This window comes from Scomber japonicus, chromosome 5, assembly GCF_027409825.1.
Source record: "Scomber japonicus isolate fScoJap1 chromosome 5, fScoJap1.pri, whole genome shotgun sequence".
Lineage (NCBI taxonomy): Eukaryota > Metazoa > Chordata > Actinopteri > Scombriformes > Scombridae > Scomber > Scomber japonicus.
In genome coordinates, this window is record NC_070582.1 from 13,496,035 (window position 1) to 13,567,944 (window position 71,910).

Genomic DNA, 71,910 nt, shown 5'->3' on the forward strand with positions numbered 1-71,910 from the left:
AAGAAATATGCTGGGAGACAACTGAGAGTGGGATGAAACAGCAGCAGGTCGAATGAGTTTGTTGTTCTTGCTGAGCTATACAAAGACCTGAGATTGTTGATATTACATGTGCAACATAAAGGTCTAGCAGGTCTAAAAATAATGTTTCCACCATAGGAGCTGTGACTCATCTTTGTTCCCAGATGGCTTCATTTGAACAGGAGCTGAAAGGGGCTGAAGGTTTATCATCATGACACTCTGTTCATCACACCTCCTCTTCCACTTCCTTTCTACCACTTTCACAGGCCAAATCTTACCAAAATGAATATAACACCAACATGCGGAGGCACAAAGACACTGTATAATTAATGTTTTCATTTAAGGGAAAGATTTTTTTTTTCAGTGCCACATCACACAAAAACAACACTGGATGAGTTAAGAGAAGGGGAAATTAAATTCTATCCTCGGCTGGCAAATGCTCTGCATTACCAAACTGGGATGATGACTGAGCTGCAGCTAAATGAGAGTAGTGACTGGGTAAGTCATCAATATGGTCTCATTGTTACAATATTTTTGACTGGTGTCATCAACAGGCCAAGTCAGAGTGAGTCAGTCAGTCAGTCATCACCCGGCAATGAGGAGCAGAAGTCAGTGGAGACTCATGATCAAAGAGGATATGGTGATTGTAACATATAGTTCCCCTAAGCTCATACTAAAGGTGGTGTCTCTGTGGTTGCAGCTTCATGTTAGAATCGAAGTCAATCCTCCCGAGTATGCTTAAGTGAGTTCACACATAGGGCAAAGCAGAGCAATTATCCTTAATGGTGGAAGGTATAACCCCATGAATGTGCGCAATCATGTGATCAGGAGGCAGAAAGTGCTGAAGTGGAGAATCAATGAATCAGGTGATGGAGGTGTATTCCTGTAGAAATGTCTTCTATTCATCATGGCATGAATATGAGGCTTGTGGATCTAACGAAAAGCAGAACTGACATTTAGCTTCCTGAAGTACTGACTGAAGAATTGGATCAGTATGAAATTCAGCAGATGAGGGCAGCATGAGTCAGTCACACCTCGGGGAGACTTCGAGTGATTAACTGCAGCAGTTACTGTGGCAAAAAGTACTGATTCAAATTGTTCTTTGAATCATGTTGGATTCATGGTGTACTTCCAAAGAAAAGTGTTTTTTTCTCATGTAATAACAGAAAAATACCAGCTGAATTTATGAAGCCCTGCATCCTTCAGCTTAAAGTAATCCATAAACACTTTGTGAAATATGCTTAAAGGCTTTCTTTCCAAGAATTAGATGAGAAGAACAATGTTACTCTCACAACTTGCATCTCTAAAACTCACAAGTTAATAAGTTATACTTTGTTTGTGTAATCTGTACAAAGATAAGTGCAAAGAGTCAAATTATGGTTTTACGGGGGTTATGTGCCAGACTATTTCTTGGCCAGACATAACGGCTTCCTTGTTGTCACTATGAGGTGCTGGAAGGTGGATTTAGTTACCTTCAGACAGAGTCAGGCTAGCTGTTTTCCCCTCCTTTTAGTCTTTATGCTAAGGTAAAGACTAGGAGGATGCTCCAAAGAATAATAATAACAATCACCTTTTTCAGTCTTCACTACTTCTGACGACAGAGCTTCGCTAGGCTGTTGTGACACATATCACAACCTCTTAACTTTGTCCTACTTTCTTGGCCACATGGTGGAAACCCATCACCAACTGGCTCAAATTATAGGACCTTGAGGTTAAGTCACATTTAGGACCTTAATTATAGGACCTTGAAGTTAAGTGAGTCTACCTCCTTGTCCATTAATCATTTATTACCTAAACACTTGAACAAGGATCTGCATCATGTGCCAAAACAACGCCTCTGCTTCATGCAATCAACCTTGTGACAGATGAGTCATAAAAACAAAACATTTCCTCGTCATTTTGAAGCAGCAGCAAACACAAACGCAGGTGGACAGCCTCCTGTTTATGAAAAAACATAAACCACGGTGATGTTTATGTATGAAGACGAGAGAGTGAGGCAAACATAAATGGATTTATTTTTGTCAAAATATAGAAAGTAAATGTGACTGTGATGTTTGATGTTCGAGGATGAGCAACCAGGGAATTTAGGAGACTTGTCAGTTTGCCTTTAATTAGTTTGGACCTTTATCACCTTGCCTGGGATCAGTGGCTATGCAGACAAAGGAAGACTTCATCACACGCAGGAATTAAATGACAGAATGAGGTTTGCTGGGAGTGCATTGTGTGGCTATAAATATATCTGCAACGATGTAGGACAAGATCCAGGTGTGGTCACCTGACATTCACAGAGGCAGCATCCAGATTTGAGAGCAAAAGAGCAAAACATGGGCAGAAAGTGCCTCATGGATACACACACAAACCCACAGCAGCTCAATATGACTTTGAAGGATGCTAAGGCTTTAAAATCAATCTTACAAACCCTTCAAGTGGCAGCATCACATTTAGTCTGCGAGAACAGAGAGAGAGTGAGTTTTCTCTGAGAGAGCTAAGAGGCAGAAAGATGATATCTAATGCTGTCATTGCCTTCAAGATCACCAGATAGTGACTTTGTGAAAAAAAATGTGGCTGAATCTCCTGAAACAAACAGTTTGTAAAGATGAACAAGCCCTGACAGTAAGTTTCTAAATATGTGGTTGGTAATATTACTCAGCATGGCTACAGGTGACTGACTGCTGTTCAAAAATGGGTGAAAGTGAAACCGGTACATCACTTTCTATAACACAATATTATGCAGTCTCTATGCAGAATTATGCAGTTTAACATGACTTGTGAATTAATAGAATTGTATGTATAGCCACATCTGTGTCCTCATCACACTGAATTACTGTCACTTTAGAGAAAATAAACACCCACAAACACTAACCTGTTGAAAATGATCCGTCACCTACCACACGATGGATGATTTCCTCCCTGGAGACGTATTCACACTTGCTGCTCTGACTGAGAGCCGGTCCCCGCCTCACGCTGCACTGAAGTGTCCTGTATTATACTGAACTGTTGGTGCTGTAGTCCTCAGGGTTGTCTTCACAGTGAACGAGTGTGAGTGTATGTGTGTGTATGATGAACACACTGAGCGACAGAGGAGTTATGAGATGGAGATGCCAGGGAGAGCACAGCCCCCTCACCTCTCTCTCTGCTCTTTACAGTCAGTGTGAGCTCTGTTCATCCACTGCTCTGCCAGAGTCATTATTGAAACTGTGAGTCAACACGGGCTCACACACACTCACACAGACACACACACGCACACACACACTGTGGACTGCTTTGTAATAATTTACAGTACAAGTTTTAAGTATGTAAACTGTGAAGATGTAAATTATCTGCAAGACATAAAAGTTAAGTTAATGAGCATATGGAATGTACAGTGACACCTGCTTAAAGAGGACAAATCATGCACCTTTACAGGTCTATATTTTTAATGTGGGGCACTACTGAACTATCTTTGCATGATTTACCAAAAAAACCTGTTTATTTATCTTATACTGGCTCTTTATGCAGCCCTGATGTTCAGCCACTGTCTGAAAGAAGCTGTTTGAACTCCTGTCTCTTCATTGCCTCCCTCTGGGAAGTTGCTCTGGAGGCTTCATTAACAAACTATAACACTGAAACTTTGACCTGAAATATGCAAATTGTAACGGGAAAAACACGAAAACATGGAAAAACTTTAGCAACAACCTTAGCAACCAAGGCTACATAACATTAATGAGCATGCAACACTTATAGGGATGTAAAACAGTGCAGATCTACATGTTTTACCAGTCTTAAAAACCAAGTTCTGACAAGAGAATAAATCATAAAATCATAAATTATATAAAATTCACAGTAACAGCCTCTCTCTCTCTCTCTCTCTCTCTCTCTCTCTCTCTCTCTCTCTCTCAGGCCTACACAAAAGTTACACACCCAGCATGACAAAGCATCCTTGGTCTCGCCAACGCAAACAAGCAATTACTCCATTTACACACTTCATCCACACATGATTTATGCCCCTCCATCTTCGTATGCGACGTCTAAACTGCTGTGAAAACACCACGCAGCAGTACTTTCCCTCATTTACAGCTGGATTAAATGAGGATTAAAACAAATTGTGCGCAGAGAAAACAGGAATGTAGTTTTGTTTAACTAGCCATGACTTGAAGTATCCCATTATAACCAGAACAACACAGCTTTTACAAACTCTGTAACTTCCTCCTTGTGTGGAACCGCACAAGCTGGGAAATTCCCCTGGCAGAGGGGAAAGGCACAGATGAAATAGTATCCGTATGGTGATGGCAGGTGAGAGGGCAGGACTCACAGAGCAGGAATCTCACCCTGCATTCCTCTGGTGTGACTGGAAATGGAATAATTGTGCCTCTGTCAAAACACGTAGTCCACTCAAAAATGCCCAGCCCCCAACATCCAGCACGTGTTTTCTTCCCAGCATCCGTTCCTATATGGTGAGTCAGCTCACCACAGAATGAGTCGCTCTCTCTCTCTCCTCCTTTCATGTCCATCCTGATGATGCCAAAGGAAGTGGCTGCGAGGGAGCGAGACCATCAACTTTTCACCTCTCACCCTGATCTAACCTGCTCCTCTCCTCATCATTACAACGACAGCTTCACCCACACTTTGATCCAGCTGTCAGTCATCCAACATCCTCCTGCGGTGGTGTGTGCACCTGCCAGCCCTCTCTGCTACTCTGACCTCCTCTTTTTCATTTTTACTTCCAGCTGTGTGTGAATCAACTGCGACAACATCCCAAGGAATGCCCCTCTGGTAGCCTGCAGTGCCACAGGCATCCTCTGCCCGTTTCCCAACATCCTGACCATCCTAATCCTCCCCAGCTGCCGAGGAAAACGCGACTGCCTCTGAGAGTGAAAATATCTCTCTTCTCTTCACTCTGATGTGCTCTCTCTGTTTCTCCTCAGTCTTCTGTTTGTGTAACTCTAACAACACGCTTTCAGACGTGTGCTATATCTAGTCCGTTTGAGTGCAGATTTAGCTGTCATGACCCAGCCTGCCGAACTGTCAAAAGCTCAGTTGTATTTCATAGTCTGTACATGACAGTGAGCTACATCAAGATAGCATGATTGGAGGGTGTTTCTGTTTGTATTTATTTGGATAACATGAAGCAGAAGTGAAAGACTCTAAGCATTCAAGCAATATTTTGACATTTTGGGAAGTACCCTTATTTACTTTTGTGCTGAGAGTTAGATGGTAAGGTTTATACCACTTTTATATTGTTCTGTTGAAGATGAAGCTTCAGCCAGCAGCTGATTAGCTTAACTTAACACAAAGATTGGAAACAGGGGTAAACAGGTAACCTGGCTTTGTCTGAAGGTAACACAGTCTGAGACTGTCCTCCCAACAAAAATGACACAATAGGACATATTGTCTGTTGTAATAATTGACTGGGAATAAGATGTAGTAGTTATAATTGGGAGCAGTAGTGCAGTTCAGATTATCTATATATTTAGGTGGTGAAAGGAGGCCATAACCCAACAATGGAGCGCTGTTCATTTCCTGTTTCCAATGATGAGTCCAGACAGCATAGCTATGATTGTCGGCTAACCTGAACCCTGTGGTTCTTATTGTAGCCATGATCAACAAAGGTCACCTACCACTGGGGAAGTAGTAATTTTAACCCACACCGCATGTTGCTCCAACCTTAAAGGACGGGTTCACATTTTTTCGAGTCTGTCTTAGATTCATTTTTAGTCACAGATTATTAGCATAATTATTTGACTTAAGTGACTTTTTTCTAAATCAGAGGTCACAAACAGGCAGACCGGGGTCCGGATGCAGTCCAAGATGCCACCCTATCTGGACCCGGACCTGTAAATGATGAAATATTGAGGACTGTTAAATTTTGTCACAGCATTTCTATTTTAACATGCGCAGCTTCTCCAGCTATTCGGTAAAAGTGGAGCAGCCTTCAAAACTCACACACCACAGTGCATAGCAAATCTTCTCATGTGACGAGATACACACAGAGAAAAGAAGAGAGAAAGAGAGGTGGCAGATAAGGGCTAAAACTAAGCACTTCATTTCAGAAGCACAATCAAAGGTTTCTGTAATGCACTTGATTTTAAAATCTACTTCAAGGTACTGAAAAATAACACAGACGCTATGATGTTTTGGAGCTTTGCTTGGGGAAATTTTCACAAATTGGACCTCAGTGAATTTTAATTGAATACCCCTGTGCTAAATTATACCGTCCCTTACTTAAAGGATGGGTTCACAAGTCTCAAAACAACAGTCAGTCGCCCATATAAGCACTGAAGTTGTTTTTCTTGCCATAATCATTCCTCCTGTTCATACTGACCCTTCATAATGCTCTTACCATTAAAGTGATGGAGGCTAAAATCATTAAGCCTCCTTCTGTGCAACAATTTAAAAGTTTATTTGAAGTTAATTTGAAGCTTCAGCCGTCCAAATTAATCAAATTATGTAGATATCTTGCAACTGTTGGAAGAACACAATAAAAAATTGTGTTCACACCTCAGGAACTGAGGATGATCGTAGTTCTTAGAGTGCGGTTTTGAAACACTATTTTAGCTCCTACTTCAGTGTAGTAATTGTATGGTGGTCGGTCAAACACATTAAGCAATTCAGCACTGGCAACCATAATTTTTAAAAACCCATGTGAAACGTTACCTATGTAAAAAGACAGCTCTTAACATTAGCCTTAAAAAAATGGGACAGAACATGGACTCACAGTGAAGTCCGGGCTTCATTGAGCCTATATGCAACTTCATTTTGTTGTTATATCTTGTGCAAAAGCGGTGTTGCTATACCAACCATCGGCCAGGTTACGTCAGTTCAGCGTTCCTAATGGTGGTGCAAATGAAAACAGAAGAAAAAGCCATTGGAGGTATGGAGTTGTTTCAAGAGCTCCCAAGTGGGTAGTTCCTCTCAGGGAGTCCCCAGATCTGTTACAGCAAGTCAACAGGGAAACACAAAGAGGGAATTTGATGTCCACTGGATATGACTAACTCAAACTGCTGAAACTTCAAAATGCATTTTTGCACAAACTTATGATTTCATCACTTTGAAGGGGATCTTTTAATGGCTGATATGAATAAATAGTGGAATTTGTTGGAAAATCTGTCTACTAGCATCTCTGTATCTTGCTTGTCATCACATTATATCTCACTTGCTTAAGTGGTACAAAACCAAAGTGTAAAACAAGAAGTTGTGGAGTGTGCAAGAGCGCTATCTGCTAAGCTGTTTCTAGGTTGCATTAAAAAGCAACAAGTTGAGACTCCAGGAAGTCACTGCACCTGACCAAAAATATGTGATAAAACCACAATGTTTTGTTTCAGCTCTTGTTTTTACACTTCATACAAATGTTTTCCCCCGTTACTTCCTGTCTTATTGCCTAGTTAACCTAACCAGCTGCTCTTTGTAGTTTCATATTTAGCATACAGACATGAGATTGACATCAGGAGGTTTCTCATCGAACTCTCAGCTAGAATGTGAAAAATCATATTTCACAAAATGTCTCTATAAATAAGAAAATGGGCCTGGAGAGGACTGATGGATGTCACTGGACAGAACAATGAGAGAGAAAGAGAGAGAGAGAAAGATGTAAGGTGAGAGAGTGTGGGAGGCATCTCTTTTCTTATCCCATATGTTTGGAAGAAAAATGGATGTAATATCTGTAAACAACATTAAAAAGCAACTCAATAAAAATGAAGTTGCAAAACAAAAAAGGTACTGTTGCAAGATAACAATAGATTTCTTCATCTACGATTTGAACCACATGGGATTGGTAAAGTAATATCCCATCAGACGTCACACTCTCCCTCGAGTTTAGTGGGCAAGGCGACAAGAGAAAACACAAAAAGACAAGCAGCGTTATGTAACAATCCTACTCGAGTAGTCTGCAGGCCGAAAACATGTCCTTGGTAACAATCACTATAGCACCACCAAAGAAAGGACAGGATTGCATAATGAGCAAACTCAATGCCTTCCAAAAGAAGCTGCAGATCTAAAACCACATCCAGTATATGCAGGTGATACTGTGAAGATTTCTCTTCATAATGATATTACAAAATATTTTAGCAGCAGCAGCAGCAGCTTTGACTAATAAAATATACATGAAATGGTGCAGCTTCACAGTATTGTTTTGCTGTTTTTTCAGCAAAAAGCCATATGCACACACCTCCCATGCCAACAGCTAAAGAGGAATAGTTTCCCTTCAAATCAGCAACGTATCCTTAAATTTACAAGATGTGATTCTGGTGAAAACAATATCTAAGCTGGTAGCTTTCATGTGAGTGTAATGTGAGTTATTTTGTGGTATTACTGACTACAATGGGCTTCTGATGAGGTTACATTGACGATGTTCTCTCAGTGTAATGAGAAACTGGACACACACACACACACACACACACACACACACACACACACACACACACACACACACACACACACACACACACACACACACACACACACACACACACACACACACACACACACACACACACACACTCTTTTCTGCTATTTTATTGTATTTTGCCCTGAATGCACTCTGCAAACTCACATCTATTCACTCACAGTTGAGCCGACCTTCCTAATCCAAGTACCTGTGTCCTTCAAAGAACTCTTTATCTATACCAACAATTATTTTCTATTTATCCTGCTTAAACATCTTGCAGTGGAATGGGTTCTGCGAACATTTCAAATACAGAAATATCTAGTATGAGGAGTGTTTTCACCCCAGATGTACCCGTTACGAAACAGCCACTATTTTATTCCTCCTGCCGGTGCTTGTTCTGCTGTGAGCCCTTCCTAACATAACTCTAATGGAAAATATGGGGAGCAAAATCTGTAGTCCTCCTTCTGTGTAAAAATACACTCTGAAATTCAGACTGCAGAATAATGATATCTTAAATCGAAACAATATCTAATATATAAAGCAGTTATATAAGAGAAAACAGGTGAGCTTCTCCTGCAAGGTCAGTCTGTTTGTTTGGTCTGCAGTCTATGGTTTCCAGAAAAAAGGCGGCACTGCATAGTTTAAACACAGCAGACCAACAGTCCCGTCATGTTTTGGTCTTTTAGATGAATTTATTCCTAATCAATGGGCTGACGCATTTCAGCGTAAAGCATCCCTCAGAGATGTTTACTTTGCTTCATTTTAGCCTTGTGGACCGTATGTTTACTACTGAGCTGTACTTCCTATGGGACATAAAAAGCTCCTCTAATCAATATTATTTATATTTTGGTCAATGATGTGATGAAACCCTGTGTCAATTGGTGTAACTGGTATTTTTTTCATAAAAATCTGATTATATACAGGAAAATACTAAAATGTGGAATGAATATAATCTACTTTTGCAATGCAACACTATGTTGACCTTTGCTGCAGGTCATTCCCCCCTCTTTCTCTCTCCCCGTTTCCTGCCAGCCTCTCTGCGGGTTAATGTATAAATAAAGTCAAACTATAAGAAAGCGCAACAGTGGAAAACAACCTGCCCCATATCTTGGAGGAGGCTTTCTCGTCCAGATAAAAAATCATAAATTCTTCTTTTATGAAGTTTATAGATTTTCAGTTTTCATGTTTAAATATGTGTTGATGTATGTATGAGTATTGTGAAATCAGTATTTTTATTTTATATTTGTCTATTTTCTTTTTTTAATTTTAGGACATCATGTTTTCATGTTTAAAAGAAACAAAGGAAAATGTATAAGAGATGTAAAATATCTATTTCACTAAAAAGAGAATTTAAAAAATGACTACATGATGTGTAAATGTGGTCTCATCCAGAGAATTATATACAGAGACAACCAACTCTGTTGTTCCCATCAGCTCCCCAAAGCTTTTGAGTGCTTTTTGGTTCATTGTTTGGATTTTACAGCCCAGAACTTTACTGTTTTGATTCATTCTCATTGTTTTCGGCAAAATAGTGATGATAAACCCGCTGTGCACAGACAAAGCTTGTTTTACTACTTATGTTGCCTTCAAGTAGCCTGAATTAATAAATAAATAATTAAATTAATGCTGATGTATTTCTTTCACTAGTAATACACTTTTTCTTACTCGCATGAGGGACAACGTGATTAATATTACAGTTCACTAGCTACCTGTTTCCACTGTACCACACTTACTATAGCAAGTGTATTTTTGGAGAAGTTGGAAAAAAATCAAGCATACAAGCCATTTTTCCATGTTTGCATCAAATTCACATACAAAAAAAAAACACATGTACATGCTATTTTCTAAAGGGTCTTCCCAAGTGAAATTGCATAATGTTTAACACACACCACTTACATGCATAAACACAAAGAAGCCACAGATAAACATTGGTGAGCTGGCCGCTGCTTCCTCTGTGGCTAATGACAGAACTCGTCAGGTCTGGTCTGCAGACCACAACTTCACTTCTGTTTTACTCTCCTGGCATTTCATGTGTAGCAAGTGGATGAGGCTGTAATGGTAACAAACACTTTAATGTCTGCCTCAATCCATCACTGTCTGTGGAAGTCCTCCTTCACAGTGTGGGCATGAAACAAAGCTATTATAATGTCTGATGATAAAATGGAGGCTTTGACAATTTACCAAACTCAAGTGTTGTGAGGTCAAACTGAACTAGGTGACTCAACACAGGATGGCTCAAAATGAGAACTTCCTCCAATATGTCAAATTTTCCAAAGCATTCAAATTTTCAGCCTTTTTTAAAATATGTTTCAGAAAGCCTCATTCAAACTCTCTCAACCGTTACAGCGTGCATGTAACCCTTTAATTTAATCCCTTACATGCAAACAGAAATTCTTGCAACCACATTCGTGCCAATCTCACTTCCTCTTAACATGCAGGACATGTTGTACCGAAAATCAGACAAACAGTCATCTTAACACGCAAGTCCTCGATTTAGCTGCACTGAGGTTTTTACCAAATTTAGGTGCAGAAAAACATTGAAATGTGATTCTGTTTGTTTCTATACACAGACGCCTCAATCTGCTAAATAGTCACACTTTTATGTTGCTGCTGTCAAGACTTCTGACTGTAAAAATGGAAAGAGACTAATCACTTAACTCATGGAAAGATGAACATGGAGATGTAGCAGCAGGGAGTCCCATCCTTCTTTTCTAGTGAATTACAGATGAAGAAGTAAAGGTCACAAGAAGTAGCCTTGTAGCTGCAGGTGGAGGGCCCTCTACTGGAGACTCTGTCATTTTATCAGAGTTGTGTTTGATGTTGAGCCCCCTGCAGAGACTGGAAACTTTAAACATCTGAGAATTACACTTAAGATTAAGTGTATATTAAGAAGAACCAAACACATGTTTCAATGTTCATTTGGGAATTGTGAATCCATCCTTAAATCTGAATCCACTAGATGGCAGTATTGTTTCCCTTAAACTTTAACAAAAAGACATTACTGTGTGGTCTCCTGATATCAGACAGAAACGTCAACTCCACATGATGACGTGGGTGGATTCAAAAGATCTGAAGCCAAGCAAATAATGTGGTTGCACAACAAAATTTATTGAGTTCCATTTACATATTTTTCTCACATGCACCAGACTTTGAGGAAGATAAGTCAAAGAAGAAAACTCCCTGAAATACTTTATGTACAGAACAATAACCCTAAAACCCGTCTGTGTTACTTCACACTCTGCTCATTTAATTAAAGGTTATTTCATGCAACTGCACTCTGATCATTAATTTCCATAACTACAAGGCACACATACAAGATCTCATTCAGTATCTCATACAATACCTACTTAAATTCACACCAACAGTGTGACAAACTTCAATCTTCTGCTCTTTCTCTATATTTATAAAGACAAGCACTTAAAAAGATTTGATCCATTTGTTAGTGTTGTATTATGGCACAATTGGTTTTGAGATGATCCCGAGAACCAGATATCGCAACCATGGAGTGTCTCTATTTAAAGCTAAAAGTGTTTTTGTGACCTGATAACTGACCGAACATCTGCCCGTCAGTCAGACAGTATAAAGACTTGTTCTTCCACATACATGAAAAGACTGAAGAAGATTGTGTTGTGTCTCTGACTTCTGTAACTCGTCTTTCGGCCGTCGTCTTTTCTTTGTTTCTTTGTTTTCAACAGTAAAGCTGTCAGACGTTGTCCTCGTCAGTGTTTTTTTATTAACCTCCTGTGATCAATTTATCCTGCATATGGAGAGATGAAATTGGGATAAAATGTTAATATAGTAAGTAAAAGTGAGAACTTTCGATTGGAAATCATTCTAGATGTTCCAAAGACAGAGTAAAAAACAGTTTTCTATGTTTGAGTCATACTTTCTTGGCGTTGTCAACACACTGCATGTAGGCAGAGGCGATACCCGAGCAGGACAGAGTTTTTCCTGGATTGTCCTTGTAGCATTTTAAGATCTGACTCTGCAAGTCTCCACACACTGGCTGAATATTGACACGTCTGAGAGAGAAGACAGGGGACAAATGCAGACAAAATTATGGTGGTCAGTAACAGCCAAGTTTGTGAAGCACTTCTGTGAAGACCTTGTATACTATGTTGTTAGAAAAAGCTTGGGCTTGCCCAGGTCTAGGACAGTTTTAGGTTAAAGTCTTCGAAACAATTTCACACACACGTGACAAGGTTTAAGATCCAGAATGAAAACTGGCAGTCTTTGCTGTCACTCATAGAGCTGAATCATACACTCAAGCCCAGGCCCATGCTGCTACCATTCCTGGAGTATTAAAATGGGGTATACAACACGAGAGATGTGACTTAATGACTGTAATTGAAGATCAACTTGGTAGAGTATCTATATAATGGTTATTTTTTTAAATGTTTTTTTTTGTTTGGTTTTATTTTACATAAATGTGAGGCTATTTTCTCTTTTTAATAACTATGATTAGTATTTGTATTACTGTTATCTTGTTATCTTACTTCCTTATTCAATATTATAATTTTTACTCGTGTGTTGGCCAATCTCCCAGGGGTGGGGATGGATGGGGATATAGTTGCTCTTGTTGTTACAATGCATAGTACATAATTGTTAAAAAACCTAAAAAAAAATAAAAAATATGTTATAAACAGCATTTATACAAAAAAACCCCCAATGTGAATTTGACTCACGCAAATCGGTTGTGTGTCTCCTCTTTGCCCTTCTGGAAGCTCTCAGCAGTCACTTTGTAGAACTCGGTGCACTGTAAGAGGATTAAAACATTGCATGTTACCATCAATAAAATCTATTACAGCTGCATCATCAGAATGAGACTCAAAAATAATCTTTGATGTAACACATTACACAGAGAGTGAGAGAGTAAGAAGTGTAAATCTATGGGAAATAAAGTGCAAATGTGTGTATGTGGTAAGAATACCAAGTCCTTTATAGCTGTCATGCTGCCATTTATAAAGAAATATTGCAGTGAGTAAAGAAACTTATAATAGAGAAGTTAGTGTCAGTAATGCTGACAAATACGTGTTATGCGATCTATAAACAACATTTACAAATATGTATAGTGATCTGTGGGTAAATTATAGTGTTCACAAATGCATCGTCCATTCTACAGCCAGACAATGTTAGCCATCTATATTCTGACACCAGGATACTGCAACCAAAATAATATTGTCTAATAATATGGTGATTTAATCTTTTTTGGAAAAATGCCTCTCCCATTTTGAAATTACCACTGAAAGACAGGTGTTCACTTAAACGCAGCACACACTGGTGGATCAGAGAACGTGTAAAAGGGTCTCAAAGCTCTACACTAAAATATAACCTGATCCAGGAACAGTACAGCAAATTAGATCAGATCTGTGATCCTGAAGTAGAAAATACAGATATTTACTCAAGTTGTGATGTTTTTATTTGTAATTCTTTTTTTCACATTTATTCAAATTGTTTGGTATCTGCTAGTGGATTGAACAATGCATTTATGAACACCATAAATAACCCACAAATCATAAGACACATTTGTAAATCTTGTTTTTATTTGTCAACACGCATTTATCATCATTACTAAGATTAATTGTTCGTTAATTTTGTTAAATATCAAGGCAGAAATGTTTCTGCTAACCTGTGTATTAGTGAGTCAATTTGTATGTTTTAGTCGCCAAAAATTGATTAATGCAGCTTAAAAAAGGGAAAAGTACCAGTTACCTTTGCTTCAAGTTTTGTGATGTGATCCTTGTAGAGCGCACCTCGTTTCCTCAACTCTTGCTCTTTTACTTCTAGTTGATGAGCCTGCATGAGTCGAAAATGTTTACAATCATCAGAACTTCTCATGAACACAATTTATATGGTGATACTACATTTTTTTAATTTAATATCGTGTCTGTGACACCCAACTCCAAATCTTCAAAGCAATGATCGAACAGCTGTGCAGCAACTGGTTAGAGCAGAATGAAAGTTAAAGATTGAGCCATGCATGTATGAATGCTCTCCTGTCTTACCTTCAGCTCCATCCACTGAAACAAGACAGCGGGAAAAGAGAGAAAAAGAGTCACAATAAGCGAGAGGATTAATTTCACATCTACGAGAAAGATCCTAACACACGTATACAGCTCAGCGCATTTCTTTTTGTTCTTACATAAAGCTGCACCATCAGCTTCTCATCTTCTGTCTTCATGCGCTCATTCATGATGGCGTCCATCAGACTCTCCGAGTATGCCGCCTTCTCCACCTCCAGCGTCGTCTTCACCTGCTGCTCCACCTGAGCCTGAGCGGCTGCTCTGGCCTGTGCTCGAGCCTCGGTCCTCAACTCCTCCAGACTTCACAGATGTAGAAACAGATCAGATTTTATCCCATTTTTTAGTTTCTGTGCAATGCATCATTCATAAAGTTCATATAGTGGTTTACAGGGTTTCCCGCAGAAAATGAGTTAGTTAAGGTGGTGGGGACCAGTGAGACGGGGGGGGGGGGGGGGTTAATTTCCCATGCATACTTTGTATTTATATGCTTGTAATCTGTAACATTTGTGAAACAAACTGTTTTTAAGCTGTGGAATATGCAACATAACTGACTGCATCAAACTGTGACATGAAGGCTTTTTGTGGGCGTCGTCTACAAACTTGTTACTTACAGCTTAATCCAGACATAACACAATTGATTTAAAAAATTTGACACTAAAGTCTGCCTATTTTGTAGTGTTTGACGTATAATGACACCACATTAAGCTAGGACTGAGATGCTGCATGTTGAATATTCATGAATGAAAATCTAAATGAATGCTCTGATTCTTATTGTGGTTTTAAAAGTTTGATTTAGAAAAAAATATTTAATAGACTGGTCTGATATGTGAGCAATCTCCTTCACAACTTAACGCCAGCCCATTCACAGTGTTTCACAGTTTAATAAACTTTTTCTTCTGTGTGCATAAGAGAAGATAATTGTTATTTCTTCTTCTTTTTTTCCCTTCTATTTTTACTATAGACTTTACTGCTGCAATGCGGTAAATATTCCCATCGTTGGACTAATAATAGATTATCTTACTTTAATAATAAATATATAATGTATAAAACTCTTAATGAGGCAAACACAACATGCAGCTGTGGTCTTTATGTAAATCTGACAACATTCAGTTCAGACTTAAGCTGTGTGTAAGTAAGATGAGTGATGTAATAAAGCAGTAATGAAGTCATGTCTCTCTTTTTTGTTAAATGGTTAATGGACAGTGAGCACATCAGGGACAACAGCAGAAGTAAGTCCAGGACTTTATCTCTCCATCCCTGAAAAAGTCTGATATGTTGTTTTTACAATATAGAGTAGACTAAGAGTAGTTGATAAACATAAAAACCTTTCATAAAAGTGACCCTGGAGCTTATTCAGACATAAGACTAATATGTTACATTTTCATCAAATTTATGTTATGAAGTGCATTTTAAGCTCTTCTATTTTTACTGTCTTCTATTTAAAATATATTTGTTTTATGCTGTAAAAATAACATTTTGATTATAAATATTTCCTTGTGGTTGACTTAAATGCTACCGTTCTTCTTATCAGACACAGACAAGACACACAAATCACCCAGTCCTCCTAAACACTCATAACAGAGTCGCACACAACTTTCACAGTTATCACTCCTTACTGTCGCTGCAGCTCCTGCCTCCTCTGGCTGATCTCCTCCTCCAGACTTCTCTGCATCTCCTCTTTGATCTCCTCCCTCAACTCCTCCTCAACCACTTCAGGCGAGGCTGTTTGTGAACAAAACACATTTGTCAAAAAGACTTTGCTGAATCATGAAACACACGTCTTGTTGATGAGGAAAATACAAGCTCACCTGCTGCGGGTGGTGGCGGCTGCGAGGTGACCGCAGGCATTTCGTCCTCCAAAACAGGAGGCAAAGATGTCATGGTGGGCTCCTCAGCAGGTGGAGCTGGCCTAGGTGAAGGGGGGGCAAGAGGCTCTACAGGGGGTTCACTTGGAGGTGCATCATCGGATATGACAGCCAGCGCCACAGACTGACAACATGGTGGGGAGGGCTCCTCAAATGTGGGCTCTGGTGGAAGAGAGGGTGGTGCTGCAACAGGCTCAGGAGGAGGTTGAGGTGGAGCCAGCTCACATGGAGGTGGTGAATCAACAGCTGGAACCACAAGTGGAGGCACTTCAGCTGGAGCAGGTGAGACTGCAGGCTCAACAGGAGTCGTCTCCACTGGAGGAGGTACAACTACAGCTTCAACGGGGCAAGGTGGAGTTATTGGTTCAACAGTGGGTGGAGGCTGAACCGTTTCCACAGGTGGGGTTGATTGAAGAGCTTCAACAGATGGAGATGCTGCAACAGCAGGTTCAATAGTAGCTGGAGGAGTTTCTGTCAAAAGTTCATGCAAAGCTGGAGCTACAGCTGCTGACTCCACAGATGGAGGTAGGATGACAGAACAGGCGCTGTCTGCTACTGGTGGTGTACATGAAGTTTCAGGCTCCACGTGAAATGGGACAATGGATTCAACAGTAGGCAAGACTACTGGCTCCAAAGCGGGAGGAGGTGGTGGAGGAGGAGATTCGGGCTCAACAGGTGCTTCTAGTTTGGGTGGAGGTGGGGCTGATACAACAGGCTCGATTAGAGGTGGAGTTATTGGCTCTACAGATGGAGGCAAGGCAGCAGACTCCACAGGTACTTCTCGCTGGGGTGGAGATGGGGCTAAGACAACAGGCTCGCTTAGAGGTGGAGTTATTGGCTCTACATGTAGAGGTTCCACAGGTACTTCTAGTTTGGGTGGAGGTGAGACAACAGTCTCACTTAAGGGTGGAGTTATTGGCTCTACATGTAGAGGTTCCACAGGTACTTCTAGTTTGGGTGGAGGTGAGACAACAGTCTCACTTAAGGGTGGAGTTATTGGCTCTACATGTAGAGGTTCCACAGGTACTTCTAGTTTGGGTGGAGGTGAGACAACAGTCTCACTTAGAGGTGGACTTATTGGCTCTACAGGTGGAGGTGAGACTGCAAGATTCACAGGTGCAGATGAAAGTGGGGCTGAGACAACAGGTTCGCTCAGAAGTGGAGTTATTGGCTCTGCAGGTGGAGGCAAGGCAGCAGACTCCACAGGTGCTTCTAGCAGGGGTGGAGGTGGGGTTAAGACAACAGGCTCGCTTAGAGATGGAGTTATTGGCTCTGCAGGTGGAGGTGAGACTGCAGGCTCCACAGGTACTTCTAGTTTGGGTGGAGGTGGGGCTGCAACAACAGACTCACTTAGAGGTGGAGTTATTGGCTCGACAGGTGGAGGTGAAGCAGCAGGCTCCACAGAGGGAGGAGGAAGGGAGTGAAACTTTACAGGAGGAGGTGGGACGAGTTTAACAGGAGGAGGATCCACTGACAGTGGTGTTGAAGGAGGTGGAGGAGTCAGGAGAGGTAAAAGCTGTTCAACAGAGGGGGCGGGAACCAGAGGTGGAGGTGGAGTTTCTGTTCCAGGTGACGGAGGAGACAGAACGACGGCTTTCGGGCGTTCTTTCATCCGGTTGATGACTCGATCGGACAGCTGGACAAACGACAGAAATCAGAGAAACACTTATTGATTCAGTTTTATCTCCTGATGGAAATAATCAGCATGACTAATGATGTGTCTTTCTCTCGGGTGTAGCAGGTGTAGCAGGTGTAGCAGGTCCATCACCAAGTTAATTTAATTTTGGTTATTTATTAGTTTTGGGCAGGTTTTTATGGTGCTGGTCCGTTTTTGAAGCTTTGTTTGAGTCCGGTTTTGTTTCTTCTTTTGCTTGTTTGTGAGTTTGATGTCTTCTATTCTTTTAGTTAAGTTTTCCTCTGTAATTATTTTGGGTCAAGTTTTGACTTAAATTTTAATTAAAAAAGGCTTTATCTGCTACTCTTTGACTCCGTTTGGATGATCTCATTGACTCCTAAAGAATGATACTTTCTAGGCTTGTAATACTAAATAATAATAATAATGATAATATTAATAATAATACTGTTTCACTTTTATCCCTGAAATCCTTTATATCCCTGTAATACTGCAGCAACTACAATATGATATTCAACATGACCTCATATAAACATTCATACAAAACAAAAAAAGTACATCTTGATCTTGAAGTAGAAGGCGAGCTATTTGGATGAATTAACAAATGAAATAACTGTTTTGGGTTCATTTTAATATTTCAAAGAAAAAGCAGTGAGAAGAGAACATGCTGATGTTTTTGGCTATTTTTATTGGTATTATATAAAGTCATTGATAAAGGTCATGATTTTCTTTAATTACTACAAGTTCAAAACTGTAATTGACAATATTATGATAATTCATTAGCTTTTTGCTGTGTTTGAGCTGAAACTGAACTATTTTTTTCCACATATGTTTTTTTATTTCTTTTTTTTTTTAGTTTTTTTTAACCCTAACCCATATGGTGCATGTGTGTGTTTGTGTGTGGCCCCAGCAGGCTCTATATATAACTTTAACCCTGCAGCTCATCAGGCCTGGAAGAGAAGAGTCACAACAAACATGGGGGCGACTTCATACAAACATGAGTGAATTTCATGATGCTAAGAAGAATGCAAATACAAAAACGATCATTTCTGCAGCACCGACCTCTGTTAAATCTCTTAATGCATCTCAGCAGAAACAGTCTGCACAAACCTTTAAATAGTTTAAATAGTTTTTAGGCGCTGCCTGTAAAGTTTCCCTGAGCTTTCACTCACCCGAATGCCCTTCACAAAATGAACTCCTCCGCCTTCTCCATCCTCATCAATGAGGTGACTCTGGCTGTTTCCCCCCATCCACACCAGCTGCACAGCTTTCTCTCAGGACTGATAGTTCAATTATTTAATCCACACCAGCAGCAGCAGCGTGGCTCTGAGCTCAGTGAAATCAACTCCACACAGCTGCAACAATCTGCCCTTCCCACAGCTGACAGTCAATAACAGCAGCTGCCATTGGACGAGCAGCACACATGGCTCAATAACTCCTCCCCGGATTGGTCGGCTCGCATTGAACCAGTGTGCCGTGAGGGAACATTGTGTCCCAATATTAAAAAAATAAAAATAAAAACAAACAAAATCTACTTTGCTACATATAAAATCGACTTTTTAAAATGCCACTCATCAGTTTTTTACTGCTCTTTTGTCTGCTGTCTAAATGGAAACGTATGATGTTTTATCTCATTACCAGCTGTATTTCTTTTGTTTGTTTTACTTTTCTGGATGATTTAATTCTCTATATTGTTAATTTTAACATTGTGTCCCTGATTTAATGTTTCTCAATAAATAAATGCTTTAAATAATTTCATTTGGCTACAAAAAAAACATGCATTATTTCTTAAGATAAATTATTTAAGTTGCATGACTGTGCAGCTGTGAACTCTGAATCATCTATTTTTTGTAACCATTTTAATACACAGAGAGCACAGAGTGTAAAGATTTATTGTACTGCACTAAACAATACACCTGAGACAATTTGACAAGGAGGCATGATTTAAAAAAAACAAAAACAAACATGATAAATTATCTCAGTCTGTATCTCAGTGATCCTGGCTGCAACTTCTCTTCAGCATCAATTGTCCATTTAACATCACAGTACTCTGTGTAACACTACTGACGTTAATATGAGTGTTATCATTGAGCATATCAGCTGTTCACTTGTAGAAAATAAATAATTAAAAGCAAACATGAGAGAGAGAGTGGCACCATGATTCTGCATATATGGACCATAATGAGGTACTAATGTTAGAGGACAAGGTTGGCCATATTTATTTTTCTTATTAGCGACAAATCCCAAAAATTCAAAACCAACAACTGACTGTGGTTCATTTTGAGTCAGTGCCATATTATACCCTGCTGTTGTAAATACTTAGTAGTGTGCTAAATCCGCAGCTGAAAACACAATTTACTCCTTCTTAAGTTAAAAACTACAGTGTCCAACTGTGTATGCTGTTTTTCAAGATTTACATCACAGGCTGGCAAAGTCAGAAAGTACAAAGAAACTGACTGAAACACAGCTGTTATGGTCTTTTCATGAGATTTGTTGTCAATAACAAAAAGTACGGAATATCAGAATGGCTAACTGGTGTGTGTGTGTGTGTGTGTGTGTAAGTGAGGAGTTGTATATGGCCTATTATTTAAGATCATATATTAAAAACTAAACAACGTGACTGTGTATAAAAAAATTAAAATCGCTGCACAATAGTCGACCAAAGACAATCTCTAAAGTCCATGACCAACGCTGACACAGTGATCTTCTTTCAGTCCTGTCTTCTTCACTTTGCCTTCTTTTCCTTGACGTCAGATGGACGCAGAACCGCTTGCACGCTGCTCCACACTTCGGTGTACAGCAGAGTGCCCAGGAAGACCACGGCCGTGCCCAGCCAGTGCCAGGATGTGAAGGGGTTTTGGAAGTAAAGGATGGAGAAGATGAGGCTGAGGAACTTTCTCAGGGTCACCACCAGAGTGACAGTCAGCGAGGTGCACTCTGTGGTCAGGATGAAGACGCCACGGATGCACACGTATCTGAGGGGGTTGGTTAAAGTCAGCAACAAGACTGTGAGAATCTGTAAAAAAAAAAGTTTAAATTGAACGTAAACTAGACTGCCTGGGGTATCAATCGTTAGAGCTCTTAGCTTATGCTGCTATAGGCTTAGACTGCCAGGGGACTCCCATGATGCAGTGAGCTCCTCTCTCCTCCTCCCTCTCTCTCTCTCTATCCATCCATCTATATCCATTAACATTCATGTTCTATTAATTGCATTCAATATCCTAAACTTCTTCCCCAGAGTTGTCTGTGCTTTCTCGTCTCACAGATAATCTGGGCCTGTAGACGTCCGGATGACAGATTCCAGTCCCAGACCTTCTAGCTTCAATGTTGATTTTCAATGTGCTTCTCTCTCCTATCCTTCCTTTCTCTCCTCTCTACTCCAGCCACTCAAGGCAGATGGCCGCCCACTCTGAGTCTGGTTCTGCCTGAGGTTTCTTCCTGTTAAAAGGGAGTTTATTCTTTCCACTGTTGCCAAGTTAAAACCTGAAGAGTTCGGTTTAGAACCGGCTCTATGTGTAAAGTGCCTTGAGATAACTTTGTTGTGATTTGGCGCTATACAAATAAAGATATGTTATGCTCTGTGTGTTTGTTGATTTCTCTTGAGTAAAGAGATTTAATCTTTATTGAGTAGTATCGGGCTGCATACAACACATCCACTTAGTGACTATATATATATATATATATGATAGATTTAGTAGTACCTAACCTTTTTTGAGCTTGAGGCTGGGTCTAGACCTACTCTATGTGTAAAGTACCTTGATATGACTTTTGTTGTAATTTGGTGCTATGTAAATAAAGATAGATTGATTAATGACATTTTTCATACTGGTGTCATATGATACCAGAGTTTTGGCAGTGTTAATAAAAATGATAATTTTTTAATACTTTAATGTTGAGCATTATGTAAAAACAAGAGGAGTTCATACTTAATATGCCAAGAAAAAGATGTGTCAGAGTTAGTTTGATTGACTGAATTACTATTTTAGGATGGGTCTGAAAAATGGTGAACCTAACCTTCCACACAAGCAGCTTGACAAGGACTTTGATCAAATAATACACTCAATAAAATACTATATAAATCTGTTTTCTATCAGGGAAAGCAGCATCTGATCAAAGTGAACAAGACTAACTCTGAATTATGTGATGCTCTGTTAAGACATTGATATGTGTTGCGTCTCAGAACCAAAGTATTCAATACCAACTTTAAATACTTGATCATTGAGACGCACTTCAGTTGGCACTCAAAAAAGTAGTGTGACTGATTAAAATAAGTGCCTATACTGCTACAACTACACAGTGTTATCTTCTTATTCTCTTAATCATCTTGTGATCCTTCAGACTATTGTATCTTGTGAACCACTGTAAAGGTTATTAAGTGTTACAGTACATGAACAAATACAATCCAGTGTGATAAACCATTTTTTTGACAGGATACTGTGTGATGACGTTGATCAGCAGGTAGAGCCACAGTATCGGCATGGTCACTCCAACCATGGGAATGACTACAGGAGCTGCAAAGAAAAGATATTTATTTACACCTGTGATTGAAGTCACAAAACACAAGCTTTCCCACCACTACCTTTCCTGAGGGGTGTTTGCCCAAAACTGAGCAAGGACTTCATGAAACTAACTCAGAGCTGACATGATCAGACAAGATCAGACGTGGTTTAAGTCCTGGTTCTTCATGACTGTAAAACACAGGCTTTAGACAATATAGGTCAGATTTATTAAAAGCAGCTTCATGACACAGAATCTCCTGAGAAGAAGCCTTTCTTTATAAAACAACCCTCTGGATGATGGATGGTTCTGTAACCCCTTTTTCACTGCAGACATTTTAACTGTTCATAGCAGAAAAAAACACAGTTAAAGTTAATATTCACGCCCCTTTTAAACAGGGTAAACAAGGCGTGAATGCGGTGCTGTTATTCCACCTTGCTGTTCTGTATAAAAGGGTGTGGACATGGAGTGGGGGGTTGCAGAATTGCTCTGCCAATACGCCAGCTACAGAGGTCACAGAGCCTGATCAATGTCCATGTAAGAGGGACAGCCAGCACAGTGGGATAGGAAGCTGACACTGTCATGCCACTGAAACCAGAACGCTGGCATGCTATGTAGAAGCACACACCCATTATGCTGATTTTTGTCTGGTTCAGTGTAAAAAAGCAAATGCAGCTTAATGATGGATCTTCTTTATGGCTATAATGCATTGTTAATGATGATTTTCTTCCAGTTAAACCATTATTAATGATGTTAAATACATGTCAACATATCTGCTGAGAAAAAAAGTCAGTGGATGGAGCTCACCGCTGTGACTGAAGTGAACATAGTGGTTGTAGATGTCTGTGGAGAGGAGCAGGAAGCCTGGCAGAGGCAGACAGTGCTGTGAAAAACAAAATGAACTGTGTTAATCAACCTGCATTTGAGGAGTTTCAGTTCCCTGGAGAAAAAAAATCAACAGCAGTCATTTGAGCAATTAGTTATTACAAGTAGTTCAAGAAACTTTCCTGATATAATAAAGCTTAAATGAGGCTTGAATCCCAGATGTAAACTCACATTATAGAAAAGAGCTTCTTTGGAGTGTTTTCCATATTGTTTGTACAGTGTCTCCTGGAAGATACCCATCCTCGCTGACATCAGCAGAGCAAACGTCAACATGCCGATACCTGAATCAACAGAAAACCACCAAAAAAAATCAGCTATATGACCTTCAGCATCTTTATTATGATGATTGCTCACTTTATCTTTTGCAATACCAGACAATGAGAGATCTCTGCCTACAGAAGTTTGGAGTTTTCTAAATGTGTGGTAGTCGCTTCAACAGCTGCTAACAAACCTATGTACCTTACATTTTTGTGAAGGACAAGCCCTACCGGAAATGATCCTCTCCCCCATTTTCCACCCAGTTTTGAGGACTAAACCTGGGAGATTGTCCTAAGTCTCCATTACCACAGTATTTAGAGACTGGTCTGTGGGTCTAAGGTAAATCATATACTGAAGACAGACAATAATAATAACACTACATTTTAGTTATAGAGCACTTTTTAGTTAACAGGATCCTAAAAAATACAAATTAGTGTAAAAAAGTGTTGTTTTTAAAAAATCTGTCTGTCTGTAACTCACCTATAAGCCAGTGCATGAAGGCATAAAAGCCTTGTTCTTCTGATCCATCGCTGGCCACGTTCTGCAGAGACAAAAGCATTATAAATAACACACTGCTGCACTCCATGACAACCAACAACAATGTGTACAAACTGCAACAGGACCTGCAGAGGACTCACCACTTGTCTGGCAGACATGATGGTGCAGATGAAGATGCCTGCTGAAATGAGAGCTATTGACAAATATTTGCTTGCTGAGTATCTGCAGAGAGAGAAGATGAGATAAACAAAACAACAATCAAACTGTGACGCTGCAGATGGGAAAATGTCTGCTTTGATAGAAGGAGGCATTATGAGTTTTTCGTGTCAGAGGAGGGGAGGATACCTTTTCTTCAGAATGATAATGCCCAGGATCATGTTAGCGATTAACGATCCCTGCAAAGATACAAGAGAGCAGGTCAACCACAGGAGATCAGTGATGATGAGAAACATTCAGCAGTGAAGATGAAAAGCATTCTCACCGATCTGAAGATCATGTGCAGCGGCATGGCGATGTTGAAGTTGAGAGCATAGTTGTTGATCACGCTGACAGTGAAGAACATCGTTACCATGATCACATAGTTGCTGGGCGAAGAAAATAGGAAAAAAAAGTTCAGAATCAGTTGTGGTTGTACCATCGTCTCAGAAATTAGAGTTTATCTATATCATTTCAAGATCTCAAAACCAAGACCCATCAAATATTTTTGTTCAGTTTTTTTTATATAAATTTTTTCGGCCCATGATATTTTTTATTCTCACCTTAAGGTCAGAAAGGTCTTATCTGGGAAGCCATGTTTTTTAAAATGTATGTTTAAATAGCTTTCTGTTCAGTCATTTAGTGCCTGATTTACTAAAGGTTTGTGTGTGTAAAAATGTGTGTAAACTTGATATCACCCGCAAAATAATGTGCAAGCTGATCATGTACAAAGTGTCACTGGTGGTCGAGACCTCAAAACGAACAAAATTAATGAAAGATTGTATTTGCAAAAAAAAAAAAAAAAAAGGGTTTATTATACCCTCAGTATCACTCTCATTTAGGAATCTTAATGGTTCAAGCATCTTATAAAGTTTTTAGGATATAAAACAATTAAAGAATATGTTACAGGACTTGATTTTAGGACCCATTCGTGACAGAGATAAGATTTGAATAAAATAAAATGGTGCTGCAACAACCTTATCTGATTTTACACAGAATGAACCTTGTACTCATTTACTGAAGCAGGGAAATGTCTTTCTTTCTTTTTACCTGATAGGTATTGCTGGTTTCTTCCTCCCTAAGTTTGTTTCAAAGATGAAGCCTTCCAGTGCGATGAACACAAACTGAGCAAAGGTGACGATGTTGCCGCATCCTGGAAACTCTCTGCAGAACAAACAGATGAGACATTAAAGAGCTGAGCCGTATCAAAGAATAAAGACTTATTCACCAGTTTATCTTTCTTTTCTTGGTGAAAACTGGATCCACCTTGTTCTTTATATTGCTCTGCTTTCTGAATAAATCTGAATCTTGACAGTTTTTCTTTATCATCCCCAAATAAATCTTTTATTTGATTCATTGATTCACAGAGCTTCAACTTCAAGACCTTCAAGAAAAACAACTGAGATTTTACATTTTAACGTATAGAATTAGTAGAATTGCTGATTTTAAAATGTGCTGGAATAAGACCATTAAATACCTATTTAATAACAATAATATGAAATCTAATAGTTACTTTCCACCCTTAAAAAACACCAGTGTTGGGGAGTAACTAGTTACATGTAATGGCATTATGTATTATGTTGAATTACAAAAATGTGTAATTAAATTACAGTTATTTATGAAAATGTTGATGATTACGAAAAGGCTTACATCTGAAGCAAGACCTTTAAGATTTTGCTCTGGAGGGTTTTATCCTCATTCTTTAAATATTTAACTAACTAACTATTTAATGTTACTGAGTACATGTATTGCTGTATTTATTTATTTAATATTTTGTAAATAAATCATGACAAGGATTTGGAGCACACATGGACTTCAATGGTGTCACAGTACCAATTAAACCTTTTGATTTTCTTCATGAATATCTTTATTTTATATTCCAAAATCTACATGAACTGATGAATACATTTTCAAATGAGAGATACATCTTGCTTTATAAGAAATGATCTCCCTTATACATCATGCCAGAATGCATGAAGAAGACCTGAACTTATATTTTGGTGCTTAATGGAAACACTTACCCTAACAGTTTAAAACATTCATTAGAACATTAGAAAAGTAATGCAATGTAATAAGTTACATTACTTTGATTAAGTCATTGAAATAGTTACATTACTATTACATTATAAATAGGGTTACTAGTAATCTGTAACCTTCCCAACCCTGAGTGAAAACACACAGTATCACTCAATGGCCATATTTAGTGTTAGGATGGAGCCATAAATACTCATGCAGAGCAACAAAAGTCCAGAAACAAACAAAGCAAAACACACAAACAAAAGTCCATTACCAGCTCAAGTTTGTGACTGACCTTACAAGCAGCTCCAGAGAGACAACATTACTGCAGCAGCCCACAAAAACCAGAAGAACAGCAGCAACAGGACCCATGTTGGCTCTGAGCTGAAGAAGATCTACTGGAGTTAGTCTGATGAATTCATGCTGGTAAAATAATCAGCAGTGTGTGTTTGAGGTCTTCGGCTTCAACACAAACTCCTGTTTAACACGTCTGAATGTGAATCTGAGCTCCTTCCTGATCCACGTGGGCTCATGGGAGTTGTAGTTTACTTTTGAGATCAAGAAAAAAAAGTACGCAGTAACATTAACGCACTCTGTTTCTGCTTCAGCATGAAACCTTAAATATAGATATTAGCTTGTGAATAAAAGTAAGAATTAATATTTGTGAAATATCTAAAAAATCAGCATTAGAAAGCCGAAAATAAGATTAAAGGCGCAATCTCTGCGCAGCCGTGACACGCGTTTATACCCAATCGCGCATGCGCAGACCATTTGCGCCTGAATCCAAACATGAAGAGCTCTCACTCTGCTCTGATCTCTGCTCACCAGAAACTTCACTGAAACACACAAAGCAGAAAACTGAAACACTACAGTGCTCACTGGCGGGCTGTAAATTACCTCCTCAGACTATTTCTGTTTTGTCTCATATTAATAAATGATGCCACTTGAGTTATTTGGGGAGAAACTGTCAAATCAATTGTTCCATTAACTCAGAATTTTGAACAAACATACATTTGGATATAGAATAGAATAGAATAAAACTTTATTGCCCACCATGGTGGAAGATTGTCTTTGGCTCACCAATAATAGACATACAATAGACAGAAATTACATAAAAACCATAGAATCTATAAACTTCATAAAATCATACTTAAAATACATAAATACATAAAATGTGTATATAAGTATAAAAATACAAGTGCATATCAGTTCCTGTGTGCATATGGTGTATTGATCATTTGGAAGTGTTTAACATATGAATTGCACTCGGTATGTCTCCTTCTGAGCCCCAGAGGCCTGTCCCAAAATATATTTTAGTACTTGACAGTCAACCTGGGACCTTGAATGAAAGAAGTAGGCTAATAGATGGCAAGGCATAACAAATGTATCAGTTTACCTTTGACCACTACTTCTATCTGACAGCTACAGTCGCTTGTTACTTTTGTCATTAAAGCTTCTAAATTACAGGGATATCCTTTGACTGGGTACCCAAGTATATCGAAATGTCTCCTGTCAAACGATACCTGCAATCGATCCTTTTTGCACCCAGAGCTAGTAGTATACTAGTAGTATATAACACACACATACATCGCGCTTGAGTTACTTTTATTTGAGTATGTCTATGCACATACACACATCCATGGACTTATCAGTTTGTGTGATGTAGGCTATGCTGTGACCCACATGCTGATTTTGTGCATTTTGTATTTAATAAATATCAATAATTTGAAGACTTTCAAAATGCATTTGTGTAAAAATCTAATATTTTTACATTTAATAACATTTTAGCTGGTATCAGTATCACTGTAAGGGTACTTGTAATTGGTCCTGGTATCATATTTTTTTAAACAATACCCAGCACTAGGATATCCCTTCTAAAATATTATTTTACATCATAAGACAAGCACATATAAAATACATACAGTAGTTAAAGTATATTTACCTTAATCAGCTGTAACATTAAAACACTGCCTGTACTTATTTTTTAAATGATGTTTTAAATGACTATCTTAAAGTTGTTTTCGTAAATCCCTTTTTATAATTCCCCTTTTTAATTGTACAATTACTTATTAATTAATGAAATGCTTTAATCAAAGTTGGTTACATCTAAAGTCAGACATTTGGATTTTGCTCAGGAGGAGGTTTTTTCCCTCACTTTTAAAATATTCAATAATAGTTGTAAACATTCATTCAAAAATGAATCAAAAAATATTCAAAATGTAATAAGTTACATTACTTTGATTAAGTAATTTAAATAGTTACATTAATTATTGCATTTTAGAGTAACTAGTAATCTGTAACCTATTACATTTGCAAAGTACCCCCCCCCCCAATAATTATTTTAATTATCAATTAATCTGTGGTGTCTGTTCTCTGTCCATCATTCACTGATTGGAGTTTCAGGAATAGACACGTCATCAATAGACGATCTTTGTGAATGAATGCGTGGCTCCGGAAGTTGTGACGTACCGGTCCGCTAGCTTCGCCTCGGCGCTGCGTCTTTTTGTATCAACAGTTTAGTTACAATCTGCGTGTTTTAATCGTCCGGAGCTTCGTGAGAACAGATTTACCCTCCTGCAGCCGCCACGATGATCTCTCTCACGGACTCACAGAGTAAGAGCCGCCTGCGTTTATCTGCTGTTCTTCATCTTTGTGTCTTTTTCTGTAAAAACCCGGTTTTAGCCGTGAATGTATGAGATGTTAGCAACTCAAACGCTATTGGCTGAGAGCACGGTGACGTCACATAGCAGGAGGAAAGTAAAGGTTCATTTCAACATTTTCACGTGACGCTTCCTCATTGATACACCTTTTAAAGCTGTTTTAGTTAATTTAACATGTATGCAATTTACTCAACGATTAAAATGACTACTATTTGATCGACTAAATAAATTAAAGCTGATTAGATTTGTTCAGTACGGTGTATGGGAGAGTATCTGCACCTTTATTCAAATGGATATGAATTCTGCAAAATGGCAATTCAATGTGCAATTTAGTCATGCAGTTTGAAAAAATGTTGTGCAATATGTAATTAAATATGCAAAGTAGCAATGCTACCCTCAGTACAGTTTAAAAAAACTTATGAATGAAAAATGTATGAATTAAATTCCATATTGCCATGGTATTCTTGTACCTTTATTCAAATGGAAATTCATTTTGCAAAATGGCAATTCAATGTGCAATTTTATTGTCATTCAGCATAGCATCCAAGATGCACAGAGAACGTATTTATGAGCAAAGCTCTGTTAAAAATGCATAAAATGAACTGAAATAGATATATAACTAACAAATAACTTAAATCATTAATTTCTGGACAGGTATGAAGTGTGGAGGATGTAACAGGCACATAAATAAATAATGCATATTTTCATAACAGTTGATTATGGATGAGAGAGCAAAGCATAGTCACTGGTGTGTCATTTTGTTTAGCAGCCTGATAGCAGCCGGGTAGAAACTGTTATAATGCTGGCTGCTGTACACTTCCTCTCATTTATCATTTTTTTAAGCTGTATTAGTTCATTTAACATGTATGCAATTTACTAAACAATATAGTTTAGGACTGTATGTGATGGTTATTTTCATGATCTATTAAATAATATAATGGTTGATCTATAAAATGTCCAAAGAGAAACTGAAAATGAAAGTCTGCAGAGTCCAATGTTCAAACTGCTATTTGGTGTGATCAGCAGCCTACAATCTAAATATATTTAATTTAACACTTATTTAAAAGAGAAAATCATTCATTTCTCATACTTGAGACATCAAAATTGTAAATATTTTAGCATTTCTGTTGGTTTTAGCTATTAATTATAAAAAAGGTTAATTACTTTCCTCTCAATCAATCAATCAATTGTGATCCTGCTATTATTTTTTTTTTCTTTTAATTGTGAGAAAACTTATTTTGCAGTTACCTTCATCTGCACTTTTCCTTATTAATATTCTGCAGTGTTTAGCTAATTTTTGGATGTATAGATTTCTAGGTACCTCAGTATGTTAATCTGTGCTCTCTGTCGTACACTATCAGGGTCTGCAGCTGCTCGGTTTCTTCGAGGTTCATGAAGTTTTATCTTAACAACATTGTTCTTTATAATTGACAGAGATTGGCATGGGGCTGACAGGCTTCGGCGTGTTCTTCCTCTTCTTTGGGATGATGCTGTTTTTTGATAAAGCTCTCCTCGCTATTGGAAATGTGAGTGGATCAGTAACGCCTCCACACTGTGTGTCAGTCAATCATTTCTTTCATCCGGTCTCATCAGAAACATGTCAGAGTTGTGATTGTTTTGTGCGTCTGTGCTTTTCCTACAGATTCTGTTTGTCTCGGGCTTGTCCTTCGTCATCGGCCTGGAGCGAACGTTCAGATTCTTCTTCCAGAGGCACAAAGCCAAAGCCACCAGCTTCTTCCTGGGAGGAGTGTTTGTGGTTCTGATCGGCTGGCCGATCATCGGAGTCGTTCTGGAGATCTATGGTTTCTTCCTCTTATTCAGGTCAGCTCAGACAGAAAGAAAATAATCTCTCTGTTGTTATATTGTCACGTCTGATATTATTCTGCATTCATGTGGGATTTTTGGTCTCTTAGAGTATCATTCAAGCCCTGAGTACCAACACTAGTACCCTTAAGGTGACATCAATACCAATAGAATACTTTACTCGACACCCATCATGTGACTGGAAGCATTCAGTTGTAAAATATCATCACTTCTCTCCATCCAAATGATTTTTACACAATATATTTTGAAAGTGTTCAAGTTATTGAAATATCTATTGACTTACTGTACAAAACTGTAGAATAAAGTATAACAATAAACAATGCACACTGTGTGGGTTGTAGCTGCTGCAGTAGTGGGCCAGTAACATTATACTTGCAGTGATTGTAGCAAAATCTTAAAAATAGTCATTTATTTCTAGATCCGGGTACAAAATGAATGAAATGCAGATATTGTTTGACTGGAGAAGTGTCGATACCACTTGTTACTTACTTGGTTATTTCAGTTGACTGATACTCAGCCCTAGTGTCACGTCTTGCTCTCTCATTAACAGGGGATTCTTCCCGGTGGCAGTAGGCTTCATCAGACGAGTACCTGTGCTCGGGTCTTTGCTCAGCTTACCGGGGATCAGTACTGTAAGTATCATGATGAGGATCAACGTTTACATTACTTTTGTTAATGATTAAACTGTTGATTTACTCCATTAAGTGATTTGGTCTTTAAAATGTCCGAAAACAGTGAAAAATGTTGATCATTGTTTCCCAAAGCCCAAGATGCAACCTCAAATGTCTTACTCTGTCCTGAGCAACAGTCCACAACACAGATATTTTCAGTTAACTGTTAACTCTTAAAGGACTAAAGAAACTAAAATATTCACATTTAAGAAGCTGGAACAGAAGAATTATGCAGCTCAACAGCAGCAATAGATCAATAAAGCGTGAATTGCAAACCACAGACTGAACTTCTCTTGTTCACTTCATTACCAAAAACAGTGACAGCAGGAATACTGTGATCGATTTGATTAGATTAGATTAGATTGTACTTTATTAATACCACAATGGGAAAAATTCACTTGTTACGGATCACAATCAACATTCAAGTCTCCAGAAGTTGATCTTGATGTGTTTGCTCAGAAAGTAGGAAATAAATTAAAAAAAAATTGATAATCTTGTGAACATGGTGGACAATTCTGCAAATAATACAGTTTTGGGCTGAACAGCTTGTTTCTTGACAAAATAATCATAACTCAGAGAACTCAACTGTCTTTTTTCAGAGATTACAGCAGAGCCAGAAAGAGTTTGCAGCACACACTGTTGAAACCTCTGCAGAAAACTACTGAATGAACTGTGTTTCCATTATTCTGTCAAATCAATATGGTCTTTTCAAATATTTGGAAAAATTAGCTACAAAAGATGATAAAGAGTCTTTTACTACAATGTGAAAGCTGACAGTCTTATCCTGAGACCTCAGCACTTTGTCTGGCCTGAACACAGTGCCTCTGTTGTACTGAACATGGCCTTGTGGGACTTTCCACTTATAGTCTGTTGTCTGTGAGGTCTTTGTCAGCTTATGAAGACTGTCAGTGTCCAAGATCAAATATCTGTGAGGATTTCCTTTAATGTAGTATCTGGTGATTGTGGTGGACTGTATTATAGCTCAGTTATTTGTGTTATAATGAACTCCTGTTAAATCATTTTACATTATTACATTACATTTTACAAATCTGATGCTTTGTTGCATTTAATATATAAAAACTGATTTGAATATTTAGTGAAAACCTTCTATATATCAGCTGTGTGTGTCAGCAAGGGCTGCAACTATCCATTATTTTCATTATCAATTCATCTTTAGGTTATTTCAATCAATCAATCTCAATCAATCTTTATTTGTATAGCGCCAAATCACAACAAAGTTATCTCAAGGCACTTTACACATAGAGCAGGTTCTAAACCAAACTCTTCAGGTTTTAACTTTAAAGAGACCCAACATTCCCACATGAGCAACAGTGGCGAGAAAAAACTCCCTTTTAACAGGAAGAAACCTCAGGCAGAACCAGACTCAGAAGTGGGCGGACATCTGCCTCGACCGGTTGGGGTTGAGAGGAGAGAAAGGAAGGATAGAGGAGAGAGGCACAATGAAAATCAACAATGGAGCCAGATGGTCCGGGACTGGAATCCGTCATCCGGTCGTCTACAGGCCCAGATTACCTGTAGGACGAGAAAGCAGAGCCAGAAACCAGAAACCAGAAAGACAACTTCCGGGGAAGAAGTTTAGGTTATTGAATGCATTTGATATATCAATTAGTCGTTAGAAAATAGTGAAAAACATTGATCACTCACTGACAGCCTAAAGGGATGTCCTGAAAATGTCTTATATTGTCATAGAAGACTAATGAAAGAAAGACTAAAATATTCACATTTGAGAAGCTTAAATCATAGAATCTGGACTTTTTTCTTCTTTAAAAAATGACACCAAATGATTCATTAATTTAACAGTTGGGAACAGTTCAATGAAACCAAAAATTGTTGGCGGTCGTGTCTGGCTTTTTTTTTTTACGTTTGCATCCAAATACAGAACAAAAACACCCCTAATATGCTTTTTTCACTGCATTAAAGCGATTGAACCATTCTTCATGAAAAACTCTTGTTCTCTTTTTGTCTTTCAGCTGGTGGACAAAATTGGCGAGAGCAACACCATGGTATAACAGCTGGCTGCTTCTGCATTAGAGGAGGATTTAAGTATTTATCATAGCATTTAATACTGACTGTATCTTTTGGTCATTGCCACTCCAGAACTGTGAAGCCAAACTTTATTTTTTCTGCACAAAGACACAAGTTTATCTGTGGACATCTTGAAATTTCTTCTGTCAGGAGGAAGTAGTTTTGTGTCTGACTGCCACTGGACAACATTACCACAGAACTGTTTATTTTTAAGGCTGGAGTCTCTCTTTTTTTATCATTCCTGTCTGATATTTATGGACTAATAACTTGGGACCACTGGATCAACTCAGCTGAGAGGCACAAGCCCTTTACAGCATCCACTCCTCCAGATTGTGTGCCTGAACAGTCACTGAGAGCATTATTTTGGGTTCCTCTATGAAGTGTTACTGATATTTTGTACATTAAAAATAAATAAGGTTGAGCTAAATGTTACCAGGGCAAAGAAACCTGAACTATTGTGGAAAAACGAAGCTTACCTGGCTCGTGGTCGAAATACGTTTCTGTATGTTACTGTAACTTTTGTAAGTGCATACTTGAAATAAAGTGTGTCTTTTATAAATCTGTTTCATATTTTTCCTGCAGATAAAACAGTTTTATATGTGATTTTGGTTCTGGACTTAGAAGTTATCCACTAATCACAGGCAGTGGTGGAAATTAATCAAGTACATTTACTCAAGTACTGTACTTAAGAACAACTTTAAGGTACTTTTAATTTACTTTTTTAATTTACTAATTTCCATTTGATGTTACTTTATATTTCCACTCCACTACATTTCAGGGGGAAATATTGTACTTTCTACATATATTTGACACTTATTTGTCAGCTTTTACTTTTCAGATGAAGATTTGACTTTTACTGAAGTCCAGGATGTGAATACTTCTTCCACTGATCATGAAGTTGATTTTCGGCTCCTCTTGTTCACACCAAAGTCTCTGTGGGCAAGATGTTGATTCCCAAATGTATCCCAATGCTTCGGTCAGGTGTGTGTCTGTGTTAAAGGGTGAATGAGAGGCACATTGTAAAGCACTTTGATTACAAGAGTTGTATAATACGCCACCCAAACATGTAGAAACTCCCATTGCTTCAGGGTACGAGTGACCTACTTAGCAAATGTCTGAAATGACTGATAGTTTCAGCTCACCCTACATTTTGATTAAAGATTGTCTTTGATAATTAAAATGTAGGTGTATCAATTCTCCTCACTATTTCTCACTTGAATTACTAGTGACATTAAGTCAATAGATAACTTAACCCTTAACACTATACGCTACACTACACGCTATAATCATATATAATGAGATATAATCTGTACAGTTACATTTAAGGGTGTATACACATGTACAGATGAAGAAGAGAGAAGTTTAAGTGGGTCTTATTTAATTTAAATATAAGTTAGTAATGCATGTAATTATTAAGTCAGTATTAATAGCTATAAACCACAACTTCATTATCAGTCGCTTATCTTAGCTTAGCTTAGCTTAGCGTAAAGATGGGAATAGTTAGCCTAGCTCTGTGTGCAACTCTTAAGCTTATTAATTAACAAGATATCTCCCTTGTTTAATTCTAACAAGAATACAACTGTAAAAAATACAATTTGTGGTTTTAAGCGGTGGTTTATGTGTCTAATTCTTGGTTGAGAGCAGTGACTTCCTGGAGCATTATCACCATGGTGACATTGCCAGGCAACCATCTGGCGCTCAGCAACAAAGCAAATTAGCATTATTTCACGAAGTGTCAAACAAAAATTAACAACTGAAAATAAGTTAAACAGGAAAACACATTGTTTTTGTAACTAACTCTGTATCATGATGTCAGACGCAGCTTTTTATAGAAACTCGTTCACCAACTTGCTATTTTCATACCTCATTCATGAAAAACATCACCAGTGTCATCATGTGGTGACCCTGTGAAGAGACTCTGCTGTTAATGAGAGTCCTCAAAGTTTGAGCTTCTCTCTGGTGTGGGATTAATGAGCAGCGACAGTTTTAACAGCACCTGTCAGTCTCATCCATTGAAATATTACACGTGATGTAATTAAATGACCCTCTCTGATCACTGAGGCTGTTTAAAGATGTGATTACATTTGTGTTTTTAATACACATGTGACGGCAGTGACAGAGGAGAGCACACAACCAGCGCTGAAACACAAGCTGCAGACAGCAGGACAGCACAAGCACTGGTAAGAGGTAGGTATTAAAAGGTATTATTATTGTTATTGTTTAATTATTGTTATAATTGTTATTCTTAATATTATTATTGTTAGTAGTAGTAGTAGTAGTGGTAGTAGTAGTAGTAGTCGTAGTATTAGTTGTAGTTGTAGTAGCATCTGCATCATTTGAATCTACTATAATTAAAACTCAGTGTGTTAACTGTTATATGTGTTTTGGAAAATGAAGCAGTCACCTTGATTCAGTGGGGGAGGAAGTAGTCAGACCATTTACATAAGTAAAGTACACCAATACAGGTGAAAGACCTGAATCCAAAATGTTCCTCAGTAAAGTACAGAAGTATAATTAATAATTTGTAGCTTACTTATGGAATCAGGAGTAAAAGTAGGCTACTTATTATGCAGACTAGCTTTTTTCTGTTATTATTAGTATATTATATTGTTTTTTTTTAATGTTAATCAATGGCCAATTTTATTAATACTTTGGGTAGGGTGAATCATATTATAAATATGTATCATGTGTTCTATCTATTATAACACTGCTTTTTATTGATAATGCAATTTAAATATAGATATAATATTAAAATATATAATGTAATTAAAGTAAAAGTGCCACTGCCTTGATTAGCTGAGACGCCCTCCACTTCTTCAGTGTATATTAGCAGATAAAATGGACTGTGCAAATACTAATCATCATAGTCATTTTTAAAAGTCCTAAAAACGTGTCTGTCCAGGAAGACTTTTCATCTTTCATCATTTTATTAGTTTCTTTATGTTGTACACCTTCAATGCTGTTGCACTTTGAGTTTTATTATTTCAATTAATTGTACTTTTGATATATATCCAATATAGCAAGAAAGACTATCCTAAAATATTCCCACTTAGTACCAACATCATAGAAAATCTGTTATTGTCAGTAATACCATGAATGCTGGTTGTGATTGATTTCTTTTCAGAGTTAAAGACGATGGCTCTGATGGTCATGATGTTTATTGTGACGCTGGTTTCTCACTGCTGGAGCGCTCCACAGGTGGGTGAAACCTGAACACATTCACTGCATGTTGAAGCTGACTTTAATCATAATATTTAGAAATATAATCAACATCTTTTTCATCACCTTTCAGCGGAGAAACTGGACTCCACAAGCCATCTTATACCTAAAAGGAGCACGTAAGACAAACGTATACAACTGAAGAATTGGATGAGTTACTTTGTCAAACTGAGAAATAAATGATGTATAAATGTTTCACAGAGAAACATCGCTCAGTACTGGAGCGCAACGCCAGAGAAGAAGGAGACACTTTACATCTAGGTGAGTGTAATAAATGATGCACCATAAATAGAGGTATGTACAAATTCAAATATGATGTCATATAAATTCAATATTTGTATAGTTCTGTATTATATTTAGCTCATAAAAGCAATAAGTCATTATGAGAACAACTTCTGTTTTTTTTTGTCTTTTTATCTATAATTGCAGATGATTTACTCACTTTTTCTCATGATTTATTGGACCGTGAAAAACTCAAAAATATTACAATTTTTAAAGGACAGTTCGAACAGCAGAATTGAATTGATAAGTTGACTTCAATTTGATCTTCAACCCCTGTGGTCTGTGTTTCAACTTGAATGTATTAATAGCGCAGCAGCAAGAGAAATTTATCACAACCTGGAAACCCAAAAGTCTCTTATTTATGATTTATAAGCCATTAGTTACAACTTATATAACCTTCTCCTAGAACCCCAGGTTTAGGAGATCAAGATCTCTTTTTTCAGGAGGACTTAAGTACAGCAAAGCCAGGAAAACAAAATGACACACAGCAGCATAAACAATCAAAGATGTCACTAAATACACTCAAGGTTAAAAAGTTTAGAATAAGATGGTGGGATTAGACAAAAATCCTGATTAATTCTGCTTATTCTTGCGCTTAAAACTCTCTTCATAAAAGGTCCCTTGAGAAAGTGGTATCTGAGAGCCATTATAACTCGTAATTTAATGTGAGCTTCTAAAGGTGAGTTTATTCCACCTGGAGAGAGAAGAATCTAATGACTTCCATCTTACATGAGTCCAAAAACAGATAAAAAAGAGAGAAGCATGATCTTATGTACATGTGTCTTCATGATGTCATATGGATGGGTGACAAACTAAAGGACAAACCAGCATCAAGTGTCTTAGTAAGGTTTTGGGCCACCACATGCTGCCAGAACAGCTTCAATGCAACTTTGCAGTGGTTCTACAAGTGTCTGAACTCTTCTTGGGGGGATGAACATCATTCTTCCAAAGGATATTCCCTCATTTGTTGTTTTGATGATGATTATAGAGAGAACTGTTGGTCCAAAGTCTTCTGTCAGTGTTCAAATGGCCAAAACTGAGCATGATTGGATGTTAATTGTTTAATTGTACCATGCAGTGCACCTGTGTGAAAGTATCTGCATTCGATATGTTTCTGCACTCATTCATTCAGGTTTTTCCTTTAATTTAATTTGTCATGTGTTGTACTTCATGTCTTTCTATAATAAATCTTTAGTTGTGCAATTTTCAAATTTCTTTGTTCTGCTTTTCTGCAGTGACTCACAGTCAGAGCAGTGATGGACCAAAAATATATTTGGCTTCATCTTTTCTTCAGGAGCTTCTGCAGCGGGCTGTGGAAGGTAAAAAAAAAACCCCAAAAACTTGCAACACTCCACCCAATCAGCATCTGAGTGATTTAAGATTGATGTTTCTGTTTTTAATCTATTTTCTTCCTCAGATGAAGACGATCCAGGTTTTTATCAAGATGAACAAGATGTGAATTTGACCTATTTGTGACTGTGAAGCTGTTTGTATTGCATCTTATTATGTTCTTCTATATGTGTTCCTTGTTTCTAACTTTGTGTAAAACATATTGAGTTTACTTGTGATGAAATGTGCTACATAAACTCATAAACTCTGAGCTGTGTGTTCAATTTATTGCTCTCACAGCTGTACAACATGTTAACCGATTAAATAAACCAATATGTGTGCGGCTCCAGGCAACAATCATTCACACCATGCAGTGATTAACACCACGCTAAGCACCATTCAATCATACATCATCACACTGTCTACACTGGGGTCACTGAGAGAGGAGGCCCAATGACTCTGATTGGAAATGGCAGCTTGGACCAGTCACGACTGGGTCGGACAGAGGTCAATAGCCGAGAAGAAGAAGAGTCCAGACCTGATCTGAACTCAAATGAGGAGGAGTGCAGTTTAGTTTCACCCACCTTAAAACATGTAGAGCAGGGTTTAATCCGGATATTTATAGTATGGATTACACAATAATAAATATGAGTAAGTGCTCCTAAAGCAGGAAATTCTCAATTCAGGAGCAACAAATTGTATTTCATTGGCTGTAGATCACACATTCACAGTTAATGTGGTTCACTGTCCATCAGAAAGGAAACACTAACACACTCCATTCCAAATCTGATCAAACATTAAAGGGACAATCCATTTTATCAAATAATTTACATTGCATGATTTAAATTATCTGGAAATCGGAGCATCAAGACTTGAACTGAGGCTTTCATCTTATCTTAAAGTCTACTTACTAGCTTTTTCTGAGGCTTTTAACAACTGCTCACAGTCCTCACTTCATCCATCTGTGTAAATTAATAATTTTAAGAGCTTGAGAAAAAATGTTTTACTGTAGGGCTGTGAATCAGAAATGTAAGCTTTTACCTTTGAATTTGTTGAATTTTCACAATTAGAAACCTCATGTGTGTTTTTCTTTGTTTCATTTAAAGGATATATCCCGAATGTAATCAAAACCAGGATAAATCTCTAGTACACTTGTGTCTCTGCTCCCCATCCTGACCAAAATCTGGTCAATGTTCACAGATCAGTTTTGAAGCTAATGTGTAATTTGTGTTTTCGGGGTCTTCTTCTTCACCACTGAATAACTGAGCACACACTCCCCTTTAAAGCACAAATAAACTGTCTTTATTGGACATCGAAGCAACACGAGTGACACAGTGAACACAGACTGAACACAGTCGAGGACAAATGAGTCAGTGCAGCAATTCACTCAGCTGATGTCACATTTTGTCTCCAGCAAGCAGAAGTGTACAAACTGACACCTACAGCTACATCTGATGGGATCAAACCCCCGTTGTACGCCTGAACATCTACAGAGGGCGGTGGGTTGAAGGTGTGGAAGGTGGAAGCTGTCTGGTATTTACTGACTGTGGAGTGATTTTACTGGAGGCGATGAGCAGCCAGGACGCTGCAGCTACGTCGCCCCTGCTGGTCAGTTAGACGTCATGCAGGTCTTTCTGGATGTCCCACAGTGTGTTGGCACTGGCCTGCAGCTGGCCCACCTCCTCATCTGTCAGGGTCATGTTGATCACGCTGGCCACACCTCCGCTGTTCAGCACGCAGGGCAGACTCAGGTACACCTCGTCACTGATCCCGTACATGCCCTATGGTCAGTTTAAAAATATTTAAATTGGACATGTGCACACTGCTCCAAGAGATTAGTGTCAGCAAAGAGTGAGAATGTCAACTGCAAATAGTTTGAAGTCCAAAAAGTATTAATTTGTAAGCCACATTTTGGAATTTAATGCACACACTTGAAATTAAATCTGATTATAATTTACTGTAGTTATCACCACCTGTTCTCTACATATCACCCAGTGAACACAAGATCCTTGACCCTGAATTTGTGTCATATGTTATAGTGCTGCAATGATTAGTCGATTAACTGATTGACAAAAAGCTAATTGGCAACTATTCTGATAATCAACATTTTAGTCACTTTCAAGAGCAGAAATGCCAAATATTTGCTGGTTGCAACTATTTAGATTTGAGGATTTGTAGCTTTTCTGTATTATATTTAATTGGCAGATTAAATTATTACGATAGTTATAGAAAATAAACAGTAATTTTATGTCGTATTGATTTCTGTGTGCAACACTGAAAATAAACTCCACCGACTCCGGTCATGTGGTGATTAAAGTGAAAGTTTGTCAGTGAGAGCTAAACCTGATTTTAGAAATGGATGCTTGTGTAAATAAAACGGCAATTGGAATTTCTAAGTACAATTTAAAAAAGTGAATGAACACTTTCAAAATTATAGTAAATTGATATAATCATAATCTACTTCATGCGCACACGAGTGTGTGTGTGTGTGTGTGTGTGTGTGTGTGTGTGAGAGTAAAGTTTACCTCCACCATGGTGGATACAGGGTGAATCCGGTTCATATTCCTTATGAGAGTCTCTGTCAGGTCAGCTACACTCAGCCCGATGGCCCAGTTGGTGTAACCCTTCAGTCTGATCACCTCATAGGCACTGAGAGACACACAGACACAACAAAACAGAACAAGTTTGATATGTGGAATCAGCTGATGTATTCATTTAAATTAATTCGAATGGTTGTACAGCACAGATGTGAGTGGCTAAAAATACACTTATAAAACACAAAAGCACTCTTAGAAGCATCTTGTCTGTCATGACTGCTGAAAGGGGGGGGGAGGGAGTGACAGTGACAGTCTCAGAGTCAGATGGAGAGAAGCAGTATTAAATGCACAATGACTCTTATGTCTGGTGGCTTCACTGTAATTTCTGGGAAAACATTGTCCTGTTTTCACACAAACACAAAACTAGTGTGTGCAGGAGAGGACAACATAAGTTAAATAAATGTGGATGTAATTCATCAATATTCATATATGACAATAATTATTATTCTAAATGTAGTATTTTTGTGTTTTGTTGGAGTACAATCCTGTAATTTCCACAAAAAGTGATACTGAAAATGATAATGTTGTGACCGGTTATGATAAAATTTGAGTTAATTATATGATTCAGTTAGACATGACAGTGAAACCTAAGTAGGTTATCTATCTCATTGTTTCATGGCAAAAAATATAAAGTATATTATCATAATACGATTAAACAGAGTGAAAAAAGGTTTCACTAGTCACTTAAATGAAAGTTAGTCAATGTGCAGCAGATCAGATGACCTACCTGTTAACCACCATCTTGTGAGTGTCCTTCCAGTTCTCATCGTCGGCGTCTGTGCCGATGTCCGGGTTTAATGTCTGCAGGTTGACTCCGGCCACGTTGGTTCCACTCCACACAGGCACTGGAACAACACACACCCAACGTCACCCTCCTTTCTTGAAATTTACATATCATGGAGCAGGACTTGTCAATAACAGACTGTGATACTGTCTTTTTTTACTCACCACTGGTGTCTCCATGCTCTCCCAGGATCCAGCCGTTGAAGCTGCTCGGGTGGATCCCCAGTTTCTCGGCCATCAGGAAGCGGAAGCGTGCAGAGTCCAAGTTGGTGCCGCTGCCGATGACCCGGTACTTGGGAAGGCCGCTCAGTTTCCAGGTTACATAAGTCAGCACATCAACTATTGAAGAGTTTTGTTGGCATTACTAAAACATTAATACTGTGTATGTGTGACAGAAGAGGCAGAACGAAGCTCAGACAGTCCCTGTGTGTATCAGAGTACCTGGGTTGGACACCACAATGATGATGCAGTCAGGGCTGTATCTGACGATCTGGGGGACGATGTGCTTAAAGATGTTGACATTTCTCTGGACGAGGTTCAGTCTGCTCTCTCCCTCCTGCTGACGAACTCCAGCAGTCACCACCACGATGCGGGAGTTTGCCGTAACAGAGTAGTCTGAGAGAGATGAGTTAAATAAAGCAATGTCTTCACTTTTTCAGACTCCCACCCAAACCCATGAATCTTAAGATCATCAGTGACTCAAAGCTGAGCCAAGCTAAAGCCTGCAAACACTTGAACTGTGTTTCTCAAACCTAAAACTGATTTCTTCTGTTTCTCAGCATGTCTGGGATACTTGCCTTTGTCTGCAATAATTGTAGGAGTTTTGAGGAAGAGGCTTCCATGCTGCAGGTCCATCATCTCTCCTTTCAGCTTGTCCTCCATCACGTCCACCAGGGCCAGCTCATCAGCCAGCTCCTGCACATATCAGAGGAGGTCAGACCACCCCACAGTGCACAAAGCACAGCAGTTGTTTTTGCAATTAGGTTAACACTTGAAATAACTTCATTAGAGAGACTGTATCAGTTGTTTGTTCTCAGGAAATTTACCCGACCCATTGTTGCAATATGGCGTCCTCCAGGCACATTAACTGATCAAGTAGTTACACTTCAGTTCAGCCCAGCTGCTGTACTTACATTCTGTTCAAGCATTGCCTGCTGACAGTATATTGATTACAATGACGTTATTTCACTGATAAGGATTATGTCATTGTGGTGTCACTCTTACGTCTGTTGCCCAATTTCAGCTAAACAACAGAAGCCAGGCTGAACCGCTGGCGCTGCAGTGTATTAAGTGGCAGCAGACAACTAACATTTTCCTGCCATTGTCACAGCTCTTTAACAAGGACAGTCAACAGGATAACACCCAGATCAGACACCAAGAGATCAGTAATCCGGTGTCAGACCAACAGAGGAGGATCCCGGGTATTACCCCTAAGGATGGTAATCTAAATCGCAGCAAAAACCAGTAAGGACTCTTACCCTGAGCAGGATGCTGACAGCACAGGCCATGCCAACCTGTCCCACGCCCACCACTGTCACTTTATTCCTGGGGGGCTCAGGAGGTCCACTGAACAGCGGGGTGATAAGCTTCTGCAGGATTGAGGCCATATTCAGTGCTGGAGAGAGTAAATGGAAAAGAGAAGGGAGGAAAAGAAAAGAAGAGAAGAGATGAGAAAAGAAAAGTGAGGACAGGTCAGGAAAATGTTGGTTTTAAACATGTAAGAAACATTTTAAACAGATTTGAGGGAAGCAGTTTTGAATCCAGCGTAGTTCTTCTTCATAAATACTGCATTCAGCACAAAGTGAGTTATATTCTGAGTGCAGAGGGATTACAAATTAAGCCTGACATTTGTCTCAGCAGCACTAACGGAGGCATGACTTCTCTGACATCTTCATCCATTACAAGAATACAAAAAAAAGACCTGACTGAGCTGAGTCCCAAACATATTATCCTCTGCAGAGTTAACCTTGAACAGACAAGCAGCCACACACAAAAACAGCAGCAAATACTTGCATTTTTTGGCGAGGATCCGAGCTGCAAGGTATAAATACCACCATGTAATCAGCATGGCAAACTGAACTGATACTTAAGGTGTATTTCTACAGAGCTCCGTGTCCCCTGCATCCACAACACCTCCCACAGTCACTGCTGATACTATCCGGTCGAGGCAGGTATCCGGTCAGCTGCAGCAGAGCACATGTGACTCAGGGCCAGACTGGAGAGCCGTGAGCCACACAGAGCTCCTTTCCCTCTCCCTCCTCCTCTTCTCCTCTCCTCCCTCCCTCCTCCTCTACCAAATAGAGGACGGAGCAGTATAATCTGATGCCAAACTTGACTGACTGACTGCAGACTGTTAAAGGAGTTAGTGTAATCCCTTAACGCCGCCTCCATCTGCTGCACCTGCACTACAAATGAACATTAACCTTGTATCTAATAGGATGACTCTAAAGAACAATAAAAAAAATCTTATTTGCTACAAGAAATATTTAATAAATGATTGCCAACTAAATTCTGTCTCTAACGTAAGCATGATATAATAAATTAACCTCTATTTTACAGCTATAATATTACCATTGTTATGAAATGAAAGGCAGATTTAGAATCTGAATCACTGGTGCTTAAGTCGACATTAAATATAAGGTTCATTAAACATTTGGAAACTATTTAAATGACATGTTGTATATTGTCCGTACTATTATTCATCAGACACTAAGGCTTATACAAGATATATTGCAAACATAATAACAATTAGGTATGTTACTATGAGCAAGATATCTGCATAAACTACACATCTTTCTCAAAATGTCTACTCTTTGAGGAGTTATAAGGGACTGAGAATAAATTCTCATTGAACATGCACAGTGGAAAGTGTCCATTCATCAACCTCGAGTGAAACTGGATTACCAAGAGAAAGCGATGTGCACTTCAAGCATGTAAACATGAGTGATTAATGATGTATTTTATCCTGCAAGGTAACGAGGGGGCAGCATTTTTTGTGACTTTTAATTACGCTCAATAAATGCATAGTTTGTACTGGAATGATCGAGCAACAAAAAGATTAGAATAGATTAGATTATCGCCTTTTTAATGCAAACATTGTAGACGTGACAGCTGTGTGGTGAGCTGCTATCTGTTTTTGGTGACTGAGAGGTTGAATTTGAACACAGGCCATCATAGTGGGCGAATAAACATGAAATAAACATTGAAATGAATGATACACAGTGTACAGATAACTATATAAGTGAGAGTAGTAGGTGTATATGCAGGGAAAGCCACATATTAAATATTACACATAAAAAAATATGATGGCAGTATAACTGCTACACAATGGTGACATTAAACGGCCTAAAAATTCGATGTTTTCATGATTATTTATTGAATATTTTACTTTTTCTTGTTCATTGTTTGATGAAACACAAAGTCCTCATCAAGGAAATAATGTGTTCCCCCTTCCAGGAAAAAAGAATCCTACACATGCTCAATCTCAATAACTATGCTATTAATTAATTTATATTTAGACATTGTTGTTCTTTCAAAAATGAAAAATATGAGACTTGTCCTGCCAGGGATCCAGATAGTGATCCCGTCAGTGAACATCCAGTGATGAAAATACTGTGAAAGTTAGACAGCATAATTTCCCCCTCAGTTACAGACATGTGCACCATAAAGCAGAGAAATCTGAGAGTCTAAACCTGACAGCATCCAGCAGACATCTCAAATCTACACAATGTGAAAACAATCACTTGTTCACCTGTTGTCTTGTGTGTCCACCTGCGCTGAGCGTAACTCCTTGTCCTTCCTCCAACTCTACAGTAAGACTCACCCTTGGTTTGCTGTGCTGTGTAGCTGCTACTCTTCCTGCTGTGCTGTCAGCCTGCTGGATTTAATTGAATAAGCCTCTCCATCCCCTATAAAGTCTCTGCTAGGCACTGCAATGTTCACTTCAGTCAGCTGATAAAATGTTAACCTGAAACAACAACATAGACATTGTGTCAAATAAATAATAAACAAAAACATGCTTCAAAGGACCCACTAATGGCATTAAAATGGATGAGATGTGTTATTCATTTTAGAAATATAAATCAAAATATACAATTATCTATAACTTATTTACTATAGGATACAAAACCTGACACTTCATCTTGATTTGAAGTGGGATTCTCAACTTAACAGCACTGGTTGAAGTCAAGTTATGTAACAGACTTTCTACCAAGTCCATTACATCTAGCTGAACGGACTTGACAGAAATGGAATATAATAAGTATACATATGTTTTAATTAGTATTTAGTCACCTGAAAATATGAATTGTGTTTCCTGCAATCAGGGTCACATTTCAGATGTCTATGAGTTGTTAACAGCTCCACCAAATAGATTTTCCCCTCTAAACTGAAAACAGGTTTGTGTATCAGAACTTCTCCCTTTAATGTCATGACCCCTCAGTTTTATCTGGTGACCCTTTGTAGGGGCCTGACCCCTAGGTAGGGAACAACTGGACTAAACTAGCTAACTGTATATAAAGTAGTTGAAACTAGTTAGACCTCCAGCAGCTACAACAGTAACATTAATAATTCAGTATTATTAATCGAATTATGTCACATTCAGTAAAATATAAGTCACAAGGACACAATTTGTACTTTTACTTGAATTCTTTGAGTACATTTTGCAGCTAATACTTCAGATACTTTAAGTAGGATTTTCATACAAAACTTTTACTTGTAGTGGAGCATTTTTACATGGATGTGCTGGTAAAGGATCTGAGTGCTTCTTAAACCACTGGACCTGAAAACCACCAACTGTACAGCCAGGCTGCTTCAGCACAAGAGACCCCCAGAGATGGATCTCATCAGTGTGTCTAATTTTATCATGTCTTGAGTCCTTTACTCACCTTTGGATGTGAGTGTCTTGAGCACAATGACTGCTGAGCTGCATTTCTTTGTCAAACACAGACACCGGTGAGCTGACAGGGGGAGACAGAGCACACCAGCAGCAGGGAAACACAGCAGACAAGATTCAGACAGCTTTACCTGTACAAGGGAGCCAACAGTTATGTATCTCAACATGTTGTCCATCTAGATTGAATTTTAAAAAAGAATAAAAAAAATGATACAGCAAAGAGTTAAAAATGCAATGGTTAGATTTATTAATAATTCACCAGCAGGTCAGTGCTGCTGTTAGCTCCTGAGGCTAAAGCTGTCTTGATCATTATATATTTGAAAATGTGGCTGCATTTTATTGCAATTAATAAACCAAATTTTCAAACTACCAAAACAATAAAACACAAAAGAGATATGAAAAAGTTAAAAAAAAATAAAAAAAAACCCAGCAGCAACAGTAATTAATGATATTGAATAACCAAGTTAATTGAAATGTGTCAAAAAATAAAAATAAAAATAAGTAAACATTCATGCATGAGGCCCATTGAGTTTAGCCATGGCAGTTTAAGTTCTTCATAGTAGAATAAAACAAGGAATCTGCTTTTTAAAATCTTTAGTCCTTCCTTGAAGGTTGCCCGACACTACGGCTCCACTGCCCGCTGCCTCAACATCATTTCCACTGTTCTGACTTCCATTGCAATCCTTCTTTTCATTACAATCTTCACCAGGAGTGTCAATTTCCTTAGAAACTTAGACACTAATGAGGCTAAATTTCAAATAATGTTAGAGTTGCCTGCTAATGTGGCATAGTGATAATTTTCTCTACTTTAGCTGCATGCATGACACAATTTCTAACTTTTTAATGAATCCTCAAGCAAAATGTCTGTTTTACTTCTTTACTTTTACTCCTAACATTTACCCATTTTATTCTACAGTGACTTTATTCTATTCTTACCTTAAGTATATTTTTTTAATATTGTATTAATATTTTATTGTTTTTATTTATTTTTATACGTTTTTATTTTTAAATTTGAATCCTACCTCTGTTGTTTCCTCATTGCAGATTCTTGAGAGTTATGATAGTATTTCCTGAGTTCCCTGAGTTCCTGTTTTTTAATGAGTTCCTATGTTTGATGATTTATTTTTGTTGGATTGTTTGTTTGTTTTGAATATGTAAAGCACTTTGTGTTTGATGTATGAAAGTGTTATACAAATAAAGTTTGATTGATTGATTAAAAAAAGATGTGCATTTTTATTGGTGTTTCAGAAATCTTAAATGGAATTCATTAATGTGTCTGAAATTACTTTTGACTTTGTAACTGAATTCACAATTAATGAAAGTGTAAGTTTATTTTGAACGGTTTCATCTGTCAGTAAATTGTTTCTATTTCTATGAATGTCCTTGTGAGATTTTGAAGATAGCTATAAAAACTGTTTGTGGTTGTATACAGATTACACAAATTGTATTTTATGCTCATGTTGTCAATCTGTAAGTCATGGTGAAAGATAACCATTGAGTTTCCTTCAAAAACCACAGAATAAAAACATCCGTGAAGGACCAGGGAAGTTAGCTGGGGTTCTGTTTGTATATTTGTATGTGTCTATGACATTCTCAGTATCGCAGTATCTCAATATCAGTCTACACATCCTGCAGATCACTTCTTTACACTGTGAGTTCTTTCTGTTTGTTACTACTTATTAATATTAAAATTAGTGTCATTAAGATTTTCCTGAAGTATTACAACAAGCTGGGAAATACATATAACAACAAATAATTATAAGCAAGGTGTCAAATACTGTACATTTCAAAGTAAGTAGAGATTGTGCCTCTTAAAGGTTTGATCACAGGAGTATGCATGACTGATTAGAATTGAATGAAAAACAGGTTTCTTTTAATGTTTAAATAATGTTTTTTCTTATCTCTGTAGGAAAATCTTGTCTACTCTAGTAATTGTTTATATCTTGGATAATAATAAAACAAAAAGTTGTGGAAGATGAGGCTGTCTGCTACTCTGCGTCCTCTGCCTGATGGTTCCTGTTGGCTATAGTCAGCTTCCAGGTCCATGTTGCCATGTGTTGTCTTTATATCCTTAACAATAAGGATATAAATAGGGTTAGGGTTAGGGTATAATAATATATAATAATAACAAAGATAAACAGGTTTTCTTATCACTGTGTCAGAATTTCTCACCTGCTCTGGTGAATTTTCTGGAAGAAATTTTGGAAGTTTTGCATTCAGAAGATGAGGCTGTGTCTCCTACTCTGCATCCTTTGCCTGATGTCTCCTGTTGGCAACAGTCAGTTTCCAGATCCTGCTGGTGAGTGGTGGTGGTGAGAGAAAAAACCCTGTAAACCTGGTGTTAGTGGATTTTCAGAACAATATGGGTAAAGTTGACTTCACTGCAATCATGCTCCTTACAACATTCAGTCAAGACATCAGTGATCAGCTTTTCCTCTAGTGTCACGCTCAGGCTAAATATTGCAATTTTTGTCCCCTTAAGCATCTGATCATTTCAAAGATGTCTCTATTTTTCATCCAAACATTGTTTTAAACAGACTACAGCCATTATGTTGGCTATTGATTGTGAGTCTTATTTTATGTTTCTTACCCTGCTCTTTTGTGGAACAAGGACCAAAGGGAGAGAATGGAAAAACTGGAGCCACTGGAGCGTGTGGACCTGCTGGACGCCCTGGAGAGCGTGGACCCTCTGGACCCCCTGGAGAGCGTGGACCTGCTGGACCTGCTGTAATGTGTGGACGAGGTAATGTGTAAACACAAATACCAGAAGTGCACACAAAAAGATATACACTTATACAAATTCAGTTTAGCAACAATACTTTCCTGAAGCTTGACTCTTTTTTTGAAGCCATAGTTTGTAAATGTTTTTATCAGGGAGCCTGTTTCAAAGTGAGGACATGAAAATTAAAAGAAGTGGGCAATGATCAGGCACAGAGGGCCCAATAAAAGACACACTGAGTTGTACTATCAGGTTGACCTTTATTGGGACTAAAAGTCAGGGATATCTCGGTCTTTGATTAATTTACTCTTATCCATCTTTTTAAATATTGTCTGTTGCAAATCCCCCATCTTAATGCCTTTGTAATATTCAACTATCTTTATTCAGGGAGAAAGACTGGCATAAAGGCGTGAAAAGTTAAAATGTGTTTGATAAAATAAAGTAATGAATCTATGCATTTGTATTGGTTTGCATACTATTTTAAGGTGTGCCTGTGTCCACATGTTTTCTGGTTTACTAGCTTTGGTCTGCTGTCATGGTCAGTAAAAAACAATGACTGGGTGTCATTGACGTCTGTCCAACGTATTGTCAGTAACTGTATTTAATTTGTTTTATTCAGATCTACTTGATTTTGTTGACAAGGATCTCAAAGCCTTAACGAAAAGCCTGTCAAAGGTGGAGCTGGGTAAGTATCCTATTCAAGAACTACAAGTTAGTGTTACAGGAAGTGAAGGCCTTTTGATGTATGATTATCCCTTCTTGTTGTCTGAGAAAGTGTAACATTACGATAGTCTGTTTCAATAATATGGCTTTTTGAGTTGTGCGGACATGTTTTATATCATGCATGTTTATTTTTCTTTTTTCAGCTCTAAACTACGACTTTGTCCGGAAAGTTGGTCAGAAATACTTTGTGTCGAACCAGGAAAGAGGCTCTTTTTCCCAGGCCTTGGAGTTCTGCTCCCAACAAGACCTAGAGCTGGCTTTGCCGAAGAACGAGAAGGAGAACAGCGCACTGACTCAGCTGTTTGGTGAAGTGGACAAATTGGTGTGGATCAATGTCAACAATAAAACAGCAGAGGGTAATTTTGGGTCAGATATGAAAAAACATGCTCTGACTTTTACCAAATGGGGAGAAGGGCAGCCAGACATATCTGTGGGGGAGACAGGCTGCACCATGCTGTCCGAAAACGGTGTCTGGCGAGTGTCAGACCAATGCTCTCTGAATGCTTACATCATTTGCCAGATATAAAAATATAACACTTGCAAGTATTGCTTTAATGGAAAGTTTTTCATGTACTTGATCTTATCTGCTGTATGATAAAGTATTGCTCAATTGTATTGACTCTGTGTAGGGGGAAAAAAATAATTGTATTTGCGCAATTTCCTGTTATACTAATATTGAACCAATTCAAATGTGAACAACAAAGATTTCTGCCAATGTCTTTTTTTGGGTCATATTATAGACATACATCACCCTGCTTCATATATTTACCACAGAAAAACTTTCCAGAAGATGCAATCTTTTGCCAGCTTTACACATCTGTAACCAGTGCTATTGCAAAGTTGTATTCAGTATAAATGCTTTTCTTAAATTAAACAGGCCTTTATTATTCACATTTCATTGCATCTGCATTTTGTTGTCATCAGTTTTAGGCTCTGCCCCATGAATGAAATCCCATTATCACTTTGAGATATTATTTCTGAGCCTGTTATTATCTGTAGAGGTGAATCAGGTAGCTGGAGTAGGAAATGCGTGGTTGTGGGGAGCAAAATGGCCACAGAGCAATACAATAGGATTAATTCATACCAGCTTCAAAGGTCTGAATATGAACCTGCAGGAGAGAATGCATAGACCAGTGGTTCTTAACCTTTATTGGGCCAGGAACCCCCCATCAATTAAAATGCAGGCTAACTGTCTTGCCTGAAAATTAATGCTGATTATTGTTCTGTCAATAACATATTTAATTTAAATGATTGACTGCCATCTAGTGGTGAGTTTGCAGATTGCATTGCCCTAAATCAGGCAGCTGAGGAAATAAAGGATAACAAGGAAACTGAAGCTGAAAAGGGAAGATAAGTATTTATTTTGTACAGAGTGTACATGTGTTAACAAAGATGTGCACTCCAAAATATTGCAACTTTGGTAACTTAATCCATTTGATCCAGATCCCTTTGACTCCATTAGCCGGGACCTAGAAACAAAGAAGTATCCCACTCAAGGTCAACGAATGAATATCACAGGAAGTGGTTCCATGTGAATGGTTATAAATTATAGTCCAAGGGACTTTGTTGGAGTTCTTGCTCTACTATTGCTCTGTTCTACTTTAGTTTGTATGTTTATATACTATACTTTTGTGTGCATACTACCCTTGTCCCATTGAATACATAAAAGTTCAACATAACAAAATTGAATTTCTTTCTGTTCTGTTTATAGTGGTAATTCTTGCTGTTTTTCCTTTGATCTGCTCTTTTTATTGTCCTGTGAAGCCCTTAACCTTTGTTTTGAAAAGCTATAAAAATAAAGATTTTTCTTTTTCTTCTTATTGTCTGCACCCACTCATATGTGTGTGTATTTAGCTGATCTACATTGTAGTTATTTGTCACTGTCTACATTGTGAGATAACGCCTTTGGATGGACTTCATACAGTTTAATGATGATGTCACATTGCAGCCTGTAAATAAGAAACTTATCAACTATATTTCATATAGATTTCAGTTCTACACTCAGGAGATGAGGCTGTTTCTCTTATTGTGCACCCTCTGCCTCATGGCCCTTATTGGCTACAGTCAGCTTCAAGGTCCTCAAGGCCCCAAAGGTGACATAGGATTTCCTTGGATCCCTGGTGAAACTGGAGCACCTGGAAGACGTGGACCAACGGTTCCAATTGGACTACCTGGTTTCCAGGTCAAAAAGGTGGGTAATATTAACTTCAACACAATGGTGCATTATTTATTATTGACATTATTTCTCACCAAACTTCAGCCATCTTTTGTTTGAATTCTACCACCTCCAAATTTACAGGCTAGCTTGTTTTGTGGCCACAGACCTGCACTCAGCCTCTACCCTACCCAGATGTCACCTTCCTCAAGCTGTTCCTTTATGTAGCTCTTTGTGTCAGCTCGGCTGGCTCACACGACCACCCTAAGATCCAGTGTTTGTGGGTAACATGTTACAGTAGTTTTTGAAGTAATTAAGTAATAAAACATGTTACTATTAGGATTTTGGTAATATTATTACGGTTACTTTGTCAAGTAACAAATTAAAAACATCAGCGTGAACTGGAGAGCTGTCACATCACGCATAGTCACAACAGAATTTGGTCATTTAATCCTGATTTGATGCCGTTTACCATCAAGGATAGAGGCTGCACAATGCTGTCAAAAAACTGAAACTGAAAAACAAACTGAAATTGTTTGTATTTATGCAACTTGGTTGCATATGCACATCCTTAAACTAATACTTTGTTGAAGCACCTTTTTGATTTGTTTTTGGGTAAGAGTCCATCAACATTATGGTTAAATGTTTTGTTGATTATAATTTGTATATTTGTGATATCTTGGCAAGTTGGAGAGGAATTTTTAGTTTGTACACATACAATGTCAAATGACACAAGTAACTTTGTCATTTACTTGTTATAAGTCTGAGGCACCCCTGAGAGAGATGTGGTTCTGACTAAACTGATGATGCAACAGAATGTAGGACCTATTTAAGGGAGCTTTTGTTTGACATTTGGGAGAGGGAGTGATAGCTGTGTACACGTGTTCTCATGAGCAAGCTGCAAGTTTTGATCAAATGTCTTTTTTTGTATGTGTCTGTGTTGTAGAACTAGGAGCAGCCTGCGTACAATCCAGTTATGTTTTCTCCAAGAATCCCCACCTACGATACGTGTGTTTAGACAAACATTAATAATATAACTGTATATATAAATGGATAAAAACAGGCTCTCACTAATGCTTGTTTTTGGCCACAAACACTTGTGCATGTCCTAGTAAAAGGTACCTTTTATGAGTCACGAGTACCCCTCCACTCAAAAATGTGTTCTTGCTTCTTCAGTTACATTTGGTTCTTTTTGCAGTGCAGTTCACTTTGTTGCTACATTCATCTGAACGGAGGATGTTTGTGTTCACCTTACCTACGGCCACAATTTGGGACATCACAAGACAATCTTGGTCAATAGTTGAAGCCTCCAATGCACATACATCAAGTAAGTTAAAGCATGTCTGGAGGGGATCTTTAAAAACATGGTATGGATCACTTGGGAAAATGTTCAGTAGAAATGTGTGCTTGTGCGCTGTGATAAAAACATGCAAACCTACTGCTGTGGTCCTTTAAAGACGGCCGGGCAGCGTTAACAAACGACAAAACATTTCTGGTAACAACCAGGTTTATTTTATGATACACTGCCTACATTATCATAAATAAACAGATTAAGAATCCTTACCCACATAACCCTTATTGTTTCTGTCCATAGTGGGAGAGCTGCCTGGTGATGAATCACTTATGTTAAGTCAGTAAGATTCAGAATTAGATACAGTATCACATATTGCTTTCAAATGTTACCTTTAAATGTGCTATAAAAAGTTGAACTCATCACTTTAGAAAAATATCAAAATTGAAACAAAGAAATTTTCCCACCCCCAACATCACCACCAGTGAAAGCTTTGTCGCTCCCAGCGGGTCAACGGCCCCTTTTCACAGTAACCAACAGTCTTAAATGTGGTAATTTGCACAGGCAGAAGTAGTCAAGTTCTGAGGAGAGTAGCTCAAATGGATTAACTGTCCCAAAAGGATTTTTTTTCTCCATGTGTCTTCTTTGCAGATCAGTCAATGTGGTGGGCTATGTGGGCGCACTGCAAGAGCCAGTCCTACACAGAGGACTGAAGGATCAGAAATCTAATAAAAACATAAAACAAAAAACAAAAAAAGAAGCACAATAGAGCACTAAAATCCAAAAGAATGTAAACTCAAATGGACACACCTGCAGAGCTGGAAAAAATCAATAATCTATGATCATACCTGCAATTTTAGTTTCCTCAAGGAGTACTTGTCAAATAAATGGTAGATCAATACTAAAAACAAGCCGTTTCATTTTGAATTTTTCTCTGTCTGTAAACGAACAAGATGTCAATACAAGATGGCAGAAGCACAGTAAAAATGTCAATCAATCCATAGACAGTAAAAATCATGATTACAATACAGAGCAAGAGTGACCAGAATCATCAATTTTTAGCCATAATAATCAAGCAGCGATCAGCCACTAAATTAAAAGTTTTGTCTCTTTTGAACCTAAACGTTAATGTGGGCTGATTTTTCTTCATGCAGTGATGTGACCTGATTACACCACGTGTCTCCTCCCAGCACAGACCACCTTAAAAACGTTGGAGCTGAATCGACCTGAGCACCATAGAAATTACAAATCACTCTATCTAACCTCTATAGCTACGGAGCAAATTGTGAAACTGATACAAGAAACACATTGTAGACATTCTGGTATTAATAGTAGTGCTGCTTTGTGCTTTAAAATGGGAGGGCACTAATTACTAACAGTGTCCAGGCACTTCACCATCAGAAAAACACCTGGCACACGGTGTTAGAAACTACAGTATGACCTTCAAAAAACTACAACCATGCGTGGACAAATTGGCTTCTCCGTTCTGCACTGGTTTCTACATAGAAGGGTTAAATACACACAAAGACACAAACAGGTCACAGATTAAAATTGACATTAAAATGAGTCTCTTCTGACTGCCACAAAACAGTGTTATCCAGAAGCTACTGTTGGAGAATACTGCCCTCCTGTGGCAGGAGGAACGCTGAAACCTGTAGAGGAGAAAAGTTTATCGTTCTCAATTAAATCTGTGTCCTTTGTCCAAAAAGAAGAGCTGAGCTGAGTTTACTGCTTGAGTTGTGATGTGCTGTGGCGGCAGGGAGGTGGCGTTGGCATGGCGAAGGACTGCTGAGCGTCTTTACTTGCCGGTGCCTTTGGTAGCACTGCTGCTGATGCCCAGGTAGGTTGCTGCGTTGTCTACAACGCCCTGAAGAGGGACAATGACGCTGTCTAGGAGGCCTTTAAGGGTGTCGGTCTGCTCGGCGTCCAGGTTCTGGTACGCATAGTAGAGTGAGCCGCACACCACGACAAGAAGCAGGAGCTTGAGTAACAGAGACATGAAGCCTCGTCTTGCTGGCGGTTTGCTCAGAGAGACTGCGCTGCCGCCTCTGGACAAAGACTCGGAGAAGGTGCGGCTCTCGGTGTGGATGCTGTGCTGCGCGGGGGACTCATTCAGCCAGTATTCACTCGGTTTCACAGGTCGACCAGCCGCCCCTCGGATTGGACGTCTGCAGGTCGCACTGATCAGAGAAACAACATCTAACTGTTAGGCCAACTTCACAAAAACAAAGCTTTTGACAGCATTTTATGATCTTCCTCAGCTGATGAAGTTTGCTCAGTTGTCATGGTGATAGTCACACCCGGCACCAAAGTCCAGCCCAGGCACTTCACACAGTGAGGGGTTGTTCGATGTTTGGACCTTGGCCTTAAATATAACAACTGAGAAAACGCCACCAACGTAAACTGTGAGGAATGTGAATTGTGGCTGAAAGCTTGTAAATGTTCCTTCAGCCTAGATAAACATTTTTTTAATAAATGTTGATCTAATGTGTCCAAAGTCAAGAACTTGGATGTATAACTCAAAGCCAACATTTTGACTGAGTGCGAACATCAACACAATGATTAATATTGGCCCACAAAATCACAGTGAGTCAATACCTGATGCCCGTCGGTGTGCTTATTTCATTGGCAAGAATATCTTCAACAACGCTCTCACTGGCCTTCTTCGGGGTCTCTTCAACAACGGTTTCCTCCACCACCTGTCGATTTATTTAAAAATGGAAGTTCATACAAACTAACTATACACTTCTATCGTTGGGGTAAGAAATACCAGAAGTACAGCTCACCTTGGTTTGTCGTCTGCTGCTGGTCCGTGTGGTGACCGGGGTTTTTCCTCTGCTGCGCACGGGCTTCTCTACCACAGGAACTGGCTCTGGTTCAGGTGCAGCGATCTCCTCTGAAGCAAAGGAAAAAAAAAACAAAAAAAACACAGGCAGCAGCAGTGAGACATGGTGATATCATTTGAGAAATCTGTGGTTTTCTAAAATTTGACTGGTCAGGTGTTCCAAGAAGAATGTTTGCCCATGTATCTGCAAAATTATGCTCAATATAACATGACGACTTTAATGACATACTGAGGCCATGTTATTTGTCTATGTGGGTACAATTACTTTTCAAAGCATCATGTGTGGTCGGAGCTCACCATCTTCCTTGTCACTGTACTGATCAGAGTTTGTGTTGCCGTTCTGGTTGCTGTCTACTTTGGGGAGAGTTGTGACATCTGTAGGAGCCTCGGGTTCAGCGGCGGGCTGGTCCAAAAGCTTCTGCAGCTTCTTCTCATACACTTTTCGAGTAGAGGCTAAAATGGAGGACATGAAAGAAGAAGTGAAAAGGGTTAATGATACATAAAACAAAACACCTTCACTTCAGCAGGATTCATACATTTTAGCTGAATGTATGATGTTTGATAGATTGCTCTGATATACCTGCTGATGCTTCACTGAACATTTGCAAATATGTTGTTTTCTTTTTAAATGTAAAGGGGTTCACAACTATTAAAAAAAATATTAAAGACATTATTTAAAAATGTTTACTTTTCTTGTACATATGCATGTTTTTAATAATATTAACATAACATCTGTACCTATACACCCCCTCCCAAAAAATATGTAACAAATGATACATGAAACAACCACCAAGATTGATTTAATGATTTAGTGATTTAATGCAAATACGTTATATATCCCTTATCTAACTAATCTGTTATGCTTTTGAATAATTTCAAACTTAACTTCCATGTTGAAAAGCTTTTTCATGGATGTCTTAAGAGGGCCTCCAGGAACTTACCCACAATGGGTCCTGAGTCCACACCATGCTTTGCCAGCTGTTGTTTTAAATCTTCATCAGTGAGATCTGTCACCTCTACTACTGTCCGAGGCTTGTCTGTCTTTTTGGTGGCTTTCTGCAAGGAGGGAGAGGGAGAGAGAGAGAGAGAGAGAGAGAGAGAGAGAGAGAGAGAGAGAGAGAGAGAGAGATTTCAGATGAGATTAGATGAATTGAATGAGTCACAATTTACATACTTGTTCATTCATTACAAAACAAGAAAAACAAGTAATTACACACATCAGTTACTGGACGATTTCACAATATGTCACATTGTCTACAAGAATAATCACGTATATTGTTAAAGCCATAAACATCCCGCCGTTTTTATCCTGGCCATAAAAATATTGATTTATAACACATTTACAATGTAAAAGAGATGGGTCAAAATCCACAAGCCTCCCACACCGCAAACATGTTTTTAGAATTTCATCTGACGCTAATATGAGCTTCAGCCGTCCCGAATTTAGTAGATAACTTTCAACATTACAGTCAAACACTGTCTGAGAAAACACAATTTGATGCTAAAAAGACTAAAAAATGAGGCAGATATTGACTTGATAAGACTAACTCAGACTGCTGAAGCCCCCACATATAAGCTTCAAATCAACTTTAAGATGCATTTTTGTGGTTTTTTCCCACACAATCTTAAACTGAGAGCACATCTGAATGATATTCAACCTTCAGTCGGAACAAGTTGATTCTCTTCTCTTTCAGTGCTCATTTTGGCGCCTGACTGTTGCTTTAAGACATATTTGAGAGCAAAAGGCAGAAATCAAAATAATAAAAAAAAGAAAACCCAACTTACTCTTCCAGATCTGCTTTTGTTGGAAACGACGGGAGCAGGTAACTCTTCATCGCTGGAGAATGTGTCTGTAGGCGGACTGTTCTTGTTGTTGAGCACGGTTAAGTTTTTCAGATACAGCTGCACATAAACTTCTTTTTTATGCTCTCCGCTCGGAAGCTGCACATTGTTGGCCGTCAGCTCATTCTTCAGCTTATCTTTCGTCAGCACCGACGGATCTTCGAGGAATTCAGCCATTGCTTAACTAAACTTTTTCTTCTTCTTCTTTTAAAAAAAACAATACTCTTATATTTTTTACTTCTACCGCTTCCAGCTAACGGAAACCAGCTCGGTACAAACAACAACACCGCCGGGAAACGTGACCGATTCGCGCTGTTGTCAAGACGGAGTAAAGGCGCCTAACCCTGCTGCTAAATAAGCTAGCAGGACTGAAGTGGTTTTACCTGAATAAAAGCGCGGTTTTGACTTTTAGCCTCAACGCAAAAATATCCACACGTAGCTCTAATTTTTCGACAACAGATACGAGCATGTGCTGCAACCGTAACCGGTGTAAAAATATAAATTAAGTGACTGTAAATTGACTGAATTAGCTTAGCTTCAAACCGGGTCCACTTGCTTCTGTCTGTCCGCGGTCGCAACAGGGCCACCGAAACAAGCCGTGCCGTGATTGGCCGGAGCGCCTCAGTAAGCCGCGCTCTGATTGGCCTGCTCTGAATGGCACCCTTGCCAACAAAGAAACCGCAGGCTGTGTGTTTTTGGATAATTACTTTATTTCAATCTCGACGATTTTTAAACGCATTTATTTCAATTTGCACGCGTTTACTGAGCGTATTGTTTCATTAAGAAGACAAATGCGGGTTTAAATGGTTGATTCGAGTCATATTAAGTGATCAGAGAACAATGTTAATGGCGGTTTAATGGCTGTTCACCAGCGTTTTTTTACACTGCAGTTTCAGCCTCTTTGACATGTTTAATGCATGAATTAAATCTGATGGTTAACAGTAAGCAATAAACGGTGTCACTGAGGGTTTTCACATTACATAATATGGCAGAGAGAAGATTACATGAAGTCCGCCCTTGTGACAGAAGAGGGCAGCATGAGCCATATTATTCAAAAGATTCAAAACAAGAATGGGATTATTTGAGGTTTTATTTTCAAGCAAACTTTAATTCAACGTTATAAAACACAGAAGTATCAAAAGTGCGTTACATGAGGAAGAGGAATGTGGGGAAAAGGGGGATAAATGACATAAATTAAAACATATTAAACAAAGGGAGGTGTAAAACCCCACATTACAAGAAAGCAAATGTGTCTTATAAAACAGGTTACGTTTTTCAAGATGTCTTAAAACAACAGTCAGGTGCCCATATGAACACTGAAAGAGGTTTCACTTGCTGTAATCATTCCTTCTGTTCATACTGGCTTTTAAAAGATCTCCTTAAAATGTGCTTTCAGTGTAGGCTAAGTGATGAGGGCAACATCGATTTGTGCAAAAATGCATTTAAAAGTGGATTTGAAGCTTATATGAGGCTTTGGTAGTCTGAGTTAGTCATATCAAGTGGATATCTGCCACATTTACAGGCTTTTTAGCAGTAGGCCTACTGTAAAATGAAAAAAGACAGACTGGCACCAAAAAGATGTTGAAATATGTCTTCTTGATTTGACTCATTTGGTTGACAGAAGCTTTATATTAGCTTCAGATAAAACATTTTTGCACAGAAGGAGGACTGTGGATTATATCTCCCAATTTACATTGTAATAAGTGCATTATGAAGGGATCTTATTATGGTCAGTATGAACAGGGGGGATGATTACAGAAAGAAAAACGTTTCAATGTTCGTCTGGGCACCTGATTGTTTTAGGAGAGACTTTTTTAATGAATTGTGACTCCATCCTTTTAATGTTATAAAACACACATTTTAAAGACTGTTTCGAATGTCTTTTTTCCATTACAAATGATAATATCAGTTTAACAATTAGAGCAAAAAGTTGCATTTTTGAAAAATGTACATGAATATTTTGTATCTGGGTATTTAGTGCTTTTGCTTTAAACAGCTTGTAGTTGAGCTGTTATGGACTCAACAAGTTTGAGCAAAAACTGATAATGAAGTTGCCTTTCTATCTCTCAGGGAGCTAAAGTTGATGTATTGATCTTCTGATGGTCACTCTTGGTCTGTCTGATCGTGCTTTGCATATAACTGATCCAGTTTCTGCAAAGCGTTTTAGAGCTCCATGCATTGCAGCATTAGAAAACTTTAGTCTAACCATGATTTGATGCTGAAGAAGTTTATAATAACAGTACAAAGGATCAATGCCACAAATTTGCTTCAATTTAATTGCTGACTGGAAAATTCTGCTTCACTTTACATCATAACTTCTGTTTTTAAGTATTTCTGAATCCTCAAGCTTTCTGATTATTTCCAGGTTTACAAAAAAATATTAGTAGTTTCTTTTAAATGTGGGCTCAGGCTTTTGGACCCTGCTGTATGTCCACTGTTACAACACAGGATCTAATGGGAGTCTAAATGTACAAACAGGAAAGCATGAGAGAAGTAAAGGATTAAAGCTGAGACACACAGACACACACAGACACGCACGCACGCACACACGCACACGCACGCACACACACACACACACACACACACACACACACACACACACACACAAAGCTGGTTCAGCTTCTCCAGTATGAGGGTTTGCTGCCTTTAAGTTTCATTATTATTATAGTATTATTGCAAATTCAAATACCTTTGAGTTTTGGAGTGTTGGCAAACAAGACATATGAAGATGTCAGCTTGAACTGTGGCAAACTTTGATGGACATTTTTCAGTAACAATTCAGGTGTCTGGAACCAAGTAAAATTTTCGGCATTTCCAACATTTTATGTACTAAACAATTAATTGAAAAAAATAACAGATGAATCAATAATGCAGCCCTACACACTCATACTACACCCTTGTGCACAGACATGGCAATGTCTCACCACTGCCTACCTGTCTTGGGTCTCTGGGCATGCTGGTCTGTAACTCTGTGGTGAGGGCCTCCCCCTCCTGCTGCCGGGACAGTGGTTTGAGGTGGCAGTGTGGCTCCCCACCTGTCCTTCAGACCCGCCCCATGGGGGCTTTCTGGGATGCTGCTGCAAAAACCAAGCAATTGATCCCCACCTCAGCTCCAAACCACACTAAACACGGCACTTGAAATAAAGTTCAGCTTTTCCATCGTGGATTTGCCAATGTAGTGTAAGCGTAAAAAATGTTGAGCCCTTGAGAAACACCTCTTAAGCTTTCTTTGTATGTAATTTATACAGAAAATAAGGCGTGGGCCAAGAATCATAGAGAGTGCCTCTTTAAGCATAACAGTCATGGCCTCTGAAAAATGATCAAAGCCTACTCTTTAATCGTCAACATTCATGAGTTCGTTTAAAATGGAATTGCTCCACCTGATGTCTACCAGTCAGTATGATCGACGACATTTCTTGACAGATGATTGCAAAACAAGACACAAGAACAAATGAAACGTCTGGGAGTAGCAAGACAGAAAGCAATTTAAGGGAAAGTCATGTGTGCAGTTGCATCAAAAAAGCTGTAGCCTATTGATAATGTAATTATTTAAGAGAAAAGAGGGAATGTCTCAAAAGAATACCATCTCACACAACCATGTGCTAAAAGTGGATTTCTGATCACTTAGAAAAATGTTGAACACACACTCTTTGGTTCCGTTTATCTTGGATTTTAAGCATTTCTAAATCCCAATTGAGCCAACCACAGGAGTAGCTTAGGAAAAGTCAACCTTTACCACCCAGCAAACGTCTGATCCAATTCCACTGACACAACAAAAGACATACTTGCGAAATTAATCAAAGGTATGAAAATTTCCGCATATGATCACAGCCCTGTCACCTCATTGACACACATCTGTTGCTCGGTCCAGGTTTATATTTAAAAAATACCCCAAAAAGTTAGATATAAATTTGATTTCTTTCAGTAAATTACATTCTGTCACACAAAAATGCATATTGAAGAATTTTATCAGCACCCTTTAGGTACAATACAATGCAACGCTTGAAAAAAAAAAAAAAAAATTAGGTACACTTTCCTGCACTAATCTATCACAACAATCTCTAATCCTCCAAGGATGTTATAGCTCACTGCCAAACAAATTAAGATCAAATCCTGTGCAGTTTCCTGTGCAAAAAAAGGAGGGTAGGATGCGGGCAGTGGGAGCCGTGTATTTCACAGGAGTTGAGATTTGTGTGTCCTGGCCTAGGAACAGCCATCTAGTAGTACTCACACAGTATATTTTCATCTGTTGACAATCCAAACTCTACTTAAAGGACACACACTTAGTTGTAGACATTTCTGTCAGAAGGAAAAATGAGACTCCCTCTCTGGCCCTTGTTGATGCCCATTTGGCCTCCTGCCTGTTTGTATCATAAGTACTCCTCCATATATTTGCAATACTATTATGATTTGGGCCTTTCCCGTTTTATTTGGCCATTGAATACAGAGACACACTTGCTCATGTCCTCACTGAACTTAAAGCAAACATAACAGTGTGTGAACTTTCATGTAGTGAATGAAGAATTTCTATTAAGGCTCTGCTGAGGCACCCATGGGACGCCATGTTGGATCATTTGGGGGGAAAACTTAATGTTGGTCATCCATCTCCTCAACATGTAATGCATTGACATGAAAGGATCAACACAAATTTGATCTGTTGGAGTAACTGAAAGTGCCTCTTCTGGAGCGGCCGTTATTCACCACCACAGATGCCCTGTAACGGAGCTTCACCGCTGTAGATCTTTTATCCACTTCACAGTTTAGAAGATCACGGACCATTGCTTGGTAACACTTCACTTTAAGTCCACCTATACAGCATTTATAAGCAGTATATAAAGAGTTTATAAGTGGTTCATTACACAGAAAAGTAGTTGTTAGCAGAAGTATTTATTAATGCATACGTCCTCCACTGGACACGTGAGTGCTAGATAATGAATGGAAATAAACACATTTTTAATAATAGAAAATATGTCCTCACAGAAGAAGTTATGATTGTTGACAAATACTGTACATTAGTTTTAGTTTTCCCACATTCTAGTGTGTTATAAACCATTTATTAAATACGTATATACAGCATATGAATGGGAAACTGTGTTACCTACTTATTTACTTTGTGCCTGACAGCTAGATCACATTTGTCTGTTAAAGCCAGCAGCATGTTAACATTAGCTTAGCATAAAGACTGGAAATGGCAAAACAACTCCAGGGGTACCAAAATCCACCCACCAGCAGATCTCTAATTAACATGTTAAACCTTAAACTTGCTGTTTCAAGGGGTGTTATGTGTTAGAATTTTTCTTGGCTGTGAGCGACTGACAGTCAACCAGCAGAGACTGCAAAAAATGACAGTGAAAAAAACGTTCTTGTTATAATAAAATACTTCCCCTTGTTCTTACTTCATTATTCTGTTTTAACAATAAACTTTTCATGTAACAACAGCATAACACTTTATCTTGTTACATCCCAAAACCTTCTCGTTATTTCACAAAATTAACACATCAAAACAAACACTTCTCATTATAACATGATAAGTTGGTGGGTTGTTTTACAGTATCAAGACACTATCCATAGAGTATGTTTTAAAAAAAGAAATAGATCTCTGAAGCGACGATTTGATATTAATGAGATACGTTCATTACGCTTTGTACTCTGACTACTGTAAGCCAAACACAATCACCATCCCTGCCCAAACAGAAATGTATCCACTGTCCCCGAGCACAGACCTGGCTCCCCCGTGACAGGGCCTTCAGGAACTCACCGTAACTCTATACTTCAATAATTACAGGAACTTCTTTGAGCCCACACAACCAGCAAAGTGACATTTGTCTTAGTCTACAGACAATGATGCTATTAAAACAGTCATCTTATTTGTGAAATTTCAGACGGCATATTCGACTTCATTCATGGTTCATCACCAGGTAGGACTCTTTTTACATGCCTCTCACAGCTGAAGTGAATGGTCTGTGGCTCACGACGGACAGAGAGGGCAACCTCACACAGGTGACTGCCAGACTCTTGAGTTAACAGGAAAGAAATATTTCCGTGCTTAACTTGGCCGAAGTTCTCAACAGACCTGCCTCTGCTTAGTCTTTCTGTCCGCATGGCTGAACACTGGTACTGGACCAGTATGGGAAGAGCCAAATACTTCTCAAAAGCCTCCTGTGATGTGTTGGTTGTGACACCGCCATGCCCCTTAACTGTTTCCTCTCTTTCCCGGATGCCTGGGCTCTGAGCTCACAGGCCCTTCACTCAAGCGAGTCACCATTTGGGAGCGTCAGCATTAACTGTACCTAATGAATGAGAAATAGACAATCAACAGAGACTCAGCAGCACTCATGGGTGCAAGTGCCAGATCAGGGAACATGCCAACAGCTCAGTGCATTCAGCATTTTATTGCAATCGTTGGCAGGACTCAAGCTCAATTTTCAGTTAGGTACCAAAAAAGAAAATGGAGTGGATTTTATCAAAGTTGACAACAAGAGACCTCTTGGGGGACCTTTGTGTGAGGTGCCTCCGTAGACTGACATGACTGTGTTTGTAATTTCCTTACTGGTCGATTTGGGGTCTTTCTAGTGTCAAGTTATTTCAAGTAATAGCTCTCAGCTCTATGCCTACTGCAGCCAGGACGCATTCCTAAAAACCTGGTACTTCAGCTGATATGATCTTATTTTTGCACTCCTGAAAATTGAAACTTTTTGGCCTTGTGCTGCCTGAATGGACTTTTCTTTGCCTTGACCTAAATCAGAACTATTTGGTCAATGGATAAGGAGGTGCACCATGTGGAAAAAGCACTTGTCGTTATGTTTACTGTCCTTCCAGGAGGTAGTCTTGATGGTTCGGCTCTTGTAACAGCTCATAGTTTTGGGTAGTAAAACACCGGGGGCCTATCGATGTTCTGAAGCCTCACAGCGTGGCTCATCCGTGCCAGCGGTAAAGGACAAATGTGCCAAAGTCTGCTGGGTTTGGCTCTTTTCTCACCCCCTGGCTTCCAACACCGATGTATCCAGCTGAGGTACAATAATTTGACACCTCTTAAGCAGCTGGACCCTTTAGCGTGACAACCACTGCTTTGTTTTATATTCCTGCGTATTTTGAACGCAATAAAAAATTACAGTCAGCAACATCTAAACTGTGTTTTTATCCACTTTGGACTTTTGCCCCTCCCAACCCCGTTCAATCTCCTTTATCCCTCCCTTTCCTATGTGGGATTTAACGTACACTTTGTGGTAACCTTGCTAAGTTATCAATTTTTTCTATGTTCTCTCACACTGAATAAAGGCTTGTTTCTCTGCGCCTGCTTGTTAAGACTTCAAGGACAGCTCCCTCCATCTGGCATTAAGTATTACTGGTGCCAGTGTCGGGTTAACTGACACTCCTGCACTTAAACTAATGGCAGCGAACAGTCATCTCCCATGAGGTACTCACCTTGGAAAAAATCACCTAGCTCCCTCATCCCCAATCATAGTGGTGCTCTCGCCACCCACTGAATGAAACCATGGGCATGAAAAGAGGGATTGTTTCACTATTCAGGCATATATAAGGGCAAATGAAAACATGTAACACGCATGTCCTGTCTTGGATTTGCCTTCCTCTCGAGTTCAGGGAGACTCTGAGAAGTGGGAGAAGAGAAGAACAGCATACAAACAGAAAAATACGGAGTCAGCAAAACGCCATTAGGACAGAAACATGCAACCCAGTTTCTTAAGCAAATGAAGTAAAACGTCTTGATTTCACTAAAATGCTTTAAAAATATGTTTGAGAAACATAGATCTAATATGCTGATAACTAGATACAGCTGCATAGAAAACCTGTCTATCTTATTATTGAAGTATTGGCTATTCAATACAAGTGTAGGCTGAACTTTTAAAGGGGAGTTTGTAAAGTCAGTTTGTGGTCAGTTTTTCTTCACTCGTTCACTGCGAATTGATGATTTTACTCAGCACCTTCCGAAAAAAAGTGCAACCTTTTTCTAGCCTTTTTTATTATTTTTTGTGGTTGTTGGTTTGGATTGAGTCTTTGGTCATCATGTTAGCCTTCACACCTTTTTCATACTGCAGAATTAACAGCTACTTTCCATGTTAATTATCAAGGATCTCAAATGATCAAAAGTAGATAAAAAAATAAAAAATAAAGATTTATGTGCATTGATAAAAATGTCTTCGACTGTTTGTATCACTTGGCAATTGGATTTCCCTCCTCTTATTTTAACACATCACCTGGCGGTCCTGTTTCCATCCAAACTAAGCTGTTAACACAAACGTTGAGTACATTACAGGTGAGTCCAGGGCAAAGAGAAGCACCTCTCAGACCACAGGAGTGCAGCATCACCACCCGTCCTCCTCTGAACCCCCTTCTCAATGGAAACCTAAACAGCTTTTTAAGAATGAAGAGGTTTTTCAGTTTGTTGCTAAATATAGGCCAGCCCGGTGGGAGGTGGCAGGTTCCAGAGCCATTTTCAACAAAGATGAGCCCCAGGTCCTGCCCAGGGCCCGGCGGGTGGTGACTGCCGGTGGTCCGCCTTTCTCTTATGCACCGGCTCTTAAGTAAACACTGCAATCCTGCGGTCAGCTACAGCATGGCAACTAGCGAAAGGACTCACTGTGCAGTTGCACACAGCTATGGTGTGTTGTCTCCTCCGGCCCACTCAATCTTCGCCCCTCCCCGTCACAGAGGCCTGGGCAGGGGTCGAGGGCCAGCGACAGACCTTGATGTGTGATCCCAGAATCCTGCTGGGAACTCCTGGTGGGGGCAGTGTTGGACTTCACACTTGGACCCCTCTGACCGGCTATTTTCCATCTGGAAAATATGTCTAAATTAAGAACATTATCATTCTTACAGACGTTATGCTAATTCATTGTTTTTACACCTAATGGATTCGCACGCTCAGTGAAATCAGGATGGAGGATCTCTTACAGTTGTCCACAATCCACTTGAGAATCATTTGACCATCATTGTTTAAATATGTTTAAATATGTAAACTTAATTTTATTAATTAAGGTAAAAACAAGTAGATAAATAATCATTACACTTACTCTACTCTAAAGAAATGGTCCCTGGAGTGAACATCTTCCATGTTAAAATATCACATTGTACTCATGTTGTATGAATTTGGGAGCATTTCTTTGCATGTCAAAATGTATCATCTGTAAATTGGACGTAAATGAGATTGAATAAGATGTTGTTTTTAAGGTCTGCTCTGTGTAAATGGTCAAACAGAAGAAATAATGTATTTATCACAAAGTTTAGCATGTTATGGACGAACAGCCAGAAACATCAAGTTGAGCCTGGGAATATCAGAAACCTGAATGTTTTATCAGAGGGTCAACCTTTCCAGGATAATATGCCATTAATCATCAGGATCATATCCAATAAAGTGCCAGATTAATCAACACAGAGGAAAACTGACAGCCACAGTCCTTATCCACTGAGGAAAATAAGGGGCAACAGGTAGGCCTTTATCCATTGAGCTCTGTTCTTGTGTTGCTCCCCTATACATTGAAATCATAATTTGGGGAGTCTCAGTGGCTACCTGTAAGGACCACAGGGGTGGCAAATAGCAGGGCTGTGGCTTTCTGAGCTTCTTAGTGGTGCAAGCAGAAGGATTTACGGTAACTCTCAGACAAGCGTTCACAGCTTGGACTCTTGGCATGGATTTGATATTGTCCCTGGCCGAGCATCAAACCCACTGAACCTGAGGTCCAAAAGTACCTACACAAAACCCTAGGATGTTTGAATGATAAATCACCGACATTTAGTAGCAGAACAAAAAATACTGGCCTTGCTGGGGATATCAATTTTAATTTTAATTCACAGTGAGAGCGCATACTGGGTGGCTTGATTGAGCAGAGATCTGCTTCTAGTTTAATTGACATGCTCTTCTCTGTAGGGCAAGGATATGAGTTTTCCTGCTAATTCAGCACAGGTGCAACAGTCAAACGCAACCCTGCAGTGTAGGAGGTGCAACAATTGCCGGTGGGGGTGGTATTGAATATCAACTATGAATCTGAAGTGCGTTGACCGAGTTATCTTTAAGTTCATGTCCAATCCTTTTGGGACATTTCATTTATTTCCCTGAGTAACTGGACCTTTCTGAGTGCGTGCTTCAGCCCGCCATCATCAGCACCTCTGGTTTCGATAAAAGAGAAACCAGTTCCATGAGATTTCCTGAGCGGAGTCCGATGATAAAAACATATGGCAAAAAAAACATAGCTCAAGAAGTTAATACATCTGACACGCCGAGAAGCATAATGGATCAATTCAGTAATCTTTTCTGTTTTTAAGAAGGATTAGGATTCAAATTGAGGATGTTTTTTTAAATCATCTGTATCATTATCTTCTGTGTAACATCCAGGTAAATATCATATGAGGTAAAAGCAGTATTTTATTAATTTGCTGACTGCTGATGATGCCAAGGGGTGCTTTTTAAAGCCACAGGATTTAATTTAAGGTCAAAGAGGATGCACTGAGCCAAACACACCAACCGCCACCCTGGAGAAAAAAGCCATGGTGCTAATATTAGGGGGAAGACTGATTACAGTGCTACTATTAGGTTTTTGGCGTCAATTTTGGTCTAAAGTAGTAACGCCCTCAGCACTTCTCTTTGGTGTTCATGCCCTCGGCCCTCAATGGCACACTACATGATATTATGAAGAGCCAGACCAAACATGCCGAAGCAGACCACAGGGTTACTCACAGCCCCTGCACATTCTTTTGAGGCTGAAATGTGACCCGGTCCTATTTTTCAGCAGCTTGTCAGACTCAGTGTGGTGCAGGGAGGTAAACTAGGAGGGAAAACTGTTGTCACCTTTCTATAGCTCTTACTTTTTCCTGACCTACAAGATGGCAACCTCAGGTGTCAAAATGAGACCAGCTGGGTGGGTTAGATGCGTGCTGGCAGTCGCTGGCAGTATTGGAAAGCTAAGATATACTTATAACATCAGCAGCAGACAGTAAATGGAAATTAGCTTATTGGTGAAGCTTTGCAAGTTGATGGACACTCTGGTAAAGCAGTAAGTAGCAGTAACCACACACATTAAGACATATAAAGCCATACATGAGACTAAAACTAAAGTGACAACATAATGGTTTGGGGTGAATTTGGTTGAAATCTTTGTAGCGCCTTGAGGAAGCCATGTACGTCCAGCTGTGTGTAAGATGCTAAAAACATTGGTTTCCTTGACTGATGTCCGCTCCATTTCCCAAAAATATTCTTTTTCTGTTCCTTCCTTCGACACGTTTGCAGAGCAAAGTCTTTGTTGGATAGCAACATCAGAGACTTGGACTGGAAAACACTGTCGAGCATTCAATATGTCCAAGCTTGTCATCAGATGAAGCTCATTTTGAAAAATGCTTGTTATGACTACTGCTAACCATATCCACCCACTCTGTGCCCGGTGAGAGGGGACAGAGAGGAGGAAGTCTTTCAGTCAGTCAGGTCATACCTCATCTCAGCAGGCTATCGAGCTGCTGGACCATGGACAGAGCTTGAAGTCAAACTTTGCACACTTATAATCTGATGGTGACACAACACACATCGAGACAACACATTTCCATATCGGTCATATTTTGTGATCTTTAACACCCTGAATTGTGATTTTTTTTTCAGCAATTCATATCTGCCTGGTCGTACTTATTAATGGCTCATTCTCTTGTTGGAAAACAACAAAGGAGAACTAAAACGATTTATTGATTATTTGCTTATCAAACCATTGAATTAATCCACAACTATTTTAATAACAATATTGATAATAATAATAATAATAATAATAATAATAATAATAATTTAATAATTTTTTAAGAAACCTGTCCAAATTCTCAGATTATAGCTTCTCAAATGTCAATATTTTCTGTATATTTTATTGGCTGTTGATCTGGACAAAAGAAGATATTTGAGAAAACCTGAAAGTGACCATTTTCTGACATTTTTTTGGACCAGACAATTAGTTGGGGCCCTACAACAAAGCCAATCAAATCTTTGCAGTTGGAAAATGTTCGAAAATGTTATTCTGTTGTGGCCCAAAGCCACAACAGAGTCAGAAGACAAGTTTCTGAGAGTCAACAGCTTGCGTGATAGGCGGCTCACACGACAACACCTTCAAGCACAGCTTCATAGTGGTCGTATAGCAAGTCTCAGTTTCAACTGTGAAGAGAAGACTTCGAGTTGCAGGTTTGAGAGGTTGAGTTGCTAAGACGTCAGAATAAGAAGAAGAGGCTTGCCTGGGCCATGAAATACCACCAATGGACTACTGAAGACTGGAAGAAGGTGTTATGGACTGATGAATCAAAATGTAAAATATTCTGTTTATCACGCAGGATTTTTGTACGCCTCAGTGTGTGACATTAACTGTCAAATGTGGAGGAGGAAGCATGATGGTCTGGGGCTGTTTCTCTGGATCCAGGGTCGCATTCTGCAGCAACATGTAGTACCCTCTGGTATGCACGTAGTTGATCAGGGGTTCATCCTACAGCAAGATAATAACCCAAAACCTAAGTCTAACTACCTTAGGAAAAAAGACCAAGATGGTAAGCCTGGTAACCGGTAGTGTATCTGCAAACAAATAATACGATAATGAGAGTATTTTTCAAGCTACAGCAATCATATAAAAATGAAACATTTAAACAACAATTAGAGGAACATACATCCATTTATCCATCTATGCTCCAGGAGTTGTCTTGTAAACTGTTGTGATTTATGGCATTTTTCTAGTGTAATAACTCCCAGCATGCTTTTTAAAAACAGATATAACCCAGTCTTCCACTTTTAAATGAAAAGTTGACTTCATGAGCCATTAAAAGCACCTTTGCTTGAATCAATACACTATGTGGTTTTTCCGCTGCAGTCTTAATTGGTCTGGTATGACCAGTAGCTTATGTTGGCTAATGTTAGCAACATTTAGATATTTCTGTGTAATGGACATTACTCAGTCAGTTCACCCCCCTCCTTTTTTTATAACAAAACCAAACTAAACTTTTCTTAACTTGTGCTACTGTTAAACAATATTTTAACATATTAGTATTTACCATTAGCCACAGTAGCACATATGCCTGTTTTAAACTTTTCCTTTCTGAATTCAACTTCCTTTATTTGTAAGATTGCCTTATATTCTGCTGTTAAAAAAGTGCATTTTTCCAGTTGAAAGAGCTCAAGTGTTGCATCATTTACTTAAAACACAGCATTTACTGTAGCTTCAGTCCATTATGGGCTATTGATGTGGCTCTTAGTGACGAAATTGGTACTTTCCCTCATTTGTGAAGGATTTTGCTTTACAAGATTCTTAAATGTTGATGCATAATGTTGAATATAAAGTTAAACTTTGTTCTTTGATCCTAAAGTACCAACATCAAAACCAGATATATAACTGATGCTTTTGATTGACACTTTTTTAATGGTGTCAGACTCAATTATGGACTTAAATTGGCAGTCAACGTGATGCTCAGTTAGCCACTTTTTGGCCACACACCTGCAGGAATGAGAATCACAATGTTTTCATTTCCAACATGAAAGTCTCCTGATCGGTCCATAGCATGTTTCCAGCGTGCCATTACAGCCAGCTCCTATAGCTGCAGGTTTCTACCGGCCACAAACATACACATTCCTCCTTCCAAAGCGCAGCCATAAAAGCAGTTCACCTCCTCATTGACCAAAAGTCACTGGGTGAGTTTAAAAACCAGCTCGACTCTCCAACAAATACAGCCAACTTTACCACTGAAATAGATTTCAATAAATTTTAATTTCCGCAGCCACTTTCCCTGGTCCCGAGAACGTAATGAATTAGCAAAC

The 71,910-nt window shown here is 38.8% G+C and overlaps 5 protein-coding genes across 5 annotated transcripts; 2 read left to right on the forward strand and 3 right to left on the reverse strand.

Moving 5' to 3' along the window:
• Positions 1-19,882: 19,882 nt before the first annotated feature.
• slc35b4 (solute carrier family 35 member B4) lies at positions 19,883-26,712 on the reverse strand. Its single transcript, XM_053318663.1, has 10 exons — positions 26,546-26,712; positions 25,285-25,398; positions 24,521-24,623; positions 24,385-24,434; positions 24,180-24,261; positions 24,022-24,082; positions 23,455-23,564; positions 23,206-23,281; positions 22,337-22,412; positions 19,883-20,876 (listed from the first exon to the last, which is right to left on the reverse strand). The coding sequence occupies exons 1-10, from the start codon at positions 26,620-26,622 to the stop codon at positions 20,627-20,629; spliced, it is 999 nt and encodes a 332-aa protein (XP_053174638.1). The 5' UTR covers positions 26,623-26,712; the 3' UTR covers positions 19,883-20,626.
• Positions 26,713-28,741: 2,029 nt separating this feature from the next.
• Positions 28,742-33,946, forward strand: LOC128358408 (vesicle transport protein GOT1B-like). The gene is made up of 5 exons (XM_053318667.1): positions 28,742-28,863; positions 30,345-30,436; positions 30,553-30,731; positions 31,285-31,366; positions 33,397-33,946. The coding sequence occupies exons 1-5, from the start codon at positions 28,839-28,841 to the stop codon at positions 33,433-33,435; spliced, it is 417 nt and encodes a 138-aa protein (XP_053174642.1). The 5' UTR covers positions 28,742-28,838; the 3' UTR covers positions 33,436-33,946.
• A 5,641-nt stretch (positions 33,947-39,587) lies between these two features.
• LOC128358448 (L-lactate dehydrogenase B-A chain) lies at positions 39,588-43,276 on the reverse strand. Its single transcript, XM_053318729.1, has 7 exons — positions 43,140-43,276; positions 42,459-42,576; positions 42,103-42,276; positions 41,827-42,000; positions 41,606-41,723; positions 40,807-40,930; positions 39,588-40,062 (listed from the first exon to the last, which is right to left on the reverse strand). Exons 1-7 carry the CDS (start codon positions 43,266-43,268, stop codon positions 39,895-39,897), a joined length of 1,005 nt encoding a protein of 334 aa, XP_053174704.1. The 5' UTR covers positions 43,269-43,276; the 3' UTR covers positions 39,588-39,894.
• A 5,905-nt stretch (positions 43,277-49,181) lies between these two features.
• On the forward strand, positions 49,182-50,523 carry LOC128359379 (mannose-binding protein C-like). Its single transcript, XM_053319871.1, has 4 exons — positions 49,182-49,282; positions 49,760-49,812; positions 49,894-49,959; positions 50,141-50,523. The coding sequence occupies exons 1-4, from the start codon at positions 49,182-49,184 to the stop codon at positions 50,521-50,523; spliced, it is 603 nt and encodes a 200-aa protein (XP_053175846.1).
• A 3,124-nt stretch (positions 50,524-53,647) lies between these two features.
• On the reverse strand, positions 53,648-58,695 carry tmpob (thymopoietin b). Its single transcript, XM_053318724.1, has 6 exons — positions 58,074-58,695; positions 57,230-57,344; positions 56,586-56,741; positions 56,230-56,339; positions 56,042-56,142; positions 53,648-55,623 (listed from the first exon to the last, which is right to left on the reverse strand). Exons 1-6 carry the CDS (start codon positions 58,305-58,307, stop codon positions 55,242-55,244), a joined length of 1,098 nt encoding a protein of 365 aa, XP_053174699.1. The 5' UTR covers positions 58,308-58,695; the 3' UTR covers positions 53,648-55,241.
• Positions 58,696-71,910: the final 13,215 nt, after the last annotated feature.

Coding starts and splice junctions, on each gene's coding strand:
- tmpob (XM_053318724.1), bottom strand. CDS start 58,307: ATGGCTGAATTCCTCGAAGATCCGTCGGTGCTGACGAAAGATAAGCTG. Junction 56,143..56,229: donor GCAGCAGACGACAAACCAAG/GTGAGCTGTACT, acceptor ATAAATCGACAG/GTGGTGGAGGAAACCGTTGT. Junction 55,624..56,041: donor AGCACACCGACGGGCATCAG/GTATTGACTCAC, acceptor TTCTCTGATCAG/TGCGACCTGCAGACGTCCAA.
- LOC128359379 (XM_053319871.1), top strand. CDS start 49,182: ATGGAAAAACTGGAGCCACTGGAGCGTGTGGACCTGCTGGACGCCCTG. Junction 49,283..49,759: donor GTGGACCTGCTGGACCTGCT/GTAATGTGTGGA, acceptor TACTATTTTAAG/GTGTGCCTGTGTCCACATGT. Junction 49,813..49,893: donor AGCTTTGGTCTGCTGTCATG/GTCAGTAAAAAA, acceptor TGTTTTATTCAG/ATCTACTTGATTTTGTTGAC.
- slc35b4 (XM_053318663.1), bottom strand. CDS start 26,622: ATGGGTCCTGTTGCTGCTGTTCTTCTGGTTTTTGTGGGCTGCTGCAGT. Junction 24,624..25,284: donor AAACCAGCAATACCTATCAG/GTAAAAAGAAAG, acceptor TTCTTCGCCCAG/CAACTATGTGATCATGGTAA. Junction 23,282..23,454: donor AAGAAGCTCTTTTCTATAAT/GTGAGTTTACAT, acceptor TGTTTTTCACAG/CACTGTCTGCCTCTGCCAGG.
- LOC128358408 (XM_053318667.1), top strand. CDS start 28,839: ATGATCTCTCTCACGGACTCACAGA. Junction 30,437..30,552: donor CTCTCCTCGCTATTGGAAAT/GTGAGTGGATCA, acceptor CTTTTCCTACAG/ATTCTGTTTGTCTCGGGCTT. Junction 30,732..31,284: donor GGTTTCTTCCTCTTATTCAG/GTCAGCTCAGAC, acceptor TCTCATTAACAG/GGGATTCTTCCCGGTGGCAG.
- LOC128358448 (XM_053318729.1), bottom strand. CDS start 43,268: ATGGCCTCAATCCTGCAGAAGCTTATCACCCCGCTGTTCAGTGGACCT. Junction 42,577..43,139: donor CTGTCAGCATCCTGCTCAGG/GTAAGAGTCCTT, acceptor TGATATGTGCAG/GAGCTGGCTGATGAGCTGGC. Junction 40,063..40,806: donor CTGTATCCACCATGGTGGAG/GTAAACTTTACT, acceptor AACTGACCATAG/GGCATGTACGGGATCAGTGA.